Below are 52,269 nucleotides of genomic sequence, written 5' to 3'. Positions count from 1 at the left end.
TTTGCCAATTGATCTGACATGTGTCTACCATTGAGGGTCAGTTTGTGAACACTGAGTGTTATTTGGGCATTTTGCCAATTGATCTGACTTGTGTCATGTCAGAAACTGTTTGTGTTGGGCAAGTGTTTATTCGGTCATCTTCCTGGGGGACTTGTGACAGTCTGTCTTCTGGTGTGTGAGTGTATATTCCATTTGTGTGCTGGTGTCATTGTTGTCTTTTGTAAAACGGGAACTACAGGGTCAATTCATGAGAAAAAAATTAACCATGAAATCATGAATAAATTAAACATTGTATGGTAACAGTATCCAAAAATTAACAATGAAATCATGAATAAATTAAACATTGTATGGTAACAGTATCCTTTAGACTCCAAAGAAACTTGATTAAGGTGAAGCTCTTTTGAAATTTAAAAACTTATACTTTTTGCATACACAGTTAGAGAAAGCTAGCTTGACAAAATTGGAGAAGCCAATGGCACCCCACTCCAGTACTTTTGCCTGGAAAATCCCATGGACAGAGGAGCCTGGCAGGCTGCAGTCCATGGGGTCACTAGAGTCGGACACGACTGAGAGACTTCCCTTTCACTTTTCACTTTCGTCCACTGGAGAAGGAAATGGCAACCCACTCCAGTGTTCTTGCCTGGAGAATCCCAGGGACGGGGGAGCCTGGTGGGCTGCCATCTATGGGGTCGCACAGAGTCCAACATGACTGAAGCGACTTAGCAGCAGCAGCAGCTTGACAAAATACCGTTTTCAGAATCTGACCCTGTGAGAACAAAAATATGCCTAAGAGAAAGCTTGAAGTAAACTCTTGCCGTTTCCTCGAAATACACGACAACCTGGTTTGCTTGAAGCCTCAGCATTGGGTTAATTAGTAGAACTTTAAAATATATTTGGGTTCATTAAACACACATATTGTACTACATCAAAGGGAAATTGTGGTATGAGAAAAATATATGTTTTTAGAGGCTATGGAATATGTTCTTAAGTTTACCAATGAGAAAATACTGATATAACAGTTGTTACTTGTTTCTTGGTTTTGTTAAGCTTCTTTAAAAGTTAAAAATTAGAATATGTAATTAAACCTACTTAAATGATAGGGGAAGTATTTCAGTATGTTAAGCATTAGGATATGTGTTGCCAGTGAAAGAAAGTATAAAGACTGGCAATATTTTTCTTGAGGAAAGAAAAGGAAAATCATTTTGTCCTAGAGCTAGTTGCTTATGTATATGAGGATAATAAGGGACAAATTAATTTGGATCCAGAAAGTGAGAAAAAGTCTGTGAAAAAGGAAATTTGAGAAAAGAACCTTGTACATTGTCAGGATTAAGATTAGATAGAATTTAATTAGATGAATGAAAATTTTGTTAATAGTAAGCTGGTACAAGACTTTATTGGTTTCAGAGTGATAAGCAGCTGGGCCTCACTTTTGGGCAACACTGCTGCCAGGTTTGCTGATAGCTGACAAAGCATTGGAATTTTTTCCCTCCATCTCAAGTTGACTCTGTACTCTCTGAGAGCATAGCAGTTGGCTTTTTTTTTTTTTTAATTTTATTTTATTTTTAAACTTTACAATATTGTATTGGTTTTGCCTTTGAGCCAGCTGCAACCTGGTAAAACTACTTTTTAAAAATTTGCTTATTAAATCACTTGTGAAGGAATATGTCCTTATCTGAAACTGTAAAAGGTTTTCAAATATGTTTCTCAATCTGTTGTTTGACTTTGGTCAACTTCTAGAATCTTAGAATCTTTTGTTGTTATATTTTAAAAAATAATGTATCCAGGTTTTTGTATTTCTTTTTTTTCTTTTTTTTTTCTCTGAAGAGAGTATTCACCAACCTCTTCCTTTTAAAGTAGGCAGAAATCCATCTTTTCTTAATTTTTTTCTCTAGAGATTTTACATTAAAGGGAAGCAAAGAAACAAGACAATACCAATGGAACACTTTCTTTCTGATGAAAAATATCACATCACGTATGATATTGATAAAAATAACCAACCAGAGAGTAAAAATTTTATGATATAAAGGTGATAAAAAGAAGTGTCTAAATGATGTTGCTGAGTAAATAATAAGGACAGGATCGAGTACAAAAATGGAAGGATTGGTTTTAGAAAGGAGGATGAATAGTTCATCTAATTTATACAAGGTAACAAAGAAATCAGCATATATTTGACCCTGTTAATAGACGAGTAAATGTAGTCAGGGCACTGGATGCTGTTTTCTGATAATTCAACTTTCTTGATGATGTAGGTAATAAAGTCATCAACAAAGAATAAGAGTTTGGAAAGATGTAATGGAGTAGAAGAAGAGACATAAAAAATGATACTTTGAAAGCTCTGAGGGAGTACATTAGGTCTTTGGTGATACATTTAAAGTAAGAATACAGTACTCAAAATGGTTGTATGATCTCTAAGTGTATTGGGCTCATCAATGCAGATGGAGAGGAGAGGGAACAGCTGGACTTAAACAGTAGATGTTGTTTAGTAATAGATAACGAGGAAATCTTGATTGAATAAGAAAATTAATGACTTTCTCTAAGATCAAATTTCCAGAAAATTAAAATGGTGATTTCAAGCAAGGTGCATCTGATTTCACAGACTCTACTATTTCTGCTGAATTTTAACATTTTGGGTCTGGAAAGGCATACCCTTCATAAAGTAGAACTCCAGATATTAGGAAATTCTGTTAGAATAATATGGGGGCATTCCTGAATGAAGCTATTCTAAAGGGGACAACAGTTTCTGTAGATATGGATGAGGCAAGTCCTGATGTTTGCAGAAGCCCAAGTCATCCATTAAACACTCAGATCAAGCATTTTGCGTATGTCTATTTCTGTCTCTAACAGCACTTCAAGAGAGATTGGGAAGTATTAAACATTCTCACAGATTAGAAACTCCTTGAGGACAAGGATTTCATCCTTTAACTCCTTTTATATATATATATATATATATATATATATATATATATACACACACACACACACTATATATAGAGAGAGTAATATATATCTACATATACATATAGATATACATACATGTATATAGCCCACATAAAGGATTATGTAAAATATAAATATACAGAAAATTATAGATTTCTATATGTAGTTACATCCTCATATTAAAAAATATACAGAAATATCTATTATAAAACACCAACCCTTAACATTTATGATAAAGTTAGTCTCCTTAAGATTATAATACACATATTTCTTAATAGGTTTAAATTAAAAATTTAAACCCAAATTAAATTTAAACCCAATTTAAAGTGAAAAACCCAAATTAAAAATAAGTAGATAAACTTCTTCCATACATTCTCTATCATACCTGAAAATAAGTATCCTCATAAGAATTGTTTATATCTGGCTTTTGTTTTCTGCTATTAAAAATGTAAATATGGCAGAAGCACATTAGTCTGCTTTATTTAGGAAAATTCTATGAAAACTATTTTAACCTTTAAATAATAACAAACAGTTTAGCATTTACTTTTGACTGAAGAGGAATATTAAATTTTATTTGTTCTAGAGAATATTTAGCTTGTTCTAGAGTAGAGACTCCTCAGAATTTTTTCCCCATATTTTGTGATTCTTTTTGCATTTTATTTTATTTATTTTTTAATACAAATTTATTTATTTTAATTGGAGGCTATTTACTTTACAATATTGTATTGGTTTTGCCATACATCAACATGAATCCACCACAGGTATACACGTGTTCCCCATCCTGAACCCCCCTCCCTCCTCCCTCCCTGTACCATCCCTCTGGGTCATCCCAGTGCACCAGCCCCAAGCATCCTGTATCCTGCATTGAACCTGGACTGGCAATTCATTTCATATATGATATTATACATGTTTCAATGCCATTCTCCCAAATCATCCCACCCTCTCCCTGTCCCACAGAGTCCAAAAGACTGTTCTATACATCTGTGACTCTTTTGCTGTCTCACATACAGGGTTATCATTACCATCTTTCTAAATTCCATATATATGCATTAGTATACTGTATTGGTATTTTTCTCTCTGGCTTACTTCACTCTCTATAATAGGCTCCAGTTTCATCCACCTAATTAGATCTGATTCAAATGTGTTATTTTTAATGGCTGAGTAATACTCCATTGTATAACACTCTGGGCTTTAAGGAAAATATTCAAAACAAAGCACAAAAGATCTATATCTGTGAAACTACCATATGATCCAGCAATCCCACTCCAGGACATATATCCAGAGAAAACCATAATCCAAAATATACACGCATCCCAATGTTCAGTAGAGCACCATTTACAACCGCCCAGACATGGAAGCAATTAAATGTCCATTGACAGAGAAATGGATAAAGAAGATGTAGTACATAAATACCATGGGATATTACTCAGCCACACAAAAAAAGAAAATGAAATAATGCTATTTGCAACAACATGAACAGACCCAGAGATTAGCATACTCATTAAGTCAGACAGAGAAAGACAAGTATTGTATGATAGAGAGCTTATACGTGGAATCTTAAAAAAGCTATAAATGAACTTATTTACAAAACAGAAATAAAACCACAGATATAGAAAACAAACATGGTTATCAGGAGGAAGTGGAGGGGAGGGATGAACTGAGAAATTAGGATTGACATATATACACTACTCTTTATAAAAGAAATAACTAATAAGGACCTACTGTACACCACTGGAAACTCTACTCAATACTCTATAACGATCTATATGGTTATAGAGTGGATGTATGTGTTATATAACTGATTCACTTTGCTGTATAGCAGAAATTAACACAACTTTGTAAATCAACTACTCTCCAATAAAATTTAAAAAAATGTAAATATGCCTATGAAGGTAAAGAAATGATATGAAAAGAAACATGAAGAAGTGATGGAAAGGGTGTGTGGGCGTTTTAATGACTGACCACACAAAGGCACACACTGATGGAATAACGAGCTGTTTCCACAATCCTAAGAACTACTTCATTGACGAAAAAATATTATTATAGAAAAATGCATGAAAACAAATGAAAGAAATTATATTTAAGATATTGGAATAATAATGCAGTCCAACAAATTTAAAGAACTCTGTCTTCTTTGTTCCTAATGGAAATTCCAAGCAGTTCTTCTCTCTATCCAAAACAACAATAGACTTCGGTGCTATTTCAAGGTAAATCTCAGCACTATATTAGCAATGAGACTGCAACTGGTTTTGGAATCAGAAGCTCTAGGGAAAAATTAGGCTGGAATTCTAGGACTTCTTTAGTTATATATATATATATATATATATATATATATATATATATACACACACACACACACACACACACATACACACAGCCATACTCACATATATGTATAAAGTATGTGTGTGTATGTTTGGGAGAAGTAGATCCTTTTTCCTTCCTCAGTCTTGGCTGAGAGGACACAAATAAAATCAAAATGAAGGAAATTTTGAAACAGGTGTTGGTAGAAGAAAAGGCAGTTTTACAGATGAAGGAGCAGCTTGGAGTTTTGGGAATTCACGATGGTCAGGCAGCACTACATAACAGGCCTCAAAGGATTTCTCCAGAGGAATTAAAAATCATACAGAACCATGATGGCTGAGACACCACCAGAAGTTTGAGGAGGCTTCATAAGTGCTCTGTTTACTAGTCTCAGGGAAGGAAAGAAGCCAAATTAATTCTGAACAAGAGCACAGAGGTTGATACAGGTAACAAATTTATCTTAAAATCTTTTGGCATGACCTCTGTATACCAAGCTCTGTGTAGGATTATTTAGGCACATTATTTCATTAAATCTTCATAAAAATGCTGGTGAGGAAAATGACAAAGGCAGATGAGAAGCACCTAGAGAGTGTCCAGTGTCATCGGGTTGCTGGAAGGCAAAGAAAAGATGAGAAAAAAAGTAAAATGTAGGTAATGTTATTGGGAGTAAAATAAGAGATACACTGTGAGGGAGGATCTATCATATAGAAAAAAATGAAAAAAAAAAGTGGATGGAAGAGTAAATGAGAAGTGAATTGGAAGCTAGAGAAAATAAGGCTCTGAAAAATCAGGGAGAATGGAAAAGAGATGAAGACTAGAGATAGAAATGAGATTGTTTAAAAAGGAGAAGATGGGGTAAAACATATTCAGGTAAAGAAAAACAGAGTCAAAGGCACATAAAAGAAAGGGGGAAATAAAATCTGCAATTTCCATAGAACAGCAGCGCTTCAGCAGGCCCTGGGGACTTAATCAGAGACTATCAAATATTTTAGAAGTTTTTCCAAGAAAAATATCTAATAGGGATGAGCCAACTTATTCTTCTCAAGTAAAAGTCATCACCAATTTCTTGGGAAGAAGGACCAGCCAACTGAAGGGCTCTCACTTAAGCTATAAAGTATAAAAATGTCCCTTCCTCAAAGTGCTCCAGAGGGTTAGCTGGGCAGCACAGAATGCTTTGTTTAGATCTGAGCATTGTGACTTATTTGGAGAGACATCTGGATTCTGTTTTCAACACACAGCACAACCTTTGTAAGAAGACTACAGAATCTTTCAAAGACCCCCTGTGTCAGATCAGAATCTGCAAAATAACTTCTCTGTCGTATTGTCCCCAAACCACAAACTCTCCTCTCACAGCAGGCAAACAGGTGGAAGAATGAGCCTGGAAGCCCACCTGGTCTTGTGTACCTGTCAACACCACCACCTCCCATCCCCAGCTCTCCCAGAAACACTCATTGATTTTTCTTTCTCCTTTCTCACAATCAGTACCTGGATGATAACAAAGAAACTTTAATTCCTCTCAAAGACACTTCATTTAAGCTTTTGTGCCCTGTTAGAAAAAGAGATTTTTCTCTAGATCCATGATTTTCAACCCACATGCAGAAAATCAGGGAGGAGTTTGAGAGTTTGTAAAATATCTGAAAAGAATGATATTTAATCATCCATGTTCATTTATTCTTGATTTCATTCCTTCATTCAACACATACGGAAAGCTAACATATGCTTGGCATATGGTCTTTTAAAAATTGATTTATTTATGTATTTTTGCTTGCACTGAGTCTTCATTGCTGCTTGCAGGTTTTCTCTAGTTGCAGTGAGCAGAGGCTACTCTCTAGTTACAGTGTCTAGGCTTCCCATTGCAGTGGCTCCTTTTACTGTGGATCACTGGCTCTAGGCACATGGGTCCTACTTTATGCAACCCCGTGGACTGTATACAGCACAGGCTCAATAGTTGTGGTGCACAGGTGTAGTTGCTCTATGGCATGTGGGATCTTTTGGGATCAGGGATCAAACCCGTTTCTCCTGCATTGGCAGGTGGATTCTTTACCATTGAGCCACCAGGGAAGCCCAGCATATGATCTTTTAGGTGATAAACAGAGTCCTTTCCTTCAGGAAGTTTAATTCTAGTAAGAGAGATAGACACTAAACAAATATCTATGTGATGTTTAATTAACTGTACTTACTTATAAGAAGAATATAAAAACTATGTACTGAGGAGTCTTAAACTCTTATGAGAATTGGAAAAGGCTTATTTGAGAAGGATTATTATTTAGGCTTCCCTGGTGGCTCAGAGGGCAAAGTGTCTCCCTGCAATGTGGGAGACCCAGGTTGGATCCCTGGGTTGGGAAGATCCCCTGGAGAAGGAAATGGCACCCCACTCCAGTATTCTTGCCTGGAGAATCCCATGGATGGAGGAGCCAGGTAAGTTACAGTCCACCGGGTTGCAAAGATTTGGACATGACTGAGTGACTTCACTTTCTTTCACTTTTTCTTCCTATTTGAGGATAGATAGTCTTTGATTAGGCAAAGAGGAACATTATAGAAGGTGGAGGAAGGCACAAGAAACAGGAAGGGACACATGTGAAATCCCATATCCAGAAGTTTCTTAGTGAGGTCCAGGAACTTAAAGACTGCAAATATGGCTGGATTGAAGAGACCAAAGTGGGAGGGTAGACGCACTAGAGAGGTAGACATGGGCTGAATTTTGCTGTGACTGAAGTAAATGATAGATTTAGGACTCTGTTCTAAGTACAATAGAAGATCTTGAGGGACCTTTTGCTTTGAGTGAATAAATAATTTTCTAAATATTCAAAGTGCATTCTGACTGCAGAAAGGTATTTTTGAAAGGGGGCACTCATGGGTGGAGGATGATAAGTTAGGGAGCCTGGAGGAAATGAACTATGCTATTTTTGACTACACACAAAAGGAAGAAAGGAAATAATGATTTTGTATGTTTTGGAGACAAATTTGAAATTCATTAAGTGTTGGTTTAATGAAAGAAGAGGTTTCAAGAATGGCCTCATTATTAGTGTATAGGAATGCAAGGGATTTCTGTGTGTTGATTTTATATCCTGCAACTTTACTATAATCATTGATTAGTTCTAGTAATTTTCTGGTGGAGTCTTTAGGGTTTTCTATGTAGAGGATCATGTCATCTGAAAATAGTGAGAGTTTTATTTCTTCTTTTCCAATTTGGATTCCTTTTATTTCTTTTTCTGCTCTGATTGCTGTGGCCAAAACTTCCAAAACTATGTTGAATAGTAATGGTGAAAGTGGGCACCCTTGTCTTGTTCCTGACTTTAGAGGAAATGCTTTCAATTTTTCACCATTGAGGATAATGTTTGCTGTGGGTTTGTCATATATAGCTTTTATTATGTTGAGGTATGTTCCTTCTATTCCTGCTTTCTGGAGAGTTTTTATCATAAATGGGTATTGAATTTTGTCAAAGGCTTTCTCTGCATCTATTGAGATAATCATATGGGTTTTGTTTTTCAATTTGTTAATGTGGTGTATTACATTGATTGATTTGTGGATATTGAAGAATCCTTGCATCCCTGGGATAAAGCCCACTTGGTCATGGTGTATGATCTTTTTAATGTGTTGTTGGATTCTGATTGCTAGAATTTTGTTTAGGATTTTTGCATCTATGTTCATCAGTGATATCGGCCTGTAGTTTTCTTTTTTTGTGGGATCTTTGTCAGGTTTTGGTATTAGGGTGATGGTGGCCTCATAGAATGAGTTTGGAAGTTTACCTTCGTCTGCAATTTTCTGGAAGAGTTTGAGCAGGATAGGTGTTAGCTCTTCTCTAAATTTTTGGTAGAATTCAGCTGTGAAGCCGTCTGGACCTGGGCTTTTGTTTGCTGGAAGATTTTTGATTACAGTTTCAATTTCCGTGCTTGTGATGGGTCTGTTAAGGTTTTCTATTTCTTCCTGGTCGAGTTTTGGAAAGTTGTACTTTTCTAAGAATTTGTCCATTTCTTCCTCGTTGTCCATTTTATTGGCATATAATTGTTGATAATAGTCTCTTATCATCCTTTGTATTTCTGTGTTGTCTGTTGTGATCTCTCCATTTTCATTTCTAATTTTATTGATTTGATTTTTCTCCCTTTGTTTCTTGATGAGTCTGGCTAATGGTTTATCAATTTTATTTATCCTTTCAAAGAACCAGCTTTTGGTTTTGTTAATTTTTGCTATGGTCTCTTTTGTTTCTTTTGCATTTATTTCTGCTCTAATTTAAGAAAACAGAAAGAGAAATTAAGGAAACAATTCCATTCACCATTGCAACGAAAAGAATAAAATACTTAGGAATATATCTACCTAAAGAAACTAAAGACCTATATATAGAAACTATAAAACACTGGTGAAAGAAATCAAAGAGGACACTAATAGATGGAGAAATATACCATGTTCATGGATTGGAAGAATCAATATAGTGAAAATGAGTATACTACCCAAATCAATTTATAGATTCAATGCAATCCCTATCAAGCTACCAACAGTATTCTTCACAGAGCTAGAACAAATAATTTCACAATTTGTATGGAAATACAAAAAACCTCAAATAGCCAAAGTGATCTTGAGAAAGAAAAATGGAACTGGAGGAACCAACCTACCTGACTTCAGGCTCTACTACAAAGCCACAGTTATCAAGACAGTATGGTACTGGCACAAAGACAGAAATATAGATCAATGGAACAAAATAGAAAGCCCAGAGATAAATCCATGCACATATGGACACCTTATCTTTGATAAAGGAGGCAAGAATATACAATGGATTAAAGACAATCTCTTTAACAAGTGGTGCTGGGAAATCTGGTCAACCACTTGTAAAAGAATGAAACTAGAACACTTTCTAACACCATATACAAAAATAAACTCAAAATGGATTAAAGATCTCAATGTAAGACCAGAAACTATAAAACTCCTAGAGGAGAACATAGGCAAAACACTCTCTGACATACATCACAGCAGGATCCTCTATGACCCACCTCCCAGAATATTGGAAATAAAAGCAAAAATAAACAAATGGGACCTAATTAAACTTAAAAGCTTCTGCACAACAAAGGAAACTATTAGCAAGGTGAAAAGACAGCCTTCAGAATGGGAGAAAATAATAGCAAATGAAGCAACCGACAAACAACTAATCTCAAAAATATACAAGCAACTCCTACAGCTCAACTCTAGAAAAATAAATGACCCAATCAAAAAATGGGCCAAAGATCTAAATAGACATTTCTCCAAAGAAGACATACAGATGGCTAACAAACACATGAAAAGATGCTCAACATCACTCATTATCAGAGAAATGCAAATCAAAACCACTATGAGATACCATTTCACACCAGTCAGAATGGCTGCGATCCAAAAGTCTACAAATAATAAATGCTGGAGAGGGTGTGGAGAAAAGGGAACCCTCTTACACTGTTGGTGGGAATGCAAACTAGTACAGCCACTATGGAGAACAGTGTGGAGATTCCTTAAAAAACTGGAAATAGAACTGCCTTATGATCCAGGAATCCCACTGCTGGGCATACACACTGAGGAAACCAGAAGGGAAAGAGACACGTGTACCCCAATGTTCATCGCAGCACTGCTTATAATAGCCAGGACATGGAAACAACCTAGATGTCCATCAGCAGATGAATGGATAAGAAAGCAGTGGTACATATACACAATGGAGTATTACTCAGCCATTCAAAAGAATACATTTGAATCAGTTCTAATGAGGTGGATGAAACTGGAGCCTATTATACAGAGTGAAGTAAGCCAGAAGGACAAACACCAATACAGTATACTAACGCATATATATGGAATTTAGAAAGATGGTAACAATAACCCTGTATACGAGACAGCAAAAGAGACACTGATGTATAGAACAGGCTTATGGACTCTGTGGGAGAGGGAGAGGGTGGGAAGATTTGGGAGAATGGCATTGAAACATGTGAAATGTCATGTATGAAACGAGATGCCAGTCCAGGTTCAATGCACGATGCTGGATGCTTGGGGCTGGTGCACTGGGACGACCCAGAGGGATGATATGGGGAGGGAGGAGGGAGGAGGGTTCAGGATGGGGAACACATGAAAAAAAAAAAAATAATAATTCCCATAAGTTTTACAATAAAATATCAGAATGTTAAAAAAAAAAAAAAAAAGAATGGCCTCAGGTTTTTGGAGTGTTAGAAGACTCTCGAAATAAAGATTTTGTTAATGGCTACTCTCATACCATATATGTGGTTGTTTCTGGGTCAATAGCCTTTATTTTTTATCCCTTGATATTTTAAAATGAAGTTATGGAAAGTTATAAGTTAAAACTTGTGAAGATTAATTTGAACAGTTATGTCCACTAATGTGTCTATTTACAAATGTATATATGGGCTCAGTAGTTCAGTCCTGTCTGACTCTTTGTGACCCCAGGAATGAACTCCACCAGGCTCCTCTATCCCTAGAATTTTTCAGGCAAGAATACTGGAGTGGTTTGCCATTTCCTACTCTGGGGCATCTTCCTGACCAAGGGATTGAACCCGAATTGGCAGGAAGATTCTTTACTGCTTAGCCACCATTATAAAAACAGTGAAATAGATGCTTAGGCATGTGCAAGAATATATACACACATATATTTGTGTGTGTAAGAGAATATATGCATATGTATACACACACACACACACACATATATATATATATATATACACATACATATACATGCATACACATGGATTTATATAGATGAGGGATGTAGGTTTGGATGGTGATGAAATTTTGTGTAGGTGTGTTTGTGGTGATGATACTGTGAGTTCTGTTCTTTGATTAATTAGCAAAATTCTCAATGCTATTAGGTTCTTGGATGTTGCTGCTTCTTTTCTACCAAATATTCAGTGCTGTTAAAGGAAGATATCAAAATTTTCTTCTGTCTAAACACTGGTTGTTTCATCTTATCTCCCCTTTTAAGATAAGCAAATTAAATTCAAGTGAGTGGAGGTCATCACATGTGATTGTCTAAGAAGTAAAAAGATGCAAAAACCTTTCAGACACTGATTTAAACATAGTTTTCCCCTCTGTTGTTCCACTTCTACATCCATAAAGCCATTTACCTATCTAAAAACCTTTTTTCAATTTAGGAGCTGGAATCCAGGTGGGAGAGTCCAGCCTCAAACAGTGGTAAGAACATCATGATGAACACTAGCTCATCACATGTCAACCACCATAGCTTCATTTTGACAGGTATCCCAGGAATGCCAGATAAAAACCCATGGATGGCTTTTCCCCTGGGATTTCTCTACACCATGACTCTCCTGGGAAATGGTACCATCCTAGCCATCATCAAGGTAGATCGGAGTCTCCATGAGCCTATGTACTACTTCCTCTCTATCTTGGCTCTGACTGATGTTGGTCTCTCCATGTCCACCCTGCCCTCCATGCTCAGCATCTTCTGGTTTAATGCCCCTGAGGTTCTCTTTGATGCATGCATCACACAGATGTTCTTCATCCACAGTTTTGGAGAGGTAGAATCAGGAGTATTAGTGTCTATGGCCTTTGACAGATTTGTGGCCATCCGAGACCCACTGCACTATGCTTCCATCCTCACCCATGGCATCATCGGCAAGATTGGAATAGCTGTCATCATCCGGGCAGTCTGCGTGGTCTTCCCTGTGCCCTTTCTTATAAAGCGGCTACCCTTCTGCCATTCCAATGTCTTGTCTCATTCGTACTGTCTCCACCAAGATGCAATGCGGTTAGCCTGTGCCAGCACGCGTGTCAACAGCCTCTATGGCCTCATAGTAGTCATCTTCACTTTGGGGTTTGATGCCCTCATCATTCTCTTTTCTTATGTGCTCATCCTGAAGACAGTACTGGATATCGCTTCCAGAGCTGAAAGGCTCAAAGCGCTCAACACCTGCCTCTCCCACATCTGTGCTGTGCTCCTTTTTTATGTTCCTCTCATTGGTGTCACCATGATCCACAGGTTTGGGAAACATCTGTCACCAGTAGCACACACATTCATGGCCAATACCTATCTGTTACTGCCTCCTTTACTAAACCCTGTTGTCTATAGTGTGAAAACCAAGCAGATACAGAGGAGGATCATCCATGTGTTCCAGAGGAGAAAGAACAGGGTCTAGGGTAGTGGAATCAAATGTAATATGGAGAATAAGAAGCATTTTGAGCAACTATAATGCAGTCAAATTATAAACATCTGGGAAAATAGAAAGTGGGCAAGGCTTGTAGGTGAAAGTCTTTCGTGTTCTGTATATGCTCCATTTTGGAATGCATAATTTTTGATATCTGGTGTCACTTGACAAACCTAATGTAATTAATATAATTGTTCTTCTCTGAAACTGGAGATGAGCATCAGTGAAGACATAAATCATCACCTGTTTATCCAGGTAATACTTTTGAGTGTTTATCCATATAATGTTAAGTAATATTGTTCTATAGTTATTAATTAAGTAATTAGATAAGGAAAGATTCAAAATGCTATATAACACTGCTGAAAGGTCTGAGATATTTTTTCTTAATATGGAGAAAGAAAATTGTTCAATAATCAAACAGCATTTATTTTGTTGTTTCAATGTTTATTGGGTAAAGAGTGCCTATGTTAAAATTAAAACAAACACATGTGTGGTTACTTAACACGTGCCTTTTCATTTAAGGGTTATTACTTCTTTACGGTTCTAGTTTTCAGTCATATATTTAGTAGAATAACAGGTGCTCTGCCTTTACTCTTTAAACCCAGCAGGAGTGAACTCTATTTTGCTGTGTACAAAGAACCCAGGGAAACTTTATCAAGTAAAAGTACTGCCATGCTTTGTATAAGGACAAGTGAACACTTGCAGCACTGGGAAGTTTAAGAAAGCAGGATGCCCATGTGTGGGAATGAGTATGTCAAAGGCAATGTGTCTTTGCACTGAAGCTCATACCTGCTGTATGTATTTTGTTAATCATTACACTGTCAAATTGCTAGAGGGATGACTTATTAAACAGATGTACATTTAACACTAATGAAATGCCAGTCATGATGCTGGACCCTGCATGTGGGTTCAATCACTCAGTTGTATCCAACTCTTTGTGACCCCATGAACTGTAGTCCACCAGGCTCCTCTGTCCATGGAATTTTCTAGGCAAGAATACTGGAGTGGATTGCCATTCAGGGGAATCTTCCTAATCCAGGGATCAAACCCAAGTCTCCTGAATCTCCTGCACTGGCAGGCAGATTCTTTACCACTGTTCCACCTGGGAAGCGTTCTGGTCCCTGAAGACACAGAGGAAAATGCACCAACTTTCTGCACAGTTTCTGGCATATTTCTCTGCAAGGAAATATGTATACAAGTCAAGTAGGTATTACATTACAACATCACATTTAATTTGCTATACTAGTAGTTTTAGTTGCCTTTATATATTCTCTCAGTGAATTCTCCCAACTGTCTTTGAGAATAATGTTATCACATTTTATACATGAGGAAATGAGATTTAAAGAAGTTAAGTAACTTACTCAAAATCATACAGCTTCTAAGTGGAAGAACTCGATTCATGTTTAGATCCATTGATTCTAAAACCTGTAAATTGAGACTTGACACATGTCTCCGGGCTTTCTAGACTCACAAGAAAACTTGAGGTAGAGGGAAAGAACCAGTGATCCTAAGATGTGATGTGTGAGAGATGTTAGTAATCAATATTATAGAAATGTTATTTCAGGTCAGTTCAGTGGCTCAGTTGTGTCCAACTCTTTGCGACCCCATGGACTGTGACACGCCAGGCCTCCCTGTCCGTCACCAACTCCCAGAGTTTGCTCAAACTCATGTCCATCGAATTAGTGATGCCATCCGGCCATCTCATCTCTGTTGTCCCCTTCTGCCTTCAATCTTTCCCAGCATCAGGGTCTTTTCCAATGAGTCAGTTCTTCACGTCAGGTGACCAAAGTATTGTGAGCTTCAGCTTCAGCATCAGTTCTTCCAATGAATGACTGATTTCCTTTAGGAATGACTGATTTGATCTCCTGACAGTCCAAGGGACTCTCAAGAGTCTTCTCCAACACCTCAGTTCAAAAACATCAATTCTTCGGCACTCAGCTTTCTCTATAGTCCAACTCTCCCATCCATGTGACTACTGGAAAAACCATAGATTTGACTAGATGGACCTTTGTTGGCAAAATAATGTCTCTGCTTTTCAATATGCTATCTAGGTTGGTCATAACTTTCCTTCCAAGGGATAAGCGTCTTTTAATTTCATGGCTGCAGTCACCATCTGCAGTGATTTTGGAGCCCAAAAAAATAAAGAGAGGCTGAGTCAGACTAAATTTGCAAGACTGATTTGGAGTTTACATTTTCAATGTTACAAAATTGCTTGAGATTTGTTAGTTTGTGCAGAATGCAAACATCATCCAAGACCTCACCATGCTGCTGCTAAGTCACTTCAGTCGTGTCCGACTCTGTGTGACCCTGTAGACAGCAGCCCACCAGGCTCCCCAGTCCCTGGGATTCTCCAGGCAAGAACACTGGAGTGGGTTGCCATTTCCTTCTCTGATGAATGAAAGTGAAAAGTGAAAGTGAAGTTGCTCAGTCATGTCTGACCCTCAGCGACCCCATGGACTGCAGCCTTCCAGGCTCCTCTGTCCATGGGATTTTCCAGGCAAGAGTACTGGAGAGGGGTGCCATTGCCTTCTCCAGATAGATGCTATCTAAATGGAAAACATGAATCCCAAACAAAGCACATTATAGTCAATTGGCCTATAAGGAGGAAATAAAAGATCTTTTATTTTCATTTAAATTTATCTCATCTTTAAAAAATGTTTATTTTTCTTAATGTGTTGTCATATACATGTTAGTACAGTGTGCCTATATACAATATTTGAATGAATAAACTTAAAATATAAACATATCAATGTACAGCAAAAACCACTACAATATTGTAAAGTAATTCGCCTCAATTAAAATAAATTAATTCATTAAAAAAATATTAAGAAGTGTCTTTTTTTTCTTATACAATTACATAACCAAAACTTGAAATCTTTAGAGATAAAAGCCAACCACCATGGATTATGTTTACAATGTTCAAATACTGTGATAACAGAGGCAATTAGAAGAAAGTGCCCATTAATCTTTGATTCTCTGATGGACCCGCACAGTGGCAAGATCAGAAATCTAATTTTTGTTGCTGGCAACACACACATACTCCGCATCCTCACTGCACTCTCTTTTCTAGCTCCTGCAGTCTGACTTGGTTTCCATGGCTAGATGAAGGCTGTTCACGTGGCTCAGATTTATTCTGAAATAGCAAGTCAAATGCTTCCCCTCAATCCTCCTTCAACTTGAAGTATTTGAGTAGATTATAAATGTTTACAGTCCCCTCCCTTTTAGTCTTCTTTCAGCTTTCATGGAACTCTATTGCATCTTCTACTTCCACCTTCTTTGTTTCCTAACCTACCCCCCCTTCACGTCTTCCTCTCACACATGATGTGAGTATTTCTCCAAGTTCTCCCCTTGCCATTCAGTAACCTCGGTAAATTTCTTTCTTCATGATACCAGTCTTGCTAACAGCTTTAAAATAGAGCCCACATGCGTCTTTCTTTCCCTCTCCTTCCCCTTCCCTTCTCTTAAGATCAAACTCTTAATTTTTAACTACCTTTGCATAATCTCTACATGGAGTTTTCTGTACACCTCTGTCTCACACAAGCCATATTTAACTCTTGCTTTTCCCCACAATAATTATTTTCAATTTCTCTGAAGGTATAAATTCTCGATTCATGTAACATTTAAAAACAGACAGGCACATATCTGGAAACCGTCCTTCTGTCTTTGATTTATTTGCTTCCCAGATGGCATAGTGGTGAAGAATCCACCTATCAATGCAGGAGACACAAGAATATGGGTCTGGTCTCTGGGTCAGGAAGATTCCCTGGAGGAGGAAATGGCAACCCACTCTAGTACTCTTGCCTAGAAAATTCCATGGACAGAGGAGCCTAGTGGGCTACAATGCATGGGGTTGCAGAGTCAGACATGACTGAGGGACTGAGCACACAAACATCTATGTCCATGGTGATCACTCTAGTTTAGTCCTCTTAAAAATGTAAGATACATATTTGTATCTTACCAAGATGAAACCAGAAATAGAGACAAATTCAGAATAAATTTTCAAGTTTGACTTGGAGTTTACATTTTCAATGTTACAAAATTACTTGAGAATTGTTAGTTTGTGCAGAATGCAAACATCATCCAAGGCCTCAATATAGATACATTCTATCTAAATGGAAAACATGAGTCACCTCAGAATTTGGAGGTGATATGGAATGAGGGTGAACTTTTCTCAGGGGGAAGAAAACAACCAGCACAGGAGACAATATGTGGCTCAGACGGTAAAGTGTGTGCCTGCAATGCGGGAGACCTGAGTTTGATCCCTGGCTAGGGAAGATCCTCTAGAGAAGGAAATGTCAACCCACTCCAGCACTCTTGCCTGGAAAATCCCATGGGAAGATGTTGGTAGGCTACAGTCCATGGGGTTGCAAAGAGTTGGACATGACTGAGAAACCTCACTTCACTTCACATCATAAAAGAAGATATCTTAGAAAAACATATCTTGAATATATGACCAAGTTTATTACCTGTACCTGTTTTAGATAAGCTTCTTAGCCAGGAGACTTGGTCTCATGCTATTATTGCATGAAACCTTTTTGCAGTCTTAAGAAAAGTTGACCCTGAGACCTTGAAAAGTGGGAGCTGAGGTAGAAGCCAGTATGAAAGACTTCAGATACAATTGGAGCTACTCTGATGCTGCAGTTGCTGTGGCAATCATCATCTTCATCTTTAAAGGAGAAATGTGATGGAGACACAAACTAGATAGAGGGAAACTCAAAAACTCTTTCACCAATACATTTTTTTCTGGGGTCAGCTTTTAAGTATTTACAGCACCAAAGACGACAGTTACGGAGAGCATTTCCAACTGTCTCTGAAATGTAGAGTGTGATTTAAAAATTTGGTGCATCAGTTAAATGTCAAGCACTGCATTGAATGAAAACAACCAAGAGCTGAAAGTCCTCAAAGAGATTTGCTCATCCCAAGGATATTGGTCACTGCACTGCTACTAGGACCTTTGCTCTCATATTGGAACAAGCAAATAGAAACCTATCTTCTTAACAATGGTATTGGTGGTGGTTTAGTCACTAAGTCAAATCTGACTTGCAACCCCATGGACTGTAGCCCTCCAGGCTCCTCTCTCTGTGGAATTTCCCAGGCAAGAATAGTGGAGTGGGTTACCATTTCCTTTTCCAGGGGATCTTCCCAACCCAGGGATTGAACCCAGATCTCCTGCATTGAGGGAGATTCTTTACCAAGTCACCAGGGAAACCTCTTCTTAACAATAACCCCTAGCAATTCCTGTTCCAGGCTCAGGACTGTGATAGTATTGGTGAACTCTTAGCAAGCCCTTCCAGAGGTAGTAGGACTCTCAAGTCTCCCCACAAATCCCAGAAGGTTTAAATGATATTTTATACTCATTTTATTAAATGTCAGCAATGTGCCTTTGTTTTTTATGGAGTTAAAAATTTTTATTGTGAACCTATCTAAAATTAATTCAGAAAGACTGGTGAACCTGAAAGCAGTATTAAAATGGGAATAAGCTTTCTTCACTTTCACAGCATCATCTTTCAGGATTTGAAATAGCTCAGCTGGAATTCCATCACCTCCACTAGCTTTATTCGTAGCGATGCTTTCTAAGGCCCACTTGACTTCACATTCCAGGATGTCTGGCTCTAGGTGAGTGATTACACCATCATATCTGGGTCATGAAGATCTTTTTTGTACAGTTCTTCTGTGTATTCTTGCCACTTCTTAATATCTTCTGCTTCTTTTAGGTCCATACCATTTTTGTTCTTTATCGAGCCCATCTTTTCATGAAATGTTCCCTTGGTATTTCTAATTTTCTTGAAAAGATCTCTAGTCTTTCCCATTCTGTTGTTTTCCTCTATTTCTTTGCACTGATCACTGAGGAAGGCTTTCTTATCTCTTCTTGCTAGTCTTTGAAACTCTGCAACCGTGAACTTCCAGATGTTCAAGCTGGTTTTAGAAAAGGCAGAGGAACCAGAGATCAAATTGCCAACATCCACTGGATCATGGACAAAGCAAGAGAGTTCCAGAAAAACATCTATTTCTGCTTTATTGACTGTGCCAAAGCCTTTGACTGTGTGGACCACAATAAACTGTGGAAAAATCTGAAAGAGATGGGAATACCAGGCCACCTGACCTGCCTCTTGAGAAACCTATATGCAGGTCAGGAAGCAACAGTTAGAACTGGACATGGAACAACAGACTGGTTCCAAATAGGAAAAGGAGTACGTCAAGGCTGTATATTGTCACTCTGCTTATTTAACTTCTATGCAGAGTGCATCATGAGAAACACTGGGCTGAAAGAAGCACAAGCTGGAATCAAGATTGCCGGGAGAAATATCAATAACCTCAGATATGCAGAGGACACCACCCTTCTGGCAGAAAGTGAAGAGGAACTCAAAAGCCTCTTGATGAAAGTGAAAGAGGAGAGTGAAAAAGTTGGCTTAAAGCTCAACATTCAGAAAACGAAGATCACTCTTAGCAAGCCCTTCCAGAGGTAGTAGGACTCTCAAGTCTCCCCACAAATCCCAGAAGGTTTAAATGATATTTTATACTCATTTTATTAAATGTCAGCAATGTGCCTTTGTTTTTTATGGAGTTAAAAATTTTTATTGTGAACCTATCTAAAATTAATTCAGAAAGACTGGTGAACCTGAAAGCAGTATTAAAATGGGAATAAGCTTTCTTCACTTTCACAGCATCATCTTTCAGGATTTGAAATAGCTCAGCTGGAATTCCATCACCTCCACTAGCTTTATTCGTAGCGATGCTTTCTAAGGCCCACTTGACTTCACATTCCAGGATGTCTGGCTCTAGGTGAGTGATTACACCATCATATCTGGGTCATGAAGATCTTTTTTGTACAGTTCTTCTGTGTATTCTTGCCACTTCTTAATATCTTCTGCTTCTTTTAGGTCCATACCATTTTTGTTCTTTATCGAGCCCATCTTTTCATGAAATGTTCCCTTGGTATTTCTAATTTTCTTGAAAAGATCTCTAGTCTTTCCCATTCTGTTGTTTTCCTCTATTTCTTTGCACTGATCACTGAGGAAGGCTTTCTTATCTCTTCTTGCTAGTCTTTGAAACTCTGCAACCGTGAACTTCCAGATGTTCAAGCTGGTTTTAGAAAAGGCAGAGGAACCAGAGATCAAATTGCCAACATCCACTGGATCATGGACAAAGCAAGAGAGTTCCAGAAAAACATCTATTTCTGCTTTATTGACTGTGCCAAAGCCTTTGACTGTGTGGACCACAATAAACTGTGGAAAAATCTGAAAGAGATGGGAATACCAGGCCACCTGACCTGCCTCTTGAGAAACCTATATGCAGGTCAGGAAGCAACAGTTAGAACTGGACATGGAACAACAGACTGGTTCCAAATAGGAAAAGGAGTACGTCAAGGCTGTATATTGTCACTCTGCTTATTTAACTTCTATGCAGAGTGCATCATGAGAAACACTGGGCTGAAAGAAGCACAAGCTGGAATCAAGATTGCCGGGAGAAATATCAATAACCTCAGATATGCAGAAGACACCACCCTTCTGGCAGAAAGTGAAGAGGAACTCAAAAGCCTCTTGATGAAAGTGAAAGAGGAGAGTGAAAAAGTTGGCTTAAAGCTCAACATTCAGAAAACGAAGATCATGGCATCCGGTCCCATCACTTCATGGGAAATAGATGGGGAAACAGTGGAAACAGTGTCAGACTTTATCTTTTTGGGTTCCAAAATCACTGCAGATGGTGACTGCAGCCATGAAATTAAAAGACACTTACTCCTTGGAAGGAAAGTTATGACCAACCTAGATAGTGTACAAAAGCAGAAACATTATTTTGCCAACAAAGGTCCGTCTATTCAAGGCTATGGTTTTTCCTGTGGTCATGTATGGATGTGAGAGTTGGACTGTGAAGAAGGCTGAGCACCGAAGAATCGATGTTTTTGAACTGTGGTGTTGGAGAAGACTCTTGAGAGTCCCTTGGACTGCAAGGATATCCAACCAGTCCATTCTGAAGGAGATCAGCCTGGGATTTCTTTGGAAGGAATGATGCTAAAGCTGAAACGCCAGTACTTTGGCCACCTCATGGGAATGGTTGACTCATTGGAAAAGACTGATGCTGGGAGGGATTGGGGGCAGGAGGAGAAGTGGATGACAGAGGATGAGATGGCTGGATGGCATCACTGACTTGATGGTCGTGAGTCTGAGTGAACTCCGGGAGTTGGTGATGGACAGGGAGGCCTGGCGTGCTGTGATTCATGGGGTCCCAAAGAGTCGGACACAACTGAGTGCCTGAACTGAACTGAACTGAACTGAAGCTTTCTTGTACACAGTATTATTAAATTTGTCTTAGCTAGGCTAGTGTCTGTTCTGACAGAGTTCTAAAGTAGCTACTGATTTGAGTAATGCTGCTGCTGCTAAGTCACTTCAGTCGTGTCCAACTCTGTGTGACCCCATGGACTGCAGCCCACCAGGTTCCCCTGTCCCTGGGATTCTCCAGGCAAGAACAATGGAGTGGGTTGCCACTGCCTTCTCCAGTGCATGAAAGTGAAAAGTGAAAGTGAAGTCACTCAGTCGTGTCTGACTCCTAGCGACCCCATGGACTGCAGCCTTCCAGGCTCCTCTGTCCATGGGATTTTCCAGGCAAGAGTACTGGAGTGGGGTGCCATTGCCTTCTCCAGATTTGAGTAATAGGTAACTACATACCATGAAAGTAACTACATACCATGAAAGTAACTACATACCATGTAAGACCCAAAGAATCTTTTGTGTTAGATTTTAAAGATCAAATAAAAAACTTGAGCAAAAGTCTTGTGGCTCATGTAAAAGAATGTAAGTCGCTCATTAGTATACATTTTATATGCATGCTTTTGTTCTTCTTCTTCATATATTGAGTTGGCCAAAATGTTTATTTGGTTTTTTCCATAACATCTTAAGGATAAACCCAAATGAATGTTTTGACCAATCTGATACTTTGTCTTCAAATTAAATCTGTAGTAGTTCTTTAACCTTCTACCCTGAGTGTCATCCCCACCCTGCCCAATCCATTTTATCTGTCTCCCACAATATAGATAGTTCAACAGTCCCCAGATAATCTGCCTGACTGAGCCTTGGCCAACACATGAACTGCTTTGGAAACAGCATATAACACTCCCCCATAGGGATGCTGCAGTTATCCAATATGACAGCATGTAAAAGGCTCTGGTACTGTCTTTTGCTTAGTGGACAGTCTATACGTACTTTTATTGTCTTATATTCAATATTCTTGAACACTTCCTATAGTTGCACAACCCTTAATAGTTTACAAATACTTGTCCTTATATGATTAAATTTAATTTCATAACCACAGTGGTTGTTAAGTGATAACATTTCCAGCTTCATAATGAATAAATTGCCATTAGTGGTAGGGAAGGGAACATCCAGTGTCACACATGGAAGAGTTAAAGCTCACCCTTCATCTGTTGTTCTCAAGTTATACAATATGGTTGGCCCCTGCTCAATTATATACATTTATATTCTTAATCCTAAAATTTAGCCATCTTTCTAATCCATGTTTTATTTAACAATGCATTATCCCTAGGTGTTCTCTTATTATTTGATGAGTATAGTTCATTTCTCCCCTATTAAGCTAATAGAGGCCATTCCTAACACTTGAGCTAGAATGTTAAATAAACTCAATTATCTTTAATTTAAAAGACATTAAGCTTGTGGCTTATTTCTGCTCAGAAGAGTTATTACAGAATGGAATTAGTAATATTCCCCTTTCATTTGTTATGGGCCAACTCTAACGCAAGGCCACAGGAAAGTACATGGAATGGTTCTTATAAATGCCGCTCTTTATATACTGCACAAAGGATGATTTGGTACAGGAAGCGGAAAGTATGTTCTGAGAGCAGGGAACTATCTCTGCCCAATTCAAATCACACCAAAAATGTGAAAAAATAAAAACTATTTTTTCATAGTCATAATTGAGCCATTACAGAAGATATTTTTCCTCTCTTAAACTGGCAGACCCTAACCCTCTGCAGTGACCTTGGCTGCAACAAACATCTGGATGAGCTTCCTCCGTATCTCTTTGGTCTTCATAGTATAGACGATGGGGTTTAGCACAGGGGGTATAAGAAGATAGGCATTAGCCATTAGGGCATGGGTCAGTGGTGAAAGGTGCTTTCCAAAACGGTGAATGACAGACACCCCAATGAGTGGCACATAGAAGATGAGAACAGCACAAATGTGGGAAACACAGGTGTTGAGCGTCTTCAGCTGGCCCTCCCCTGAGGCAATGGCCATCACTGTTTGAAGTATGAATGCATAGGAGAGGAGGATGGAGAGGGAGTCAGAACCCTTGGTGAAGATAACCGCAATAAGGCCGTAGAGACTGTTGACCCGGGTGCTGGCACAGGCAAGGCTCATGACATCTTGGTGGAGGCAGAAGGAGTGGGAGAGGATATTGGAGCGGTAGAAGGGGAGCCGCTTGATAAGGAAAGGCACCGGGAAGACCACACAGATGGCCCTTGTCAAGATGACTGCCCCTGTTCTGCAGACCACGCTATTGGTGAGGATGGTGCCGTATCTGAGGGGTTTCCAGATTGCCACAACCCGATCAAAGGCCATGGCCACCAGCACGCCAGATTCAATGGCTGAGAAGGTATGGATGAAGTACATCTGAACAAGGCAGGCATCAAAGGCGATGGACTTGTAGTTAAACCAAAATATGCCTAGCATGGAGGGCATAGTACAAAGGGCAAGTCCCGTGTCTGCCAGTGCCAGCATACACAGAAAGTAATACATGGGCATGTGCAGGGACAGTTCGGACTTGATGGTAGAGATGATGACACCATTGCCAAAGAGGGCAATGACATATATAGCACCCAGTGGGAATGCCATCCAGTAATACTTTAGTTCAAGCCCTGGAATTCCAGTTAAGACAAAGTAGAGGTGTTGGAAGTGAGAGTGGTTATTATCTGTCATGAAGTCAATGTAACACAGGAGGGAAAATTTGAGATCCTGATGTGTGTCTTCCTAAGAATGCAGTGACAAGTATTAACAATATATTAGAATCTGATCTTCCTCAGAGCAGAACCATTTTATTTTAACATGGGTGAGAGAGAGTTTTAATGGAGGGTTGAGTCCCTGAAATTACTCTTCCAAGATATATCCTGTGGAGGAAACTTCTACTGTCCCAATGAAAAAGTTTCACCAAGTCAAATAAGACACATTCAGTTTAAAACACACTGCATTAGATAAACTTTTTTGCTTTCTCCAGCCCATTTCTCCCTTTCTCATCCATATCTTACAAGCTGTTGAGTCAGAGGCTGAGGACACAATAACTAAGACAGAATCAGTATAAAACAAAAATTAGTTGACTGCTGACAAAGGATGTCATTTCCACCCATCACTCTCCTTATGCCCAGTACTGGAACTCTCATGAAGGCAACGGGTCTTGTATGTAAGGCAGGGATGGACATGCCCAGGGCACATGCCTATGCTTGCATCTGAGCATGACCACCTTCATTTCCCCTGAGCCTGGATGTGGACCATCATTCTCAACCCAGGAACCTCAGACAGCAACTTCTGATCATAGAAAATGAAATGTATTTGTCATCTCTAATCTAATAAAATCTAGACAGGGGAGTAAGTTATATTTAGGAAAGCAACAGCAGCAATTCTTTTTTAAGACTAACTCATTTTGTCCAAAAGGAAGTGAGGCTCCTCTGAAGCCTTTTTTAGAATCAGGATCATCTGGAAATTGTATTACTAAAGGCACAGTGATCATTCACATAATGCCATTTACACTCTCAGAGAGCCAGTATAGAGGTCCTAGTAGAGATCTGGAAGAAACATGCTGATATTTCCAGGATCAGTAACTATGTTTTTTTCTAAAATGCCTCCTGATGGGGTCATTCAACTTTAGACATGAATACCAGTTAGAGGTACTGCATACTCGCCTTGAGAAGCTCTCTCAACCTTAAGATGCACATCAGATGCCTTCATCAATTGAAGAGAACCAAGGTGACTAAAGGCAAGGTGATGTAAACTCCAGATCCACACATCTAATCAAATTCTGGTTTCCCTTGCTCCTCATATATGGCCTTATATACGTAGCACACAGACAATAATGCCTATGCTAACGGGCAGTGTCAGGCTTACAAAAGATCTTTCCATTGGTAAAAAAGCAAAATATGTTCTTTTAACTATGAGAACTTGGAATAAAAAAGTTCTTCTCTTCACATGTTCTCAATATCAGTGTTGATATTGAGGTTTTCTTTTCTTTCTTGTTTTTTGTTTTGTCTCTCTGATTTGGATTTTTCAGCCAGAGATCTTTGCAGCTGATGGAAGTGAAATTGATAAATGCTCTTCTATCAGCAAAGAATCACATTTAATTTTGTGTCTCTTGTAATCTTAGAATAATTTACCCTCTAACTGTGCAAACATGTGTCTGAACCCCAGGCTATGTATACATCTCTGACTGATGCATATTCCTGATGAATCAAAAACATATTGTAGAGTTTTGAAATCCCTCTCCTCAAAGATCTTCTTTGAAAGATTTCTGACACAGATTCCCCCAGCCTTATTTAGGGTATATCCTCTGTTTCTGTAAAATATTCATGTCTTTCCATTGCTCCTATGAAAGACAGCTAGCCTTTTGTTCAAAAGACTCTGGCTTTTAAGATAACATATATTTTCTACTCTTTCAACAAACTTTTAGTTTTTTGTTTGTTTTAGGACTTTTAATAAAGAAAATATTTATTAAGTTTTTCAAATAATTGTAATAGAATGGAAATTAAAGGAATTTTTAAGAGGTAAACAATTGAGAGGAATAGAATACAAGGTGAGAGAAAGAAGGAGGGAAAAGGAATGAAAAAAGAAAAGCATAAACCAAAGAACAGCAGGTGCTTCCCAGGTGGCGCTAGTGGCGCCAAAGCGGAGACATAGGAGATGTGGGTTTGATCCCTGGGTTGAGATCACCTGGAGGAGAGTATGGCAATCCACTCCAGTATTCTTGCCTTGAGAATCCCATGGACTGAGGAAACTGGTGGGCCTCAATCCATAGGGCCGCACAGATTTGGACACGACTGAAGTGATTTACACACACAAAGAAGAGCATAAGTAAATGTCGAACTATTTCACATCTTACTATTAAATAAATTGAAGCATAGATAAAGAAAATAACTTGTCCTGAGTCAAACATATAGTCAGTGGTTAAAAAAAAGAAAGAAAAACATATGAGAAATGGAGGGAAAAAATGTTACAACTAAATATACTGGAAGCTTGAGGGTTCAGCTAGCAAAGACAAAGTTTAAAAGGCATCTCTTGGCTAGGTTGCTTATTCCTTAAAGTATGTCCTTGATTTTCTCCATAATTATATTTCCCAGGATGTACTAAACAGGTGAAGATCAGTTTCTTAGATCCCAAGTTCTTCTGAAAGTTTCACCTAACCTGACCCTCTACTGACCATGGAAGCTGCCTCATTTATGGAAAAAGATTGTGTAAGTGTTTTATATCTGCCCCATAGGCTGCCACAAGTTATATGATCTCATTAGATATCTTTGATTGACTAGTGGACAATAAAATTACAAAATTTCTCTATTGTCTGATTTACAGCATAAAAACAAAAACACTTCCATTTTACTAAGTACTAGAAAGTGGTTGGGGGACAATTGGAAATTTTAGTAACATTATCCTAAGATATTCTGTTGATAGCACAACTTTTAGCCTCTGATTTTGCTCTAAAACTTACCTTGTTGCTTAGGGTACCCCTAGCTGGAAGAGGATTCTCCAGCTGCCTGAGGCTTACTTGGCAAAATCATTTCTACTCACATAAAGACTTTTATTTCCTGAGCTGCTTCCAAACTCCTCCCCATACCAGACCACAGAGAGTTTCACAGATCGGTAAGCAGGGTTGTTCCCTGGGGCTCCCAAGATTGAGGCGGTCTCTCCAGGATTGTGAAATCAAGCCCTAGATTCTCATGTCTGAACAACTAGATAGTATTGAGAAGGATATTAGCAAAAAGTGAATGTGTATGTGTGTATTTGGGGTGGAGGATTCAGAGGCTGGTCAGTATTCAGTCACATTCTCTTAGAGCCATCTTGGGCACCTCACTCTTCCATGCCCTGAAATGAATAATACTTGCCTTTATTTTTCTCAAAACACAGCAAAACTAATAAAACTCTCCCAAAGAAATATGGTTCTAAAGTTGAAATGATTCTCTAATGAATAAATTTTTCTTCATAATTCACTTGCATTTTTCAGTTTTCAATATCAAACTAATCATGCTCTGTGCAAAAGGAAAGCAAGAAGCCCTTCAGGGAGTCAATAGTAAATGCAGGAGGCAATGAATATTCCAAAATATCCAGTTATAATCTTTAGAAAATGCTACTGACTTTACCTGCCTCTGAATAACAATAATAGTATCATAAGTAGCATTAATAATAGTGATAATAACATCTAATATTAATTCTGAGGATTATCCGTTGTATAATTTTATCACATTTTATCACATTTGCTTTGCACTTCACCATTATAATCCTCATGACGTTAATACTCCTTTGAAAAGAGGATCACACTGGGAATTGGCCCAGTAAGAATTTAACTATAGAAATTACTCAGGATAGAAATAACAGGGCAGGGACTCCTCACTGCCCCAGGTGGTTCTGGACTTCCTGGATCCTGGAGGACACCAGGACTAGGTAAGGGAGAAATGCTCATAGAGAATGAGATCATCTACTAAGCACTCAGTCACTGAACATATATCTACATGATAATCCTGGACTAAGTTAATATCAGTGCAGATTACTCTTCTAATACTATAGACTCTAAAAGTATTGAGTTCCTTAACTCAGGTAAAATTCACCTCTGATTCATAATCATTCTTTTAATACTTTTGAAGTAGATAAAATGTGAAATTGCTCTGCTTTCAATAGTTTAACCTCCTCTTTAATCTTACTCCAGTGCTCACTATAAATGTTTCAACTTGCAGCTCAATTTTGCTATTTGTAATTTTCTTCTATATTGACAAATAGGGTTTTTGAGTAATTGAATCACTATAATTTCATTCCAGCTCCTCAGGTAACAACTTTTTGTTGTTGTTTTTGTTACTTATACAGGTTGAATATTTACATTTCACATGGATTCTGATTTTCTGTCATAAACTGCCACTGTGAGTATAAAACTAAACAAATGATACCATCTTTTTTTTTTTTTTAACATAAAAATAAAAGTATCTGACTCTTGTGGACTGTAGCCTGCCAGGTTCCTCTGTCCATGGGATTCTCCAGGCAAGAATACTTAAGTGGGTTGCCACTTCCTTCTCCAGGGGATCTTCCCCACCCAAGAATCAAATCCAAGTCTCCTGCATTGCAGGCATGTTCTTTACCAACTGAGCTCTGAGGGAAGCCCTATTTTTTAACATCAGTTCAGTGCAGTTCAGTCGCTCAGTCGTGTCCTACTCTTTGCGACCCCATGAATCGCAGCACGCCAGGCCTCCCTGTCCATCACCAACTCCCGGAGTTCACTCAGACTCATGTGCATCAAGTTGGTAACGCCAGCCAGCCATCTCATCCTCTGTCGTCCCCTTCTCCTCCTGCCCCCAATCCCTCCCAGCATCAGAGTCTTTTCCAATGAGTCAACTCTGCATGAGGCGGCCAAAGTACTGGAGTTTCAGCTTTAGCATCATTCCTTCCAAAGAAATCCCAGGCTGATCTCCTTCAGAATGGACTCGTTGGATCTCCTTGCAGTCCAAGGGACTCTCAAGAGTCTTCTCCAACACCACAGTTCAAAAGCATCAATTCTTCGGTGCTCAGCCTTCTTCACAGTCCAACTCTCACATCCATAGGTGACCACAGGAAAAACCATAGCCTTGACTAGACGAACCTTTGTTGGCAAAGTAATGTCTCTGCTTTTGAATATGCTATCTAGGTTGGTCATAACATTTCCTTCCAAGGAGTAAGAGTCTTTTAATTTCATGGCTGCAGTCCTATATATTTAGAGAATCTATTTTTAATTAGTTTACTCTCCCTTGATTGGATACTAACTCCATTTTTATCAAAAGTCCTCCTCTCTTAGCTACTTCTTTTTAATTAATTAGTTAATTTAATGGAAAAAATGGCAACCCACTCCTGTGTTCTTGCCTGGAGAATCCCAGGGGCGGGGGAGCCTGGCGGGCTGCCGGCTATGGGGTCGAACAGAGTCGGACACGACTGATGCGACTTAGCAGCAGCAGCGTAGTTGATTTACAATAGTATATTATTTTCATGTGTAAAGTGAAGTGAAGTGAAGTCGCTCAGTCGTGTCCGACTCTTTGCTACCCCATGGACGGTAACCTACCAGGCTCCGCGGTCCGTGGGATTTTCCAGACAAGAATACTGGAGTGGGCTGCCATTGCCTTCTCCAGGGGATCTTCCTAACCCAGGGATCGAACCCGGGTCTCCTACATTGCAGACAGACGCTTTACCGTCTGAGCCACTAGGGAAGCCCCTTTTGTACAGCATAATAATTCAGTATTTTTGCAGATTGCACTCCATTATAAGTTACTAAAAGATAATGATTATAGTTCCCTGTGCTGTACAATATATCCTTCTTGTTTATGTCTTAGCTACTTCTTGAAATACATCCACACCCATCCTTCCCTTCTTAGCATTTCAGTAAATTGCCCCTTCCCAGGTTTGATAGTACCCCCACTCACCACTCCCAGTGAAGTGACTCTCTTTCTCTCTCTCTCTCTTTCTCTCTCTCTCTCTCTCTCTCTCGTCATTGTTCAGTTGGTTAGTCGTGTCCTCTTCTTTGCAACACTGTGGACTGAAGCATGCCAGGCTTCCCTGTCCTTCACCATCTCCCGGAGTTTGCTCAAACTTATGTGCATTGAGTCGGTGAGGCCATCCAACCATCTCATCCTCTGTCCTCCCCTTCTCCTCCTGCCTTCAATCTTTCCTAACATTGGGCTCTTTTCTAGATGCTGGGTCTCTCTCTCTCTCTCTCTCTCTCTATATATATATATATATATATATATATTCAACTTCATATATAATCAGAGTCCTTTCAGATCTACATCTCTGATACTGAGCCTTATGATGAGTTCCAGATAATAATATATTATCTCCCTGGTGGCCATTGGAGGAGTGGAAAACTTTTCCCTTCTTCCCTTCTAGATTGGCCTAATAATTAAATTGACATAAAACAAATTAAGAAGAGAAAAACATTTAATCTGCATGTATAGGAGTTCATAAAATAATATGAGACTCAAAGAATTGACCAAAGCAGACAAGCTTTGTGCCTTTTAGACAAGGATACAATGCATTTGTGAAGAACTGACAATACAGAGGGGATTTGGGCTTGGGTTAGTAAACAAGGTTTAGGAAAATATAATCACCCAATAAATCATAAGTCCCAATGGTTTGACCTCTTAAATATTTCTATTATCGCTCTTTTCTTTCCATATGTAACAATATTATACAATTCCAGAATCTCTATTTTTGCTATGTGGACTTCCTCAGTAACATTTTAAGTTTCTTATTCACATGAAAATAAATCACTTTGCTTCTTGTTTTTTTTCCCCTGTTCCTTCTTTCTTTTACTTTGAATGAGAAATCACTTTCTCTTATGTCTTGTCAGCTTCTTTAGAAAATATTAGTCTAATAATATTTAGCACTAACCAAATTTGAATTAGACAGATCTCTTATTGCCTCTAGTTAAATGATTTAATTGCCACATAAATTTGATATTTATGAAAGCCATATGAAAAATCATAATCATGAACACCCAAAAGTACATTTGAAATAATTTGTAAGCCTGTATAATACATCTTGTCTATCCTTAAGCAGTTTTCATACTGTCAAGATAATTTTCAGCATTCATGAGTGTATTTTTCCCAAAACATATTCTTTCTTATTGACTCACTCTTAATATGTTTCTGAGGCCTTTCAAAAACTGGATTATTACAATGTGTCAAATACAGATCCTTCAGAGTATAACCCAGGGCTAATATATATTGTATGGTCAGGGTTGATCAAGAAATATTTGTTGTATAGAAAAATTGCAGGATGGAAGGATAGAAGAAAGAAGAAAGGAAAGAAGCAGAAAACCCAGGAAAGACGATATTATAATGAAAAAAATGGGAGAAAAGACAGGGAACATATAAGAAAAGAAGAATGAGCCTCATATAGGTACATTTTAAAGAAGTGAAACTGCCAAATGTTCATATAAGAGTTTATAGTTTTCAGATGCTTTTTAAATTTATGGGATTTCCCTGGTGGCTCAGATGGTAAAGAATCTGCCTGCAATACAGGATACCTGGGTTTGATCCCTGGGTTGAGAAGATCCCCTGGAAAAGGGAATGGCAACCCACTCCAGTAGTCTTGCCTGGAGAATTTGATGGACAGAGGAGCCTGGCAAGATACAGTCCATAGAGTCACAAAGAGTTGGACATGACTGTGCAACTAACACTTTAAAATTATACTGAAAATCACTTTCTTTTGTACAATTCTATGAGTTTTGACAAACACAAAACCCACAGTCATGTAACCACTACCCTAATCCAGATACAAAGAAGTTCCATCAATCCAAAGCCCATTCTCATGCTACCCCACTGTAGTCAGCCTCTTCACTCATCAAAAGACCTAAGGCAACTACTAATCTGTTGTCTAACTCAATAATTATGGCTCATTATACAGTAACTAATCTTTCAAACTGAATTCTTTACTTAACATAATGTATTTGATATTTATCCTGTTACTGTTGTACAGTATTCCTTTGTATGGACATCCACTCTGTGGATATAGATGATACTCTGTTTACCCATTCAGTAGTTGAAAGAACTTTAGTGTAGGTAAAGTTGATGTAAGCTTTCAAGTATAGGATTTTATATGTGCATGTTTCATTTATTAGTTAAATACCTAGAAATGAATTGCCCAGTCATATGTTAAGTATATGTTTAACTTCCTAAGAAAATACCAAATTGTTTTTCAATGTATTTGTGTTATGTAGCATTTCCACTGTATGAACATTCTAGCTGTTTTGTATTCTGACCTCAAATTATCTTCTTATCATTCTAATAGGTATATAGTGGCATCTCACCATGATACTTTTAATTTATCTCTGTAATGACTAACATGTAATGTTGAGCTTCTTATTTGCCATGCATACCTCTTCTTTGGTGAAGTGTCTGTTCAAGTTTTTGTCCATATTTCTTATTGGGTTACTATTTTTTCTTATTGTTAAACTTAGAATATTTTTATTTTAATACACATTCTGGATACAAAGCCTTTGTTCATATGGTTAGTAATATTTTCTCTTAGTCTGTGTCTTGTCTTTTCATTCTATTAACAATGTCTTTCATCAAACATTAAAAAATATCTTTTGATGAAGTCTAATTTATCTTTCTTATCCTTTTATATGTTATGTTTTTGGTGTCTAAGAATTATTTGTATAACAAAAATTCTCAAAGACACTCTCATATGTTCTCATTTAAAAGTTTTATAGTATCATGATTTACTTTTAGGTTTATGTGTTTTTTGGTTCAAAAATCATCTGGACGTACTTATGTAGGTTTATTTCTAGATACTGATTTACACATCTATCCCCCTGCAAAAACCATATCCACTTGATTAGTGTAGCTTTCTAAGAAGTCTAAAAGTCAGTTATTGTGGGCCTTTGAAATTTGCTCATGGATTTCAAAATTGTTTTGTCTGTATTAGTTCCTTTGACTTTTCATAGACATTTTAGAATTGGCTAGTCTATATCTACAAAAAAAGCACGGCAAGAATTTTGATTGAAATGGCATTAAATCTTTAGAACAACTTGGGTAGAAGTGATATCTTAATAATAAGTCATAATTTATTCTCTCCATTTTTAGATCATCTTTGATTTAGCAATGCTTTATAGTTTTTGGCATAATAATCTTGCACAAATTGTGTTAGATATATACCCGAATGACTCATTTTGATGCTCTTTTTTAAATGGTACTTTAAAAATTTCCAATTTCCAATTATCCATTGCTAAGGTATAGAAATATCACAGATTTTGTATATTGACCTTGCTTCCTATGATCTTGCCAAGATCACCTTTAAATTCTAAGAGCATTTTGTAGATTTCTTGGAACTTTCTGCATAGACTCTCATGCTATTTGTGAAAAGACAGTTCAATTTCTTTCATTCCAATCTATATCAATATGTCTCCATCTTTTTTTTTTTTTCTTTTTCTTTTTCTACTATCACTGACTAAGACTTCTGGTACAATGTTGTATAAGAGTGTTGAAAAACAGGCTCTTGCCTTTTTTTCCTAACCTCAAAGAGAAAGCATAAGTCTTTCATCATTAAGAAAGCTGTTACAGGAAGCTTTCTGCTGATGTCCTTTATGAAACTAGCAAAAGTTCCTGTTGTATTCCTAATGTCCTAGGAACTTTTGCCATGAATGCCAACGTGACATTGCTGGCTTTGAAGATGAAGGAGACTACCTGCAGGGATCTAGGATACGATAGTGATCCCCAACCAATAGCTAACAATAAATTGGGGAGCATGCAGACTGAGTCTGGTTTGCCCTCTCCATCATGAAGCTCTCTTAGCTTAAGAGAAGCTCTGTTATGGGCAGAAATATTGCATTTCATTGCCATACATATTTCAGGTAATATTAGCTAGTAGGGAACTAGAAAAATTACCAATAGTGTATACCAACACATTTGCTCACTCTTGTATTGGTGTATACTAAATCTAAGGATGTGCAATAAAACTTGGAGTGGATCATTCCTCTCAGTGCTACATTTCTAAAACAACATTGGCAGCAGGAAAAAATGACATTTACTGAATCTTTCTTTTTTGGGGGGTGGGGGAACAATTTCTAGTCAAATTTTCAGGTTGCTTCACAAATTGGAAATTTCCTTCTTGAGTTTCAGCCTAGGGAGTTTAGAGTGAATATTGTTTCAAAAGAAGAGAGAGTGGTATCCAGATTGCTTAGGCAGCATTGTCCGTCATGGTCATATCCACTTTAACTCCATCGTTTTTCTTCTTCTGGGGTTATTCGTTCTTTCTCATTGTTCTGGGGAATTTCACACAGGATATCCCTGAATGGAAGAAAGACTCCAAATTCTCAAGAAAGGTAATTGTAACTTCTCTTTTCTTTTTCTTTTCCTTTCATTTTGAATTTGACTTTTGTCCCTTTTCTTGGGGGTCTTTCACTCCTAGCATGCACAAGATGCAAGTTTTGTTTGTTACCTAGCTGTGAATTCTCCTTTAAAATAATTTTCAACCATTTGTTTGCATATCAGCATTCAAAGGCAAAGTGTCAGGCACTCTGACTTCTGTTGTGAGTCACACTTTCCCTATCTGATGATCTGATATAACCAACCTGCCAACAAAAGCAGCAATTGCTCTCCCACCATCTTCCTCCCAGGGAGCAAAAAGCCATGTTGAAGGAAAAGGTGAAGTCAATGTTCTAGAACAGAAAGGCAAAACTGTACTTCATATCCTTTCTTCTGCATTTTCATCTAGAAATATTTAATGACCCTGCCAAATTCCATAACTGGATTGTGCTTTACTATTAGGTAAGGAGATAGTTTGTAGTCAAAAGGAACATACACTCCAAAGAGTAAATATTAAGCTACTTTATCTTTTATGAATACTTTTGCTAAATTCAAATGATTTGTTTTTCTGACTTGCAGTTATCTTGCTTAAAATGTTTGAATGATAAATTTTAGGTATGTCTTTCTGTCATTATTTAGCAGCTGCATTGCATTATCAGGTCTATATTGGTCAAAAACAGTGAAAAACAAGATACATTAAACTTGTGAATTATCTAGTTATTATCTCTGTCCCATTGCACTGAGCAATTAAAAATAATAATCCTGTGTATAAATAAACTATACTATTTATTTTTCATTAATACTGACCCCACTGTGTGGGTACCAATAGAATAAAAACAGAGCTTTGTGTTTTTGCAACTATATCACATGTTTGTTTTGTTTGTTCAGTTTTGATTTATTTTAGCAGATATGGTCAATATTTTTCAAAGCTTTTCATTTCATTTGTGTAAAACAAATTAACATTGGGTTGAACTTTGTTTTCAAAAGCTTTCTATATAACCATGTGTAACTTTACCTTTCATCCACCAAATTGTTTAAGACTTTTTAAAAGATATGTATATATAGAAAAAAATATGATCAAGAGTAACTACTAATTTCTTTAATGATAAAATCTTTATCTTTGAGTATCTATATGGAATATCTCATGAGCTTTTTCTTAAATCAGTGGCTAAATTTCAGATATTTAATCCTGTAAATTTTCATTTCTCAGGAAAAAAGATGCATTTTAATGTATTCTTAATAAATGAACATCACTAAAAATACTACCCCTTTTAATACTGTAATTCTCATATGAGGTATCAAAAGTAGTCAAAATTGTAGAAACAGAAAATAGAATGGTGCTTATCGGAGCTTTAGGAGAGGAAAACAGTACACTACTGTTTAATGGTTATAGAGTTTCAGATTCAGAAGACAAAATGTTATGGAAATCTATTTCACAACAATGGGAATATATTTAGTATCACTAAACTATATACTTAAAAGTGGTTAGCATGGTAGATTTCCTTATATGTTTTCTATCAAAATAATAAATTTAGAAATGAAATAAATATTAAAATACATATAAGAAAGTTAAATGTGTTATGTACTGTACACGGAGCACAAACCAAGATAAGGCTTTTAAAATCAGGAGGATCACTGTTAGCTGGTAGGGAGTGGGGAAGACTGAGAAAATTTAATGCATGAAGTGAAATTTAATTTAATAGTGTGTGTATGTTAGTCCCCAAACTCCTAATTTATCTCCCTTTGGTAAACATGTACAGGAGACAGGGATCAAGACCATCCCCATGGAAAAGAAATGCAAAAAAGCAAAATGGCTGTCTGGGGAGGCCTTACAAATAGCTGTGAAAAGAAGAGAAGCGAAAAGCAAAAGAGAAAAGGAAAGATATAAACATCTGAATGCAGAGTTCCAAAGAATAGCAAGAAGAGATAAGAAAGCCTTCCTCAGCGATCAATGCAAAGAAATAGAGGAAAACAACAGAATGGGAAAGACTAGAGATCTCTTCAAAAAATCAGAGATACCAAAGGAACATTTCATACAAAGATGAGTTCAATAAAGGACAGAAATGGTATGGACCTAACAGAAGCGGAAGATATTAAGAAGAGATGGCACAAATACACAGAAGAACTGTACAAAAAAGATCTTCACGACCCAGATAATCATGATGGTGTGATCACTGACCTAGAGCCAGACATCCTGGAATGTGAAGTCAAGTGGGCCTTAGAAAGCATCACTATGAACAAAGCTAGTGGAGGTGATGGAATTCCAGTTGAGCTCTTCCAAATCCTGAAAGATGATGCTGTGAAAGTGCTGCACTCAATATGCCAGCAAATTTGGAAACTCAGCAGTGGCCACAGGACTGGAAAAGGTCAGTTTTCATTCCAGTCCCAAAGAAAGGCAATGCCAAAGAATGCTCAAACTACCACACAATTGCACTCATCTCACACGCTAGTAAAGTAATGCTCAAAATTCTCCAAGCCAGGCTTCAGCAATACGTGAACCATGAACTTCCAGATGTTCAAGCTGGTTTTAGAAAAGGCAGAGGAACCAGAGATCAAATGGCCAACATCCACTGGATCATGGAAAAAGCAAGAAAATTCCAGAAAAAAACATCTATTTCTGCTTTATTGACTATGCCAAAGCCTTTGACTGTGTGGATCACAATCAACTGTGGAAAATTATGAAAGAGAAGGGAATACCAGACCACCTGACCTGCCTCTTGAGAAATTTGTATGCAGATCAGGAAGCAACAGTTAGAACTGGACATGGAACAACAGACTGGTTCCAAATAGGAATAGGAGTTCGTCAAGGCTGTATATTGTCACCCTGTTTATTTAACTTATATGCAGAGTACATCATGAGAAACGCTGGACTGGAAGAAACACAAGCTGGAATCAAGATTGCCGGGAGAAATATCAATAACCTCAGATATGCAGATGACACCAACCTTATGGCAGAAAGTGAAGAGGAACTAAAAAACCTCTTGACGAAAGTGAAAGTGGAGAGTCAAAAAGTTGGCTTAAAACTCAACATTCAGAAAATGAAGATTATGGCATCCGGTCCCATCATTTCATGGGAAATAGATGGGGAAACAGTGGAAACAGTGTCAGACTTTATTTTTTGGGGCTCCAAAATCACTGCAGATGGTGACTGCAGCCATGAAATTAAAAGATGCTTACTTCTTGGACGGAAAGTTATGTCCAACCTAGATAGCATATTCAAAAGCAGAGACATTAACTTTGCCAACAAAGATCCATCTAGTCAAGGAATCGTTTTTCCAGTAGTCATGTATGGATGTGAGAGTTGGACTGTGGAGAACGCTGAGCACTGAAGAATTGATGCGTTTGAACTGTGGTGTTGGAGAAGACTCTTGAGAGTCCCTTGGACTGCAAGGAGATCCAACCAGTCCACCCTAAAGGAGACCAGTCTTGGGTGTTCATTGGAAGGACTGATAACTAAAGCTGAAACTCCCATACTTTGGCCACCTCATGTGAAGAGTTGACTGGAAAAGACCCTGATGCTGGGAGGGATTGGGGGCAGGAGGAGAAGGGGACGACAGAGGATGAGATGGCTGGATGGCATCACCAACTCGATGGACGTGAATTTGAGTGAACCCCCGGGGTTGGTGATGGATAGGGAGGCCTAGCATGCTGCAATTCATGGGGTCACAGAGAGTCAGACAAGACTGAGAGACTGAACTGAACTGAACTTAGGTCTAAATATGAAAGTCATAATGCCATATTGTGGGCTCCTGAAATATGACAGCAGATGACAGACATGTTGATCTGAGATGAAAAGTATCCAGGAATGGTTTAATTCTGTCTCTTCCTCCAAGCTATTATGCCAGAGTTACTTATCACATTAGAAAATAGTTATCCTGAACATTAGGAAGACCAGAGTACAGAGATATGGGACCATTTCTATGGTTTAGAGACAACCCTGGATCCCAAAGGCATGAAAGTATAGGGAATGGTACATTGAATTGAGCAGGGAACCTATTACAGGACTGGTTATGGGACTGTGGGTGTTCTGAGGAGGTAAAACTGACTTTATCAAGGTCCTAGTTCCAATCCCCAGGGATTAAAAAGAGCTTCAGTCCAGAGAGTTTGAGGGCAGCCTCCAGGTCAAATAGATCACACCTACTGGAAATTGCTGGAAGAAAATGAGAGGAAGGATGAAGTAAGTTGAGTCTAGGAGAAATTTAGTTATACCCTGGGGATAAAGACATTAATGCACAATCTCTTCAAGAGGCATAAAAGTAAGAGGGATGAGCCAGTATAAACCCACAAGCTGGAATCTGGTTACCCAGGTCTGCCTTAGGGATTATAGGAACAAAAACATCCCTGAAAGTCTTCAGGTAGGGGAAGAGCAGTGGGTGGCATGACACACATGAGTCCCTAGGTTCTTTACAGAGATTTGGGCTAATTATGTCCAAGGTGTGAAGGAAAAGCCACAAGCTGGTGTGGGGAGTGGGAGTGTCTGATACTTGATCCACCAAACAGGACATTTGTAAAGAATGAGAAAAGGCAGGGAGAATGAGAAAGGGCAAATATAGGGAAGAGAGAGAAAAAGAGTGAGTGCAAATGACTTGATTTGGGCCAGAGGAGTGAGGGGATCCAACCAGGCTCACTGTTGTATTTCACAGAGATCTGACTTTATGTGTAGCAGAGTGAGTGCGGTTGGGGATAAGCATCAAAGCATAACAAGGATAAAAGGTCATTCAACAGCCCTCTTTGAATGGATTATTTGAATCGATTCAGCCCTTAGCCTGAAGTTACAAAGCAAAGTGAGTAAGTGATCTTTGTAGAGATGGAACCTGTACAGCCATTAACATCCTGCGGTACTCCACTGAGCTCATGGCAATTAGTCAAAACAAAGACAAGCAACAAATCCAGAAGGTGCCCCTATGGACTAAACCTGGGATACTCTCTGGGGCTCATTATCTGCTCTTTGAAAAAAAAGAAAAGCTTGGGAGAGGTTGTAAACTGCCAAAGAGCAGAAAGGCCAGGACAAAATAGGGCATCAGAACCTAGTGGGCCTATGAGCTCAGAGTTATTGTGAGGTGGGAAGAGACTTGTTTTACAGGCTGTGAGAGCAGGACTTGATGCTGGGGATGGAAGGATTCTTCCATTCCAGCTACAGTTCAAAAGTTATCATGATACTTCCTCTAGGCAGAACCACAGACCCTTAACTAACTACAGCATTCTCAGGATCCCCATGGGGTTCTGGCAACAAGAGACTGGACACCTGTGCTCTACTTTCCTGTACCCCACATGCCACCCACTCCCCCAGAAGCTGTACAACAAGAGAAGCATAAAGAATACGTCTGAGGCAGTCCAATAGAACCCCAAAGTGTGTGAGGGTCACTGGGAGGACCAAGTGAGTGAACTGCACAAAGGGAGAAGCAGGTGTGAAAAAGGACCATAAGACTCGAGGTAAGAGTGATAAAGTAAATGGGGAGAGGGTAGTAACTGGGGAGATGAAAAAAGAATGAGGAAAGCGGAAGGAGAAATAGGTGTGAAAGTTACTGTTTCTGAGCCTGAGAGGGAAGAAAGAAGATAGGGTAAAGAATTTGACCACTTGCAGAAAGTCACTTCCATTTTTGAAGCATGGAAATGTAGAATTGGGTTGGAGAATTGGGATGGAGCAGTAGAAAGATTAGAAAAGCACAATGCCGTTTATAAGAAGCTATGGGTTCAGAATCTGGACAATGAGAGCAATCTTTATATAAGCAGACTGTAAAACAGCTCATGGAATTCAACAAATACATTTCATGTATAATGGAAAGATAGCATTATTATAGGAATGAAAAATATAAAAGATGATATGTCTTTATACAGCTCACAGAGTAGCAGGAAGGCATGGAAAGTGTTATAATAATGCACTAGTTTATGCTAGAGGGATTTGTAAAGTTAAGAGAATAATAAGTGATTTGTTTGCAGTGAGTAATATATTAACATTAGCAGGTCTATGGGAACTGGTAGCAGATGAGTTCTTGTAAGAATAAATTGTTTCCTGAGATGGATAATGGAGTGAAGATAGAAATAACTGCCCAAGTATAGACATGGATTCTGAACCAGCATGCAGTATTCAGGATTAGGTTAAAGTCTTGGAGACTAGGCATAAAGGACTACAGTTACCACCATACTTTAGAGATAGGAAGTCACTTGAAGCAGACTACGAAGACCAAATATATCACTGAGAGATGTCTTAAAATTAATATAGTATAGTTCTTAAAATGTATAACCCACAAGGACCTACTATACAGCACAGGGAACTCTGCTCAATATTATTTGGCAGGCTGGATGGGAGGGGAGTTTGGGGAGAATGGATACATGTATAGATATGGCTGAGACTCTTTGCTATCCACCTGAAACTATCGCAACATTGTTAATCAGCTATACTCCAATAGAAACTAAAAAGTTATTGCAAAAATTAATGTAGTATAGTTCTAAGCTTACTGGTGGCCAAAATCTGGATGGTGGAACTTGGGGAATTTTGAAAATTCAGTAGCAGTATCCTCTATTCCCTATATGTGGGCTGGCTTTCTGCCTACCTTACACTCCTTATAAGATTAGCAGGAGTCCTTTTCCCCAGATTCTTCAGAGCAAAGCTAAATCGCATGGGTGTCCTCACAAAGACAGAGCGTGAGAAAGAATCTGAATATACTCTGAATATACGGAGTAGCAGAACTGACCCCTACCTTGTATTCCAACTAGCCACAGATTTGAGACCAAAAATAGAGAGCTTATTACCAAAAGTTAGACTCTATAATTTACCAGATCACTTTTTTTCCCTGGATTGTTTTATTTCTCAATCCCACATGTGACACCCTTTTAAAAATATTTCTTATATGCCTAGGTCTTTTGCATATTCAAATTTCATAACGTATCTGATTTGATCTCTTACTTAGTCATATGGATATACCACCAGCCTCCAGCAGATTCATTAGTTCTTGGCCCTGAAAATATCTCTTTCAGTACAGTCAAGGTTAATATGGAGACAAACGGAGGTCTCTCAGGAAATATATCATCACCTCGGAGAAAAGTCCAATCCCTTAGCCATTTCTTCCTACTGTGATTTATCTCCTGTGATCTAACTTAGCAATTTCTCAAATTGGCCACTTCTAATTCTGTAGCATTCATCTGCAACTGAAGACCCTGTCTGACACATAAATTTTTCAATGCTGGCCTGGTAAGTAGCAAGGAGAATTTTACTGAGAACCCTATAGCCAATCTTGGTCTGGATGCAACTATAAATTGCGAAGATTTGTTCATAATACTCTGCCATCTCTGTATGGCTGCTCCAATATCTCCATTGTGCCAGGCTCAAATCTCCCCTATAACCAAATATCCCATGTTTTATCTCTTTAGTAGCCTGAGCCACTTGTATTTCAAATGGCAGGGAACTAAGCGGGTAATGAGTGAAACTTGTCCTCTCCCTGAAAACATCGTTAAGTATTTATACACGTCTTTTGTTGATAATGTCCCCACTTTCAGTTTTGAATCACAGAAATAAATCTATAGAAAGAAAGATTTCAGTACGAGAAAAATGGAGCTTATACTTGTCTTTGTAGTAACCTATCAGATATTTGAAGTAAAATATGGATAAAAAATGCCCTAAGAAAAATATTGATAAAAATGAGTGATGTGAGATGTGATTATTAGATACGTGTTTATGATCACCTGCATTCCTAAAGGCTTCAGATGTATGATTGTGTGCTGCATACTGAGGGAAGTTTCTGAACATCTGAGAAATATGTGTATGTGAAGAGGTAGACTTACTCATTGTCTGCAGGTGTGTTTATGGAAAATGATTGAGTCTTTGTATTTACTTGGCTCTGATGGTGTAAAGCAGCAAAAGACTGGTTAAGGGCACTTGCCACTCACAATCTGTGGAGATGAGTGTATGTATGATAACAATATACTAATACATTGATGTACGGGTGCTTTTGTTCCACATGTATTTTCATGTGAATATGTGTATATATATCAGTACATTTTCAGAAGTGCTTCCATCTTAGGGAATGAGCATTTTGTATATTTCTGCATGGCTGAGTGTTTGCATGAGTATGCATTACATTTTGTTTAAATATATGCTAATTTAATATGCATCAGCCTCAAAAATACCTCTGTCCATGAATAAACTTTTTTTTACATGAGTATATGAAAGTGTATGTGTTTCCGTATATCAGTATGAATAAACATGTATGAGTGCATATGTATATGTCTGTGTTATGTGGGGGCATGTACGTTGATTACCAGATGTGAGTGTCCTTTTGTGTGTGAATAGTGTAAATGGGAGATGATATAAGTGCTTCTTGTATACTTGCTACGTATGTATGAGAAGACTTTCACAATTCTGAAAAGTTAAGCTGGTAAAGAATTCGCCTGCAATGTGGGAGACCTGGGTTCAACCCCTGGGTTGGGAAGATCCCCTGGAGAAGGGAACGGCTTCCCATTCTGGCCTGGAGAATTCCGTGGACTATATATAAAGTCCATGGGGTGGCAAAGAGTTGAACACAACTGAGCAACTTTCACTTACTTTCATTCCTCAGTGAATTTGCCAAATATGGTGACTTAAATATCTCCACAATAGAAACATGTCCCAAGCATATTTCTACCTTACATCTATCAAGCATAACCCATTACCTGAACTGTTTTAATGAACAGGGATGCTCCGTGAAATGCATGGTATATAGCAGGAACCTTCATTCTGATTGCAAGCTCTGATACTCGGAAGCTCCATCTAGTGGATAGAGAGGCAGAGAACCCAAGAAACAGAAAGGGAAGGTGTGAACTAGAAATAGGTTGGGAAGAAAGCACTCCACTGAAGGAAAGAATAACATTTTGGAGAAACTTAGTTCTGCATTAGGAGTGGATGGGAAGATTTTGAGAAAGGTGACAATTATGGAATAATAAAATCAAGAGGGCATTTCAGAAAGAGTGATCAAATCCAGAAGAAAGTTTAGAGAAACAGAATTGCAAAATAGTAGTATAATACTTATGAATCAAATTTATTTGCAGCTTAATATAAACTATTAATAGAAGGGCTCCGTAGGTGGCACAGTGGTAAAGAATTCACCTGCCAATGCAGGAGACACTAGAGATGTGGGTTTGATCCCTTAGTTGTGAAGATCCCCTGGAGGAGAAAATGACAGAAGCCTACTCCAGTATTCTTGCCTGTAAAATTCCATGGACAAAGGAGCCTGGTAAGCTACAGTCCACGGGGTCGCAGAGTTGGACACAATTGAGCACACTGAACACCTACACGTAAATTAGAAATTGGAATCACTATAATGAATAAAATAAAGAACCAGATTATCTTGAGGAAGTAAGAGTTCATTGAGAAGGAAAGCATAACAAGAAATATCAATAACTGAGAATATTGGGAATACCAGACCACCTGACCTGCCTCTTGAGAAACCTATATGCAGGTCTGGAAGCAACAGTTAGAACTGGACATGGAACAACAGACTGGTTCCAAATAGGAAAAGGAGTATGGCAAGGCTGTATATTGTCACCCTGCTTATTTAACTTCTATGCAGAGTACATCATGAAAAACTCTGGGCTGGAAGATGCACAAGCTGGAATCAAGAATGCTGGGAGAAATATCAGTAACCTCAGATATGCAGATGACACCACTCTTATGGCAGAAAGCGAAGAGGAACTCAAAAGCCTCTTGATGAGAATGAAAGAGGAGAGTGAAAAAGTTGGCTTAAAACTTAACATTCAGAAAACGAAGATCATGGCATCTGGTCCCATCACTTCATGGCAAATAGATGGGGAAACAGTGGAAACAGTGGCAGACTTCATTTTTGGGTCTCCAAAATCACTGCAGATAGTGATTGCAGCCATGAAATTAAAAGAGGCTTACTTCTTAGAAGGAAAGTTATGACCGACCTAGATAGCATATTCAAAAGCAGAGATATTACTTTGCCAACAAAGATCCGTCTAGTCAAGGCTATGGTTTTTCCAGTGGTCATGTATGGATGTGAGAGTAGGACTGTGAAGAAAGCTGAGCGCCAAAGAATTGATGCTTTTGAACTGTGGTGTTGGAGAAGACTCCTGAGAGTCCCTTGGACTGCAAGGAGATCCAACCAGTCAATTCTAAAGGAGATCAGCCCTGGGTATTCTTTGGAAGGAATGATGCTAAAGCTGAAACTCCAGTACTTTGGCCACCTCATGCAAAGAGTTGACTCATTGGAAAAAACTCTGATGCTTGGAGGGATTGGGGGCAGGAGTAGAAGTGGACAACATAGGATGAGATGGCTGGATGGCATCACCGACTCGGTCGACGACGTGAATTTGAGTGAACTCCGGGAGTTGATGATAGACAGGGAGGCCTGGCGTGCTGCAGTTCATGGGGTCGCAAAGAGTCGGACACGACTGAGCGACTGAACTGAACTGAACTGAGAATGTTAGAGACTGTATTAGGGAATGTGCCAGAGTGTGACAGGAGAGGGTAAGTAATCTATCCTGGACCCTGGGAGAAAAGGTGGTCTGCAGGGGTGCAGGGGAGAGAGAAACAGTATCTGTGTTGGAACTCCATGATATATATGAGGCATGATGATACAGAGAGAGAGAAGAAAATTGCACTTATGTATTGTATTTTTGAAGGTGTGAAAGTCAGTGACATACCTGAGGAGTCACAGTAGGGCTGGAAGGCTAAAACGGATGAGTAGAAATAGAATAGAATTGGATTAAACAGTAAACGTTGTTTGGGACCAGATGGTAAAACGGTTTTGGACTCTGTTCTAAAGCAGGAGAAAACCAGATGGATTTGAGGAAAGTCATCACAGCCACATTATCAGACAGCAAATTGGAAATAACACTGTGAGATCTGTATGGTGAAAGGATTAAAAGGAAGAATTAGTAGTAGGGAAACCAATTGAGATAGTGTAAATATAAGCCTCAGCAAAGACCACAGCATTGTTGATAAGTGAATGAATTGGATTAGGGAGAAATATCTGATATGAAACAATGGAGCTTACCAAGTAATTGATAGTTACTCATTTGATAAGAGAATCTATCTGAAAAAATAAAGTATTAGGCTTAAGGCCAAAGTCATCTTTGACTTCCTATCCTCCATCCAGTATTAGTCCCTTTTCCACAGCCGTTACTACTCTAATCAAATCAATTGAATGCAAATCCTTCTGGGGCTTCTAGGCATTTAAGTACAAATGTAGCTATCAGGAAGACAGAGTACTTTAAGAGGGTTTTAAACTGATGCCATAGTATAGAAATCACTATACATTTTTTAACTCAACAATTTATTTTCTTTCTTAACTATTAAGATTGTTATTCACCATGACCATCTCCCTGATTAATTAGTTATCGAAACTATTAATTAAAGAATTATAAAGGACTCTACTTTTTTCTTTTTGCAAACAAAAATCTTTTTTACGCCTCCTTATGCATATGAGAGTCGTTCTGTCTGGTTAATATATCAAAAACTAGAACTGGCAAATAAAGTTCTTGTTTTAATGAATTCTGCCAAATTGCTCTCAAAAGGGCTACACAGTTTTATAGTCTTACAGCCTTGATTAAGAGCCAGGCCCTTAATCTTTTCCAGAATATAATTTTATCAGATTTTATCATTTATTCCATGTGATGTGTAGGCAAAGTTTTATTATTTTGAAAATGTGTATTATTTTTGTGACCACTGGGACTGATTTTATTGTATATTTGTTCGGCATTCGTATTTATTTTTATAAGAAAAAAATCATATTTTGCCAAATTTGGAGTTAGATTACTCATCTCTCTTATTTATTTGTAGTTTTTTAATGTATTTCAAATTCTAAACCTCATTCAGTAATGTAAGCTGCAAATATTGTTCCATTTAGGGACACTCTGTTCCATTGTTTCCCTAATCTTTTAACCTCATATAAAATACCATGGTTATATTAGATTTTGTTGTTGTTGTTGTGGAATTTTTTATTTTAAGATTAATCATGACATCTAACCTCTTGAAATTTTAAGTTGGTAACTGTATGCACAATGTTGAACAGAAGATTTCCAGAACCTGTCGTCTTGCATAACTGAAACTTTTTATTCATTAAACAGAATTTTGCCCGTCTCCCAGCAACCGCCGTTCTCCTCTTTGTTTCTATGAGTTTGACTACTTATATACTTCGTATAAGTGGACTCGGGCAGTATTTGTCCTTCTGTGACAGGCTTATTTCACTTAGCATACTGTCTCCAGGTCCATCCATGTTGTTGTATATAGCAAGTCATCCTTCATTCTTAAGGCTGAATAGCCTTCCTTGTGGGCTTCCCTAATGACCCAGTGGTTAAAAAAAAATCTGCCTGCTATGTAGGAGACACAGGGTTCCATCCCTGCATCAAGAAAATCCCCTGGAGAAGGAAATGGTTAACTGCTCCAGTATTCTTGCCTGGGAAAACCCATGGACAGAGGAACCTGGCAGGCTACAGTCCACGAGGTCGCAAAAAGTCAGACACGACTCAGTGACTAAATAACAACAATGGAAACAGCCTTCCTGCGTGTTTACCATATTTTCTTTATTCATTTATCCACTGATTGACATTTAGGTTGTTTCCATATATTGACTATTGTGAATAGTGCTCCAAGGAACATGGGGATGCAGATACCTTTTGAGATTCTGATCTCAATATTTTGAATATATACCCCCAAACAGATTAAATGGATCATTTAGCAATTTCATTTTTAAATTTTTAAGGAACACTGTACTGTTTTCTTTGGTGACTGCACCATTTCACATTCCCAGTAACAGTGTACAAGGTTTTCAATTTCTTCATATCCTTGCCAACTCCTATCTTTTTTTAAAAAAAAAATTATAGTCAACTTAACAAGTGTGAGGTTATTATATAATTAAGATTTTATTTATATTTCTTTGATTATTACTGATGTTGAGTATCTTTTCATGAACCTGTTGACCATTTGTATGTAATCTTGGGAGACTCATTTCCCGTTTTTATTTATTTATTTATTTTTAAGCCTTGAATCATTTATTTTTTTTTATTTAACTTTACAATATTGTATTGGTTTTGCCATATATCAAAATGAATCTGCCACAGGTATACATGTGTTCCCCATCCTGAACCCTCCTCCCTCCTCCCTCCCCATACCATCCCTCTGGGTCGTCCCAGTGCACCAGCCCCAAGCATCCAGTATTGTGCATCGAACCTGGACTGGCGACTCGTTTCATATATGATATTATACATATTTCAATTCCATTCTCCCAAATCATCCCACCCTCTCCCTCTCCCACAGAGTCCAAAGACTGTTCTATACATCTGTGTCTCTTTTGCTGTCTCGTATACAGGGTTATCAGAGAAGGCAATGGTACCCCACTCCAGTACTCTTGCCTAGAAAATCCCATGGACGGAGGAGCCTGGTGGGCTGCAGTCCATGGGGTCACTAGGAGTTGGACACGACTGAACGACTTCACTTTCACTTTTCACTTTCATGCATTGGAGGAGGAAATGGCAACCCACTCCAGAATTCTTGCCTGGAGAATCCCAGGGACAGGGGAGCCTGGTGGGCTGCCGTCTATGGGGTCACACAGAGTCGGACATGACTGAAGCGACTTAGCAGCAGCAGCAGCAGCATACAGGGTTATTGTTACCATCTTTCTAAATTCCATATATATGCGTTTGTATACTGTATTGGTGTTTTTCTTTCTGGCTTACTTCACTCTGTATAATAGGCTCCAGTTTCATCCACCTCATTAGAACTGATTCAAATGTATTCTTTTTAATGGCTGAGTAATACTCCATTGTGTATATGTACCACTGCTTTCTTATCCATTCATCTGCTGATGGACATCTAGGTTGCTTCCATGTCCTGGCTATTATAAACAATGCTGCAGTGAACATTGGGGTACACGTGTCTCTTTCAATTCTGATTTTCTCAGTGTGTATGCCTAGCAGTGGGATTGCTGAATCATAAGGCAGTTTTATTTCCAGTTTTTAAAGGAATCTCCACACTGTTCTCCATAGTGGCTGTACTAGTTTGCATTCCCACCAATAGTGTAAGAGGGTTCCCTTTTCTCCACACCCTCTCCAGCATTTATTGCTTGTAGACTTTTGGATCACAGCCATTCTAACTGGCATGAAATGGTACCTCATAGTGGTTTTGATTTGCATTTCTCTGATAATGAGTGATGTTGAGCATCTTTTCATGTGTTTGTTAGCCATCTGTATGTCTTCTTTGGAGAAATGTCTGTTTAGTTCTTTGGCCCATTTTTTGATCAAGTCATTTATTTTTCTGGAATTGAGCTATAGGAGTTGCTTCTATATTTTTGAGATTAGTTGTTTGTCAGTTGCTTCATTTGCTATTATTTTCTCCCATTCTGAAGGCTGCCTTTTCACCTTGCTAATAGTTTCCTTTATTGTGAAGAAGCTTTTAAGTTTAATTAGGTCCCATTTGTTTATTTTTGCTTTTATTTCCAATATTCTGGGAGGTGGGTCATAGAGGATCCTGCTGTGATGTATGTCGGAGAGTGTTTTGTCTGTGTTCTCCTCTAGGAGTTTTATAGTTTCTGGTCTTACGTTTAGATATTTAATCCATTTTGAGTTCATTTTTGTGTGTGGTGTAGGAAAGTGCTCTAGTTTCATTCTTTTACAAGTGGTTGACCAGTTTTCCCAGCACCACTTGTTAAAGAGATTGTCTTTAATCCATTGTATATTCTTGCTTCCTTTGTCACATTTCCCATTTTTAAAATGGAGTTATTCCTTTTTTTTCTGTTGAGCTGTAGAAACTCTTTATGTATTTTAGATATTAGATATATCAGATATATGATTTAAAAATACCCTCTTCCATTTTATAAGTTACCTTTCTACCCCACTGATTGTTTCCTTCACTACACGGGAGTTTTTCAGTTTTTAATGCCACTTTTCAATTTTGCTTTTGTCACATGTGCTTTCAGTGTCATACTCAAGAAATTATCACCAATTCCTATGTCATGAAGCTTTCCCCTTATATTTTCATCTAGTAGTTCCTGGTCTTCCGTTTAAATCTCTAAACCTTTGTGAGTTGATTTTTGTTTGCAGTATAAGAATCTAGTACAATTTAATATTTTGTATGTGAATACATTTGTTAAGATCTGATTTGGATTATTTGAATTTAAAATGCTTATGACATCCAAGTAGAGATTTGGGTGAGTAAATATAGAATGATCTGGGGATATATTTATGATTCATCAATTTATAAAATTTAGTTGAACTCTGGAGGAATGTCCCTGAGGAAAAAGGAAATAGCCGAATAAAGATTCTCAAAAATACCAGTGTATAAATTGGATGGGAAAGTGCATGGAGAACTAAGAATATAATTTCTGAGAGGTAGAATTAAAAAGGAAAGGAGAAAGTGTTTCATAAGAGCCAGAGCTCTTTGAGAAATACATCAGTTTAGGAAATGTAAGTGCCCCTAGATTTAGTAACAAAGGAGTAATGGATGACTAATGAGAGCAGTTAAAGTGAATTGAAATGTGTGTTGAGGCAGCACAGAAGTCAGATTGCCTGGGCCTGGGAGGAATAGAATACATGTTTAGGGACTTCCCTGGTGTCCAGTGGCTAACACTCCATACTCACAATGCAGGGAGCCTGGGGTTCAATCCCTGGTCAGAGAACTAGATCCCACATGCTGCAACTTAGTTTGCATGCTGCAACTAAGATCCTGCATAGCCAAATATATTTAAAAAAGAAAAAAAAAAGTGCTCATAGGAGTATAGACCCCCCCTTATGGGTGTTTTCCGTTAAAGGAGGGAGGAAATTAGGAAAAAAGGTACAGTGAAAAACAGGGTTGAGGAAAATGGGAAAATAATTTAAAGAGAGAATCAGAGCTTTGTGGACAGCTATAGAAAACGCTCCAAGGCAAGGGATGACTGTGGCATAGATACTAGAATGAGTATGTGTATGTGTGCCTGGGGCAGGAGAGGGAGGGGGCAGGCAGTTTTAGAAAGCCTTATGCAAATGTGTCATAAGGTTAAATAAATCTTTCTAATCCATTTTCAGTTTCCAGAGTTCAAAGTGGTATCCTGAAGTATGTCAACATTCCTCACCCACTCAACTCCCAATGCCAGCACTTCGATGGCCCCCACCTTCCTGTTGGTGGGCCTGCCAGGCCTATCAGCTGTACCCTCCTGGTGGGCAGTACCCCTCATCACTGTCTACCTTCTGTCTGTCCTGGGCAATGGTGCTATCCTCTGGATCATTGCCCTGGAGCCCACACTGCACCGCCCAATGTACTTCTTCCTCTTCCTGCTCAGCATGTCTGATGTTGGCTTGTCCACAGCCCTGATGCCCACCCTGCTGGGTCTTGCCTTTGCAAATACTCGTGCTGTCTCTGCCTCAGCCTGCCTCCTCCAGATGTTCTTTGTCCATGTCTTTTCTGTCATGGAGTCCTCTGTCTTACTCGCCATGGCCTTGGATCGGGCACTGGCCATTTGCTGCCCTCTCCACTACCCAACACTCCTCACCAATGGTGTCATCAGCAAGATCTGTGTGGCCATTGCTTTCCGATGCCTGGGTCTCCACCTGCCCCTGCCATTCCTCCTGGCCCACATGCCTTACTGCCGTCCACAGGTCCTGACCCATTCTTACTGCTTGCACCCGGATATAGCCCGTTTGGCCTGCCCTGGAGGTGGGGGAGCAGTCTACAGCCTCTTTGTGGTCCTGTCTGCCATGGGCTTGGATCCTCTGCTTATTTTATTCTCCTATGGCCTAATTGGCAGGGTGTTGCAAGGTTTGGGATCCTGTGAGGATCGCTGGAAGGCTGGCCAAACCTGTGCTGCCCACCTCTCTGCTGTGCTTCTCTTCTATGTGCCAATGGTCCTCCTGGCTCTCATTGATCGTCTCAGGATGCCAATCCCTCAGCCTGCCCGTACTCTTCTCTCCTATGTCCACTTCCTGCTTCCCCCATTGATAAACCCTATTCTCTATAGTGTCAAGATGAAGGAGATTAGAGAGAGAATCCACAAGAGATTGCAGCCCAGGAAGGTGGGTTGTGCTTAGTGAGAAGGATGTTTCCTCCATATTTGTTGGTTACCTGACACAAAGGTTTCCATGACTGAGAACTCAATTCATCATGCATAAAATGTCATTCAGGTACACAAAAGTCCATGTGCATGGATGTATATTTCTGTCCCTTGAAGTGTTCATGTGCATATTGATGAAAGTTTATGAGCCCTAGAGAAGGGGAGTGGTCTATTGTGAGCCCCTATTAACATCACATCCATGGCCCAGAAACAGTCAGAATCTAAGTCTTGTCACAACCATTCAGGTTGTTAGGAGTGTATGTTTTCTGCATGTCCATCAGAATTCCCTGTTACCATTATTCTCAAATTTTCATCAATTTTATTAGTGATGAATTTTACTTTACATCAGATTTTCCTAATAGAAACAGTGTCTTTCACATATCTGTAGGCTATTTTGTTTCTTCCTCTATGAAAGTCTCTTCAAAAAGCCTTCATCCATTTTTCTACTGGATTGTTTATGGTTTTAAAAACAAAATGTGCAAGAAATCCTTCATGTAAAATCCTTTTTATACCTTTGCCAATATAGTAATTGCCTTTTTCATTATTTAAGCAACCAAATCTCAAGTAAATACAGTTTTACATGATCAAATCCACTTTTATATATCTTTATAATTTTTGTTTTTCATGTGTTGCTTTTAAAACAAGTGTCTTTAACTTGTCCTGCACATATTCTCTTAAACCTGTTTTGAAAGAACTGTTATAATGACTTTTCTTTCTAAGTCCAATTTTATGTTAACAAGGTAATTATGTACTCATAGTAGCATCATCTATTACATACATTCTCTTTTTCTCACTGAAATAAAAAACTATGTATGTCATATTTTTTGATTCCCTGGTGGGTCAGATGGTAAAGAATCTACCT

General features: G+C 38.4%; 3 protein-coding genes across 3 annotated transcripts; 2 read left to right on the top strand and 1 right to left on the bottom strand.

Annotated features, from left to right (window-relative positions):
• Nucleotides 1-12,404: 12,404 nt before the first annotated feature.
• LOC147358039 (olfactory receptor 51H1-like) lies at nt 12,405-13,355 on the top strand. Its single transcript, XM_086340409.1, has one exon. It carries the CDS (start codon nt 12,405-12,407, stop codon nt 13,353-13,355), a length of 951 nt encoding a protein of 316 aa, XP_086196535.1.
• A 9,980-nt stretch (nt 13,356-23,335) lies between these two features.
• LOC147358038 (olfactory receptor 51H1-like) lies at nt 23,336-24,292 on the bottom strand. The gene has a single exon (XM_086340407.1). The coding sequence runs from the start codon at nt 24,290-24,292 to the stop codon at nt 23,336-23,338; it is 957 nt and encodes a 318-aa protein (XP_086196533.1).
• A 26,123-nt stretch (nt 24,293-50,415) lies between these two features.
• LOC147358037 (olfactory receptor 51S1-like) lies at nt 50,416-51,384 on the top strand. Its single transcript, XM_086342032.1, has one exon. It carries the CDS (start codon nt 50,416-50,418, stop codon nt 51,382-51,384), a length of 969 nt encoding a protein of 322 aa, XP_086198158.1.
• The last annotated feature ends 885 nt before the right edge of the window (nt 51,385-52,269 follow it).

The sequence above is a fragment of the Bos grunniens genome, chromosome 15, assembly GCF_055505025.1.
Source record: "Bos grunniens cultivar Pamir isolate PY7600 chromosome 15, Bosgru_T2T1.0, whole genome shotgun sequence".
Taxonomy (NCBI): Eukaryota; Metazoa; Chordata; class Mammalia; order Artiodactyla; family Bovidae; genus Bos; species Bos grunniens.
This window is presented reverse-complemented; position numbering and strand designations above follow the sequence as displayed.

Excerpts from the sequence above, each read along its gene's own strand:
- LOC147358039 (XM_086340409.1), top strand. The coding sequence starts at position 12,405 with ATGATGAACACTAGCTCATCACATGTCAACCACCATAGCTTCATTTTG.
- LOC147358038 (XM_086340407.1), bottom strand. The coding sequence starts at position 24,292 with ATGACAGATAATAACCACTCTCACTTCCAACACCTCTACTTTGTCTTA.
- LOC147358037 (XM_086342032.1), top strand. The coding sequence starts at position 50,416 with ATGTCAACATTCCTCACCCACTCAACTCCCAATGCCAGCACTTCGATG.